The sequence below is a fragment of the Hypanus sabinus genome, chromosome 10, assembly GCF_030144855.1.
Source record: "Hypanus sabinus isolate sHypSab1 chromosome 10, sHypSab1.hap1, whole genome shotgun sequence".
NCBI classification, from domain to species: Eukaryota; Metazoa; Chordata; class Chondrichthyes; order Myliobatiformes; family Dasyatidae; genus Hypanus; species Hypanus sabinus.
The window spans coordinates 116618700-116690788 of record NC_082715.1 but is presented as its reverse complement, the minus strand read 5'-3'; the positions used below and the strand labels follow the sequence as shown (position 1 = coordinate 116690788).

Genomic DNA, 72089 nt, shown 5'->3' with positions numbered 1-72089 from the left:
CAGTCTTTTTGAAAAATGAGATCTAGCACATACTAACCTCCTGAATCACTCCTCAATGTTTCCATCAGTTGACACGTAACATAAAAAGAATGTGAGCTGATCTATGTCTGCAACATCTGTGCTTGAATCGATGCTAATAGAAAAGTATTTGGCCATTTTAACTTCACTGACAATCTCTGACAGAACTCGATCGCTCGTCAACTCGATAAACTCCTCACATGTTTTAGGTGAAAGATAGGAAGGGGTGCCAGATCCTGCATTTCCAAATTTCTGTATGTGTACCTTCAAAAATGGGTCAAGCGCACTTATTACTGCTAGAATGCCCGTGTAGTTGCCGTTATCAGGCCTGCCAAATATGTCACCGGAGCCTCGGATAGCCAGTCCCCTCTCGACCAAAAACTTCACAACCACCACCACTCTTCTCAATAGACACACTCTGACTTGAATGGTTTTTGCAGTTGTGTATCTATTCTTCCGCTGTCAACGTAGGTCAGTATCGTTTTCCTGTGGTGTTCACTATTTTCAGGCTCTCCTATCCACTCAGCGGCATGTTTCTAGTCGCTAAAGCCAGTTTCAAAGATGGACTGACAGTTACCATCACTGAAGATGCGGCATGCAAAACGAAACACACAGCCGGTGGAGGGGAATATAAGAGCCATTACCCTGATATGTACTCACCATTTACCAGCTTGCGTTTGAAGTGGAATTTGGAGAAAGAAAGTTTCTGCTGTTTGTGTACTCGTTCCAAAGCATTGATATCCACATCCTTATTCTGGCAAGATTCCGGCCCTTTCTTAGCACAGTAGTCTCGGACGGAATCATCTAACATTCCTTTCCCCAGTGAGTAGGATCAGTGCTGTACGGATCCTCAGTAGTGGTTACATTAACCTTAATGGCGGCCCAACTTGGTTGTTCAGAGGCCTCTGTGGTCGGGAATCCCAAAGTCATGCTCTCTGCCTCTTCAACGTTAGCTGCTGACTGTGGCAAGGTCCTGTGCTAACGCTGGTGCTAGTGCTAGCTGTTGAACAAGTCTCCATTTGTCCACTGGTCTCAGACTGTGACAAGAGCGATGGTAGTGCTGCATCAACGAGAACAGGTTTAAAAATTCTGTCAATTTCAATGTCTTTTTAATGCTTCTTTCTCACGGTCCTCTTTTTCTTGTTTCTTTTTTCTTTTCTGTGCTCCACTCTTGTATTTTTTTTGTCCGCCATGATGATAGCTACCTACTTTGGGCCCTCTGCAGCTCAGGCCCCTGGGCTGAAGCCCAGCCTAGCCCTGCCTAACGTCCGGCCCTGTCAAGGCAGCATCCTGGTAAACTCCTTCTGCATTCCTCTCCAGACACCTCCTTCTTGTAATATGACAACAAGAATTTGTCCAACTGCAGCCTAACCAAAGTTTTATAGAGCCAAAGGCCACTCAATCAATTCATAAAACCTACTATTCTCAAAGGAAAAGGAAACAGTGTTGCTTATATCATGGATTTATGGCTTTATGGTCTGGCCTTCGGCCAAACTTGAAGCCACAGCTGATATGTCCATTGAGGCACACAGGAGGGTAGACAGTACATCTGCAAGACTATGGTTCTCTACCAATGTGCCCCTGCTTCAGCCCATTACCCTTCCATATCAATGGCCTGTGCAGAGATCCCAGGAAGCAAAGGCCTCTCCTGTATTGGTCATTCACAAATCCAAAATTATACAATGCTACCAGGTGGGCTGAGGCAAAGATTCAAGGAGCTGCTTAAAGCTTCCTTGAAAAAGCTTAGCATCCCCATTGGTTCCTGGGAATCTTTGGCTCATGACCGCTCAAAGCAGGAATGTTCGGGATAAAACTCTGCATCCATGCTTCGCAAGAGCCCAGAGACCCACCTCACAAGCTGCCCCAATCAGTCGCCTTCTGTCCCATTGTGGAAGAGTTTGGGTTTCCCACATTAGCCTCAAAGGTTACCATGGTAGCAAGTCACACTCAAACCTGAGGGAGCACTGGAGAGAAAGAAGGTTCAGTTCACAGCATGTGGCAGCTGGCTTTCTGCGATCTGAACATGTAACTCCCAGCTACTGGGTAGAGTGTACTGGACTCAGCCCAATACATCACGGGCACATCTCTCCCCATCAGTGATAGCATGCCATGCACCAGCTTGTTTTGGGACCCGCAGTGAAACAGCAGAACACGCAACATAATCGCACACTTACAGTTAAGTACAAATAAAGAATAAAATTAAACTAAACTTTGGTGACTGACTTTGAATGTATGTAGCAATTTGGAGGGAAGGCAGTGGGTTAATTTTGAGAATATGCTCAAGTAGGCAGCATTGATCATCAAGTATCCCCACCTTCTGAGCCATGCCATCATCTTGCTAGCAGGAGATCTGGAAACCTACAACCTTTCACCTCCAGCTTCAAGGACAGTTACTTCCCTTCCAACATTCTGTTCTTGTACCAACCTGTATGACACTAATCACTACCTCAGCATAGCAACATTATGACCACTTTGCACTACAACAGATCTTTTTTTTTGTTTTAATTGTATTCATCCTTGTAAAAATTATGTATAATTTATGTTTAATGTATGTTTTCCTTGTGAATGCTGCTTATGTAAAGATATGTGCTTATGATGCTGCTGCTGCTAGCAAGTTTTTCTTTGCACCTGTGCATACATATACTGATGTATGTGACAATGACTTTCAGTTATCTACTAACAAGACCATTCCCACAGAGTTCAATGGGTCAGGCTGCGGTCTGACCAAGTCAAGTCAGTTCCTCAAGTTCAGGTCAGTGACAACTAAGTGCGTCCATTCTGTAGCGGGTTATAGGAAAGGGTCATGGGAAGGGTGAGGTGGGACAGGGAGGTAAATAAACTGCTTCAGAACATATGAGGACAGGAAGTGCAGCCAGTTGTATAAACACACGAACTTCCATCCTGATTTATAATGAAGGAGCAAATTAATAAATAAATAGTGGAGCTTACTGCAACTTTTGAGGAGCCTGGATTCTAACTCCTGAGCATTCTCACATGTCGTCATGTGACTCTGAACTGAATGTTTACACTCACTTCAGTATAATGAGAGGTTTCAAGGACTCCACAAGGCCAGAAACATTTAGCACACGGTGGGGAACAGGAAGCAGTCCGGGGAAGAGTACTGAGGTTAAAGAGGCAGATTTAAAGAAGGTCTTTTTTTCCTAAACAGCTGCTTGTCCAAGCTGAAGGAGATGAGACATTTCTTCTGTTTCATGCCCAAAGGAGAGACAAAGATGCAGAGAAGGTTCCCCTGGTGTACTTAATATTTCAGTAATATTTGAGAATATTGTAAATATATTATTTGATTAAGCATTCTTGGTTGTTTACATAATGCAATGTGGGTTATATGTAAAAGTACTTGAATAGCACACGTCATCATGCTATCACATCACATATGTGTGTCTCGCTAAAGTAGAGACAAAGCTAAGGTGAACATTCCCGGCTCCATGCTTTTGCTTTCAATTACTTTAATGGTTTGGAGTTACAAAACATAACAGTGGTGATGAGGAAGTTTTAAACAAACCCGAGTCAACTACCTAACTGTTGAAGGACAGTGTGATGTTCGACTTCTATAAAAAAGTGCAGGGAGAAATGATTGAGTAAAAAAGCAGCACAATGCATGCCTCTTTAGGAAGGGATAGGTATGGTCGAATTTAAAAAAGACAGAAAATGGATGAATTCATGGGTTCATAACAATGAGTCCATGGAACAGAGAACATGGAGTACTGGGTGATGAAAATCTTAAATTTAAAAAGTGGAAATGGCTGGCTTCATTGGAAAGACAGACACATTCAATTGCATGGGAGATAACTGCAATAAGTATACTGAGTGAATTGAGCAGCATTTTGAAGCAAATAAGATAGCCAAAGAGAAGCTAGGGGCCAGTTTTGCTGAATGCATTGAGTAGAAGAGCATACAGTTTGCTTAAAAGTTTGACTGCTCCAACCAAACCTGCCAAAATGAGCATTGCAGATATCACGAAAGTAATTCAGGAGCATTCAGGGGAGTCCATTTCAGCGTATGTGGCTGAACTGAAGAAGCTGTCTGAGCATAATCGGTTCAGTGATGGGCTTAATGATGATCATTTAATTCAGGGCTTCTCAACCAGGATTCCACAAGAGGTTGCTAGGGGTTCCGTAAGAGATCATGATTGAAAAAAGCATCGTTTTTTCAAACGACGCGACACACGATGCTGGTGCTTGCAGGGGTGGCCAGTATCTGGGCAGCCCAGTTAGAGGTCTCTCAGCCCAGTGTGGCAGTGTGCAGTCAGACCACTAACCACGGGGATGCTGATGGATTGTCCCATTTGGAAAAGGAAATTACTGAAAAATTTAGAAAAGAAGACACTCCTTGATGCATTCTCCTTAATGCAAATCATAAGTCCCCCCTATTACACAGTCACCTGCCTCACCTACTAAGCAGAGTGACACCCCCCCCCAAACCACCATGAAGAAAGAAATCCTCCATAGCAATTAAATCTTTAGGCCTGAATGGGACAATTTAAAACCCACTATGCTGTAAGTGTGTATATAGTAGATATATTGTAGCATTCTGTGTATATACTCTACATTTATATTTACCTCTTTCTCGCTCCATATTTATACATATATAGATGACTGGAAAGCAAACACTAAATATTTGAATTGTGTTGCAAACAAGGATGAATGTTGTGTATTTAATATTTCAGTAATATTTGACTAATATTGTAAATGTATTGCTTGATTAAACATTCTTTGTTGTTTACATAATGCATTGCAGGTTATATGTTAAAGTACGTGAGTGGCATACATCTTCATGGCACCATGTCAAACCAGCGCGTCTCACTAAAGTAAAAACGAAATGAAGGCACGCATTCCTGCTCTGTGTTTTTGCTTTCAATTAGTTTTATGCTTTGGAGTTACAAAACATTACAGTTCTCGTGCCTCTTGCAGGGAAATATGCTCTGGGATTGTAAGGAACAGATAATATCAGGTTAAAGACCCTTTGACAGCTTCTTTATCCACATCTATTGCCTGACTTTGTGAGTGTTCCCAGTCCTTTCTGTTTGCTTTTAAGATTTCTGATGCCTGTGGTATTTTGGTTTTCACTTGCTCTGGAACTCCTGTGCCTGGGCTACACAACTCAGGGTACAGGCCTTCTGGCCCTTCAAGTCTGCACTGAAAATAATGTCAAATTGAACTAAATCACTTCTGCCTGCATGTGATCCATACCCTTCCACCTCTGCATAGTCATGTGTCTACTTAACAGCTCTTAAATGACACAATCATATCTGCTTCCACCACCAACCCAGGCAGCCTATTCCACGCATCTACCACCTTCAAACAACCTCCCCACACATCTCCTTTACATATCCTCCACCCTCACCCAGATTCTGACTGTTAACCCCATCCATGCCTCTCATAATGTTATAAACCTCGTGAGTCATAGAGTAATACGGCACAGAAACAGGCCCTTTGGCTCCACGTGCCTACTGCAAATTCAGCATTTTTCCTGCTCGTATCAATGGCCCATTGTTCAGTCCTCCTCAAAAGCTGCAATTGGACTCACCTTGCCCACTTCCTCTGGCAGGTTATTCTGGATCCTCACTTCCCTCTGCATAAAGAAGTTACCTCCCAGGTCCCTTAAATCACTCCCCTCTTTTATCTGTGCTCTCTAGGTCTGGACTCTCTAACCCTAGGAAAGAGACTATGACTGTCCACATTACTTTATAAACTTCTATGAGGTCACTCCTCATTCTCCTGAGATCCAGCATGGCCAAACCTTTTCTATAATTCAGACCCTTTAGTCCAGGCAGCATCCCTTAAACCTCTCCTGCTCCAGCTTGACGATATCTTTTGTATAACTGGACAACCACAACTATACACAAAACTTCGAGTGTGGCCTCACCAATGTAATGCCTCTACTCCTAAATCGGATGCCCTGACCAGCAGGAACACCTGTACTCCCGGGTCCCTCCGTTCTCCAATACTCTCCAGTACACTGCTATTCTCTGTATGTCTTGCCCTGGTTTGACTGATCAAAGTGCATCACTTCATATTGATCTAAGTTGAAGTCCATTTGCCATTTCTCAGCACGTCTCTTTATAAAGATTGATTTACAATTCATTCTCAACACAGCTCCCTAATTTGGTATCATCTTCAGATTTGTTCATTGTGCCATGTACATCTATATCCACATCTTTTGCATACAAAATGAATAACAATGGTCCCAACACTGACCCTTGGGGAACCCCAGTAGTTACAGAGCTCCAGATACAGACTTGACTGTCAACCATTACCCTCTGCTTCCTATCGTTGAGCCAATTATAAATCCATCTCTACTGCTCCCCCTGAATTCCATGCAATCTAACTTTCCAGATCAAACAGGACCTAGTCAAAGGCCTTACAAAAGTCCATCTAGACAATGTCCTATCTGCTACCTTCATCCTTCCCATGGGTTACCTCTTCAAGAAACCCCACAAGATTTGCCAGACGTGACTTCACATGCACCAAACCATTCTGATTATTCATGGTCAGGACTTGACTGTCCAAATAGTGGTAAATCTTGTCCCTCAGAATTCGCACCAGTAACTTCTCTACAAGGGAAGTCAGGCTTGCCAGATTGTAGTTCCCTACCCTGTCCTTGCTCCCCATCTTGAACAATAGAAAATCACAAACCACCCTCTAGCAAGTGTCTTGGCAGAGGCCTTCGTGCTTTCTTCCTGGCCTATCAGAAGGTCCAGGGGTGCACTTGGTCAGACCTTAGAAATTTGCCTACCTTAATATGCTTTAAAGCCACAAGTACCTCTTTCCTTATAATATGCATTTGCTCCAAGATACCACTACTCAGAGGTATTACCTACATTCCTTTGCCATCCATGATATTCTCCTTAGTGAACCCTGAAGAGAAATAGACATTAAAACTTTCAGCCATCTCCTATAGCTCCACATATAGGCTCAACACAAAGACCACACATGGTCTTTAAGAGGAGCTAGTCTCTCCCTGGTAACTCTTTTATGTTAATATAATCCAAGAACCCATTAGGATTGTCTTTAACCCTGCATATAAAATCCATCTCATGTCCTCTTTTTGCCCTCCTGATTTTCCATTTACCTGGCCTTATAGTTTTTATATTCATTGAGGGAGTCATCCATATCCAACTGACTAAACATGACGTACAATTTCTTCCTTTTTCTTCATAGAGCCTCGATGTCTTTCATCAGCAAGGGCTCCCTGAACTAGGTCTATTAACTCTTCACCCCAACAGGAACACGCCGCCCCCTGGACTCTTGATATGACCCCTTTAAAAGCCTCCGAAATGCCAACTGAGCCTTTGGCTGTCGAGTCACCCAGCTGACTCCAGGTGGATTCTGCTCAATGCCGTCAAAGTTGGCCGTGCTCCAGTGCAGAATTTTAACCTGTGGGCCTTATCTTTATCTTTAAACCTCTAACAGGCCTCCTGTCAGCTTCCAAAATTGCAGAGAAATCCACCCAGATCTGTTAAACCTCTCCTTAGAGCTAATATCCTTTAATCCAGGCAGCAGTCTTCTACATGATATGAAAATCTTCTTTTTTCTAATGAGGAAACAGGGACTGCACACAATTCGACTTGTCTGTGAGCTGAGGGACTGAACTATTCCACACAGGCACACAGGCACCTTATTGTGGAGTGGGGTCCTCAGACGATGACAAACAGTGTAAAGACCAGCTGACCTCTTGACACAGAGCAGGAGACTGGTTAGCCACTGGGACCCACCCACCTGTGGTGGGTTCGGGTTGGGCTGGAAGCATCTGAGATGACTGCACCCATGACAAGTTTAGTTACTCCATGGAGAAGCATTTGGACACTGGGGGTAAGCTCAGAGAGACATGAGTCGAATGCAGGAAATTGGGAATGAATTGATGAGCACATGGTCAGCATTGACTTGTTGGGCCAAAGGATCTATATCTATGCTGCATTGCCCAACGACTCAATGATTGCATGATCTGGACTGATTCAAGTCCGTAGTTCCCTGAAAGAACCAACAACACTTGGTTAGAGAGTGAAGAAGGCTGATTGCCTAGTTCAGTCACCACACCAGTAGAAGGATACTGCTGCACAGGAGAGAGTGCAGAGGAGAATCGCCAAGATGGTGAATTCAGTTGTGGGCAGAAATTGGATAGGCCAGGCTTGTTTTTGCTAGAGTGAAGGAAGCTGAGGGGTGATCTGCCAGAAAGAAATACAATTATGAAAGGCATAGAGCAGTTAGCCAAAATCTTGTTTTTCTATGGTAGAGGTACAAAAATCTTGAGGGTTTAATGGAAGAGGAGTTTTAGAGTTTTAAAGGGATCCTGAGGGGGTAACACATACAATTTGCTGAAGGAACTCAGCAGGTTAGGCAGCATCCATGGACTTGTCTGACTATTTGAGCTCCTCCAACATCTCGTGTGTGTTGCTCAAGATCTCCAGCATCTGCAGAATCTCTCATGTCTCTATTCTGTAAGTTTTTTACACAGAAAGTGGTTGCGACCTGCAATATGTTGCCAGAGGAAAAGGTGGAATCAGACACAAAAACTATGTTCAAGAGACATTTAGACTCTTAAATAGGCAAGGCATAGAAAATTGTGGTCATAATGTGGATAAATGGGATCAGTGCAAATGTATATAAAGGTTAGCATGGAGGTGATGGGCTGAAGGGCCTTTTCTGTGTTGTACAATTCAGGTTCTGGTTTAAATATCTGCATTGACTTCAGGATGAGTTCTAGCTATCGGTCCAGATGAAGCTCCATCGTTCCATGAAGAGAACAAGTCTAAAGCCACAGTAGCCTTACAATCATTCTAATATGGTGGCTCCTGAAATCTGCCCAAGAGCAATGGCTCAGCCCTACCTTTGCAAGGGGTGTCAGGGAAAGATAATAAATGCTGGCCTTGTCAGAAGAGTCCAGTTGCTGAAACACATATATGGACATCCTCATGTATATTCACACACATACACATCGACATATGTAGTTTCACGTATACACACACACACACACACACACACACACACACACACACACACACACACACACACACACACACACACAGTATCCTCATTCCCATCCCATCCTGGTTCTTCACTCCCCTCCACGTGCGCATGTGCTCTCACACACACACACACACACACGAACATTTTTTCAGCTGCAACTGATTTTGGTGGGGTAAGAGTTCATTTCATCATTTTCAATCATTCCTGCCTCCTGGATAATTGTGTGTCTGAATTAGTAAATACAAAAGAACACTGTTCATCTCATCCTTCCCTCATCAACCCGTTCCTTCTCCCCCACCCTCTGTCCTTGGCTTTGAGAGATGAAAGAAGTCAACTGTTGGAGAAATTACTTTACCTCAGCCTGTAGCTGAACTTCTGCTGCCTTATTTCCAGCCAGATCCTAGTCTTGGATCTCTGCTGTTCACCTTTAGGTGAGGTAAAGAATCAGAGAGAGGTTATTTAAACCAGGGAGGTCAGTGCCCAGGCTGAGAGTGGGTGTTAGCAGAGATTGGGATGAATAGCTAATGTACTGTCACCATCAAATCAAGGTCACCCTTGGTATAAACACCAGATTAGAGGTGGTAGGTCTAAGAGGAGGTAAGAGCAGACCAGGATCCTTCGCTAAGAGATTGCACTGGGAGCATTGTGAGTGATACTGAGCCCCTCACTATAGGAAGAATGTGATTAGGCTGGAAAGGAAGCAGAAAAGATGTTGTCAGGACTGGAGGGCTTGAATTATAAAGGGGAAAGGTTTAACAGAAACCTGAGGGACAATGTTTCCACACAGAGAACAGTGGCTGTATGAAACAAGCTGCCGGAGGAAGTGGTAGAGGCGGGTTCAGTTACGATATCTATATGACACTTAGATTGGCCAAGCACAGGTAGGCATCTTGATCAGCGTGGGCCTGTTTCTCTGCAGTACACCACTTTGGCTCTGTGACTTAACCCAGGCGGAATCGAGTGCAGAACCAGTTTGTTACAAAGGCCACGAACATCCATCCCGTTTCTAAAGATCTACCACCTCTAGTCTGGTGTTTATACCAAGGCTGAGCCTGATCTGTGCCTACACACACAGGATGGGATGGTGACAGCATTCTACTCCTTCACCCCAACCTCCGATCACACCCCCTGCCAGTCGAAGCTCTCAGTCTGAAGGAGAAACTACGCTATTGCCTGGAATAGAGACAGCTCAAGGGTGATTACATGACTACATTTACGTTTTCAGGATTTCAAAGGGAGGGAATCTTTACTTTCGAATTTAGGTCATAACCTTAATATCAGGCCCAGAACATTTAGCAAAGATTAGCAGAGAAATGGCATGTTGAACTTTCTCCTACTTGAAACAAATTAATTTGATCAAGGTATTAAATAATAAAAATAGAAAATGCTGGAGGTTCTCAGCAGGTCAAGCAGCATATGTGGAATGACATGGTTAACATTTTGGTTTGATGAACTTTTACAAATGAGAAGATGGACAGGGAAGGGATGGAGAAAGCATAACAGTACTCACAATAGAAGTTAGGTCAACTGCTGTTCAGATGCAAAAAGGGCAAGAAAATTCACAGAGTTGTAAAGCACAAAAAAAGGTTCTTCGGTCCACCACACCCATTCCAACCTTCCCCTTTTCTGCAACTTAAAACGGGCTCATTTCCTCATTTTTCCAGTCTGACAAAGGGCCTGATCCTGAGACATTGACTGTGTTTCCCCTCCACAGACCTGCGCAGAGATTTAAGATAGATCACAGGAAGTAGACCAGTACAGCAAAGTACAGGCCCTTCATTTCACAAGCAATCTAACCCTTCCTTCCTACACCTTCCATTTTTCATTCATCCACATGTCTCGCATCATTCTCTGACTTTATTTATGATACCCAGCAACTGTAGGGCTTTTCTATACAGAATGTGTGAGTATGATAGAGTGTCTGAGTCATACTGCACAGAAATAAGCCCTTTGGCCCATTTTGTCCGTGCTAGCCATTTTGCTCATCTACACTATTCCCATTTTGCCTATTCACATACCTGCCTAAATGCCTCTCAGACACAATAGCATTACCTGATTCCACCACCTCCTCTGGCAGTGCTTTCAGATAGCCAACACTCTCTGTATAAAACTTCTTCCTCAGATCCCTTTCAGAATCTCTTCCTCTCACCTTAAACATGCATTGTTTTTGATAACTCAATCACGGGGAAAATGCTGTGATTGTCTGTACCCTACCTATACCTCTCACTGCCTCAAATCACCCCTCAGCCTCCTTTACTCTTGGAAATCAAACCCAGTCTGTCTAACCTGTGGAGGCACTGAGCTAAGGGAGAGGGGAGGATTTGAGGTTATAGGGAAACATTGAACTTTATTTCATGGAGCAGAGGAGACTGGAATGTGGCCTTACAGAGGTATATAAAACCGTGATGGTGAATGCCCTCAGTTTTTCCCCCACTGTGTTGAGGAATCCGTAACTATATGGTACATGCTTAAGATGAGAGGGGAAAGATTTAATAAGAACTTGAGCAGCAAAGGATAATATGAATGGTTGAGGAAGATACAGTAAAAACCTTTAAAAAAATAGCTGCATGAGAAACACACACAAAATGCTGGAGGAACTCAGCAAGTCAGCAACATCTATGGAGGAGAGAGAATAAACGGTCAGCATCTCAGTCCTGATGAAAGGACTTCACCCGCCATGTTGGCTGTTTATCTCACTCTCTGGATGCTCTCTTACTTGCTGAGTTCTTCCGGCATTTTCTGTGTGTTGCTGAAGATTTCCAACATTTGCAGAATCTCCTGTGTGTATGGATAGGTACATGGATTGGACGAGTTTTGAACTGTGCTTCCCAACCTTTTATAGTCCAATGCCCCCCCCCCCAACATTTACATACTTGCCAACACCCCTCTTAGGCACAATATACTTCCCAGCGCCCATTGTGTAAAAACATGTCTACCATATGCTAACGGGAGAAAAATGATAGCGCTTTAAATTTTTATTTGTTTTTAAACCTAGCCCACACAGTACCTGTACCCTGAATGGCAGTTTTGGTACCAATGTGATCCTTGAGTTTGACGGTTTTTAGCAAGGGTAGAAATATCTGGTTTAAGTTGTGAGAACAAAAGCCTTAAGTCCCCATGCGTAACAATGTCCAAGAAGTTTCTGTTTTCTGTAAGTATGTGGTTCACTGCACTGAAGCCTCTTTCAACAAGGTGGAAAGATGGAAATGCAATAGAAAACCTACAGCACAATACAGGCCCTTTGGCCCACAAAGCTGAGCCGAACATGTCCTTACCTTAGAAATTACAATGAATTTCTAAGCATGCAATGAAGAGCATTTGTTCAGTTCTTCTCCGAAGATCAGGAAACTTTGTATGACTGTGCAGCCACATACAACAAAAGCCAGCATTTGCTTCTTTATCATTCTGAATTCTGATAATTTCTTCTTGCAGGCTCTTCCACCTTGCAAAGAAATGGGTTAATTACCCACTCTGGAATTTCCAAGATTGTTCAAGTCCTTAAATCGATTCTGAAAATCCTTCTTTAGGTGTAAGCAGTTCTCTTACAAATCACTGTCTGTGAAGGAGAGTGCTATATTTTCCACGCAAGGAAACTGTAAGAACATTCTTCTCCCAATGTTTTACTTACATATTTCCAATTTTCCAATAAAAGTGGACATTGCACTTTTACCTGGATTTAATGAAAATTCTCACCCTGCAGTTTCATATTTAAAATGTTTGTTTTGTCATACAGATTGGCTGGGTATGCCACAGATTCATGCAGAAGTTCAATCTTGCTTCCCAAGCTCTCTTTGACTTTGAGCAAAAATTCAATCACAGTGTCAAAAAGATCAAAGCAGCCTTTTAAGCTGCAGCCTTTTGACAGCAAACACACTTCAGACTGATGAAGCAAGTGTTCAAACTCTTCATCATTGTCTTGGCATAACTGGTGAAATATTCCGCTATTTAATGGATTAGCATTAACTTTGTTGATTACAGTTATTAAAAGAGTCACTGGTTGAGGCTTTTGGCTGTGAGATGTTGATGAAGAATTATGCAATGGATTGTAAACAGATTTGGAATTTCTTTTTTCATAAATGCCACTAAACCAGTATGGTGCTTTATCTGCTGCAGAAGAAATCATGTTCCTAATCAAAATATTTTTATCCTCAATGTACGTTTTGAACTCGTCTTAGATTGATTTTCCATTGGTATTTGTTTTCCACTTCTTTCAAAAGAAAACGTATTCATAAACTTTTCCATTTTTGATCAACCATACATATGCCATTAGCAATGCTTCATTGTCTCACACAGTTGGCTCATCCATTTGTATCCCAAATTCTGTTTATGTAGCTCTGTGCATAGTTGATTCTCAATGCCTTCACTTGTTTTGTCAATATGATGAGCTACAGAGTTATTACTCTGGGTAATTGATTTTAAAATACTGGTATCCATTTTGAGAACAGTGGTGAGTACTTCTGGTACAATAAGCATTATTAATCTTTCACCAATTGTGTGAGATTTTCCACACTGCTACTATTTTGGAAATGTTATAAGAAGCAATGAGACCACTATCAAGGTGGCTTTTAGCTTTCTTGGCAAATAACTCCATTCTGTAATACTTTTCAAATGCTTCTTTCATCTTCTGGAACTGAGTAATACTATAAGAAGCCTTTTCAGAGCGTCTTTTTACGGAAGTGGTCCTGCAATCTCGATGGCTTCAGGGCTTCATTAGACAGTATAGTATGACAAATAAGACACATGGGGCATCGCTGATCTGACAGGAACAGAATAAAACCATATCCTAAGTATGTAACATTGTATTGAGGCACTTTCTGTAGTTTGTGTTTCTTAGCAGGATTAGAATTCAAGGCTTCACACCTTCAGACTCATCGAGATCATAGAGTATGTATTTATCTATCAGTAACAGGGCTAACTTAAAATAAAAAAATCAGCACTAAGTGGGAATACCTATCTGATGTCGATGACAGCAGCAAGTTGACGCGGATGGAATGATGGTAGCGGCATGCAAAGGAATGGTGAGGCAAAGATGCAGATGATAACACCGGTGAAAGATAGATTGACAAGGATTCCGATTTAAATCTGAATATTAGTCAGTATGGAGCTGATGTTTGGCAAGCTACCTTTATATCATTCTAGTTAATCGTGTAATGTCTCATAATCCCCAGAAATGATCTTGATTGCACAAATGAAGCCAAAGCTACATTGAACACCTCAAGAGGAATCCGCGGGGTCGGCAGGGTCACTGATTGGCTCTGTTTCACCATTTGGTTCTAGCCAGCTCTGTATCATTGCACGATCTGTTTTACATAGATCTGTACAGAAAGTTGAGAGGGTGTATTTGACTTTCCAACTGTTAAAGTTCATGAACTCGTTCCGTGCCACAAGTCAAGGGGAACTGTTGGGCATCCTGGTTGCTAATTTATGCATCGCCAATAATGTCTGTTTGGTTGATGAGGTCGGATGAGATTGCCGAGTTTCAGACCCATTGTGAGACGAGTGCTCACCGCCTGCAGAGCTGTGCTTCTTCCTGTGTTCCAATGCCTCATCCTTGTATTTGGAAGCGCCTGCTCTACTAATGGTTGGTCACGTCTTGTGCCTCAAATTAGGGTATCACTTACCGTCCTCCCGAAGAATCCTGATCACCCCCAATGCCCCCTTAGGACATGGAGCTACCTCCTTGAGAGGGGTGGTACTACCCCCATTGAGATCACTGGTTTAGAAGACTGTGGGTCAAACAGGGGTTGACCCACATACGGGGGGTAGCTTGGATGAGCATCTTGGTGAGCATGGACCAGTTGTGCAGAAGATCCTGTTTCATTCCAGGGATCAAAAGCTTAGCCTAAGAGGAGTGTTTGACATCTCTAGGCCTCTATTTGATGGAGTTGAGAAGGACAAGGGGAGACCTCATTGAAATCTACCAGACAGTCAAATGCCTGGATATAGTGGATAATATTTCCATAAATAGGGGAGTCTTGGATATCCCTTGTAACCGGATATGAGGAGGAACTTCTTCAGCCGGAGGGTTGGGAATCTGTGGACTCCATTGCCTCAGAAGAGTCTGAAGGCAATGCTAGTCATTGGATGTATTTAAGGTAGAGATTGATAGGCCCTTGATTGGTGAGTGGGTGAAGGGTCACAGGGAAAAGGTAGGAGAATGGAGCTGAAATAATAAAAAATCAACCATGACTGAATGGTGTAACAGGCATCATGGGTGAAATGGCTGAGGTCCTTCAGCCCATGTCTGCTCACCATCAGCCATCTACTTACACCGTTCCTATTTTATTCTCCTTGTATTCTCATCAGCTACCCTATATTCTACCTCCAACCCCATAGAACTCCATAAAATATAGGAGCAGAATTAGGCCATTTGGTCCATTGGGTCTGCTCCACCATTTCATCATGGCTGATCCAATTTTTCTCTCAGCCCCAATCCCCTGACCTCTCCCTGAATCCCTTCATGTCCTGACCAATCGAGAATCTATCAGACTCTGCCTTAACTATACATAAAGACTTGACCACCTCAGATGCCTGTGGCAATGAATTCCACATATTCACTGACGAAAGAAATTCTACCACCCGCCTTCCAGTCGGAACTACATTCAGTAGCCTATTACTGAACAAAGCGCATGTCTTTGGGAGGTGGGAGGGAACTGCAACACTCAGAAGAAACGAGAGTTGCTGCAGAGAGAGTGTGAAGACTCCGTGTAAACTTGTACAGAGGTGGGGATTGAGCCTGAATTGCTGAGACTGAACCTGCGGCTCTAGCAACTGAGCCACTGACTTACCCCGTGTTTGGTGAAGGGAAGTGCCCAGTAATACTGGAAGCACACTCATTGCTCCTTCTGTCAGTTGACCTCTTTTAACCCCTTTGACTACTCTAACAATGCAGTCCTTTTACAGTTATGTAAATATCTTAGTTATGTTAGTTATGTCTTTATGACATCATTCAATAATTTAAGGTAACTGGATCAAGGTGAGAATAAGAGTATATGAACACTGCTTGAAAGGATAGTGGAGAAAGAGAACAAGAATTTCACTGTATTCAAAAAGTAGCTACTGTGCCAAGTCAGACAATCTACAGAAATGATGGTCCATGTGACATCATACTGAGCTATCTACGTACTTCCTTGATTCTTTTGAGAACATTTTTTTATGTAAGCATATTACTATTCACTACAATTGTAGGCTAATCAGGACACTACACTTTAGGAAGGATGCAATTAAGCAGGAGAGGGTGCACAAAAGATTCACAAAGATATTTCCAGCACTGAATATCTGGAGTTATAAAGACCCATTGGATAGGTTTGGACCATTTTAGAGTCATAGTGTTATACAGTCATACAACATAGAAACAAGGCCTTTAGCCCAACCAAATAATACCAACAAAGATTCCCATCTAAGCTGGTTCCACTTGCCTGCGTTTGGCCGACAGTCCTCTAAAACTTTCTTATCCATATACCCGTCCAAACGTCTCATAAATGCTGTTAATAACCCTGCTTCTATTACTTCCTCTGTTTTTTGGGTATAAAGATTACCTTTCAGGTTCTTATTTAATGTCTTGCCTCTCACCCTCAGCCTACATCCTCTAGTTCTTTAGTCTGTAACCTGGGAAAATATATACTTTCACTCTATCACTCATAATTTTATGCACTTCTAGAACATCACCCTTTATTCTCCGTGCTCTGTTGAATAAAGACCTTGCCTGCTTTATCTCTCCCTATAACCCAGTCCCTCAAGTCTCAGTCCTCTACCCTCTTTCCAGTTGAATAATATCTTTTCCACAGCAGCGTGACCCAAACAGAACACATTACTCCAAAGCAACACACACAAAATGCTGAACGAGCTCAACGGGACAGGCAGCATCCTCCAGCATTTTGCGTGTGCTGCTCTGGATTTGCAGCTTCTGCAGAGTGCTTACAGTACTCTAAATGTTCCTTGTCTTGACCAACTGCAACATAATCTCTCACCTCCTGTTCTCAAGATCCACACCAGTGAAGGCCTTCATCCCAGACACCTTTTGACCACCCTGTTTAACTGCTATGCCACTTTCAGATAATCATGTACTCATACTGCTAAATACCTCTGTTCTACAACACTCCCATTGCCCAACCACTCACTGTGAAAGTCCTACACTTCCCAAAATGCAGACCATTCCACTTAATCAAATTAATCTTCACCTGGCATTCCTTGGCCCACTTAACAGAGGGATCCTCTGTAATTCAAGATCCCTCCGTAATTCTGAAATCCATCTTCACTACCAATGATACCACTTATTTTGGTGTAATCTGCAGAATATAACCCGCCTACAACCACTCTTTGCCTTGTGTGGGCAAGCCAGTTCTGGGTCCACAAAGCAATGTCCCCTTGGATCCCATGCCTCTTTACTTTCTCAATAAGCTTTGCATGGGGTACATTATCAAATGCCTTGCTGAAATCCATATATACTACATCCACTGCTCTACCTTCGTCAATGTTTTTAGCCACATTCTCAAGAAATTCACTCAGGCTCATAAGGCACGACCTGCCCTTGACAAAGTCATGCTGACTATTCCTAATCATGTTATGCCTCTCCAAATGTTCATAAATCCTGCCTCTTAGGATCTTTTCCATCAACTTACCAACCACTGAATTAAAACTCGCTGGTCTATAATTTCCTGGGCTATCTCTACTCCCTTTCTTGAGTTAGAGAATAACATCTGCAACCCTCCAATCCTCTGGAACCTCTCCTGTCCCCATTGATGGTGCAAAGATCTTCGCCAAAGGGTCAACAATCTCTTCCCTCGCCTCCCACAGTAGCTTGGGGTACATTTCATCCAGTCCTGGCGACTTATCCAACTTGATGCTTTCCAAAAGCTCCAGCACATCCTCTTTCTTAATGTTTATATGCTCAAGCTTTTCAGTCTGCTGTAAGTCATCCCTACAATTGCCAAGATCCTTTTCTGTAGTAAATACTGAAGCAAACTATTCATTAAGTACCTCTGCTATCTCCTCCGCTTCCATACACATTTTTCCACTGTCACACTTGATTGGTCCTATTCTCTCACATCTTATCCTCACTCTTCACCTACTTGTAGAATACCTTGTGGTTTTCCTTAATCCTGTCCGCCAAGGCCTTCTCATGGCCCTTCCGGCTCTCCTAATTTCATTCTTAAACTCCTTCCTGCTAGCCTTATAATCTTCTAGATCTCTATCATTACTTAGTTTTTTGAACCCTTCGTAAGCTTTTCTTCTTGACTAGATTTACAACAGCCTTTGTACACCACAGTTCCTGTACCCTACCATCCTTTCCCTGTCTCATTGGAATGTACGTACACAGAATGCCGCGCTAATATCCCCTGAACATTTGCCACTTTTTGGCCATGCATTTCCCTGAGAACATCCATTCCCAATTTTTGTTTCCAAGTTCTTTCCTGGTAGCCTCATATTTCCCCTTACTCCAATTAAACACTTTCCTAACTTGTCCATTCCTATCCCTCACCAATGCTATGGTAAAGGAGATAGAATTGTGATCACTATCTCCAAAATGCTCTCCCACTGAGAGACCTGACACCTGACCAGGTTCAGTTCCCAATACCAAATCAAGTACAGCCTCCCCTCTTGTAGGCTTATCTACATATTGTGTCAAGAAACCTTCCTGAACACACCTAACAAATTCCACCCCATCTAAACCCCTTGCTCTAGGGAGATGCCAATCGATATTTGGGAAATTAAAATTTTCCACCACGACAACCCTGTAATTATTACGCCTTTCCAGAATCTGTCTCCCTATCTGCTCCTCAATATTCCTGTTACTATTGGGTGGTCTATATAAAGCATCCAGAAGAGTTATTGATCCTTTCCTCTACAGTGTTTGCCCCCACTATCACCACTGACAGTGGTGACACCACTGACATTTCACTTAGAAATTTCACTCGTTACACAATTGCCCCACTCATTATCTTTGAACTTACCCCCTTTCACCTTAAGTGCATTCTCCCTGTTATTAACCTTGGGAAATAGATACTTGCTGTCTCTCTGTACCTCTCATAATCTTATAAACTTCTATCAATAGGTTTCAATGTGAGAGAAATGTATACAATATACATCCTGAAATACTTTTTCTTCGCAGCCATCCATGAAAACGGAGGAATGCCCCAAAGAATGAATGACAGTTAAATGTTAGAGCCCCAAAGTCCCCCCAGCTCCCCTTCCCGTGCATGAGCAGCAACAAGCAATGACCCCCCTCCCCCACCAGCAAAAAAATCAGCAGCACCCCCCACCGAGCACCAAAGCGTGCAGCAATAAAGACACAGACCTGCAGTACCCCCCCAAAGACTACTCATCACCCAGTGAATCGACATACCACGGGCTCTCTCTCTCTCCCCCTGATAAGGGACAAAGAGGAGTCCCCATTTCACAGCAAGAGAGGAGACATAACCAAACAACTTGCTGATTTATGGTGTTGCAGGTCTGTTGTGTTGCTTTTTTCTGAGCTCTGTGCCCAAGGAACTCGGGTCTCTGGGCACACAGCCAGCTCGCTGCTTGTGATCTTCCGTCTCCGATGTCACACCAGGCAGTGGCACTGACCTCGAGTCCACCCGCCTCCAGACCCACAAAAATCCGGCACTTTAAAGAGGAAAAGGAACCCTGAAAAGGAAATAAAAAGAGATATCAAATATAGAAATAGAGCTGTTTCCGAAGATGCAAGCAAAAGAGTGCTGTTAAGCGCCGTCGTCCTAAACTACCCCCTGCAGATCTCCCTTCAGCCTCTGCCACTTACAATACGAGTTTATCCCCTAATCCCCTAATCCAGACAGCATCCGGCTAAACTGCAGCATTCCCTCCAATGCCTCTGTCCTTCCTATTATGGAATAAACAGAACTGAATGCAATCTTCCAGATATAACCTAACCAGAGCTTTATAAAGCTGTTGTATATATCACCAACAGCAGAGGTCCCCTTATGGATCCCCACGGAACACATTTAATCATGGACCTCAACCAGAACAAGTCCCATTGACTACAACCCTCTATCTATTATGGCCAGGCCAAGCCATAGATCCCAGGTATGACAATCTTTTTGATGACTCCAATGTGGAACCTTGTCAAATGCTTTAGTCTAATCCGTGAGTACAACACCCACAGCTCTACCCTCACGAATCACCTCTGTCACCTCCTCAAAAGCTCCGTCAAGTTAGGAAAACATGTCATGATCCGTGCAAAGCCATGCTGACTGTCCTGAAGTAGGACAAATGCTCATAAATCCAGCTCCAAATAACCCTTTCCAATTGCTTCCTTCCCACTGACCTGAGACTAGTTGATCTATAGTTACCAGAAAATATCCCCATTTCCCTTCTTAAACAACACAACAATGTTAGCTACTCGCCAGGCCTCCAGGATCAGTTTTATTTAATAACTTGAATTTAAATTTGATGCAGTGGGTCAGAGGCTTGCATCTCTGAATCCTGAATCTTATTACCTCCATCCTGAGACTGCAAACTGACCTGGTATTCTATTGGAATGAGAAGTGAGTTGAAAAGACGGCGGTTTGGTTCAGGAGGAGCTGGTTTTGAATTTGACTTGCCTTGTTAACAATGCCTCGCTAAACCCCACTGCATACTGACACAGAGGCCAAACGAAACACCAGTGCTTTCTGCCTGACAGCCGAGCTGATTTGAACCGGAAAAGGAATGATCAAGGTCAGCTTTGGATTCTCCTCCGACACGGATCATCTTTTATCATCGGTCTCTTGGCCCTGGATCCCGGTAAGCCTCTTAACATCTCATCCACTCCCTTCAGTAGATCAAAGCCTCCTGATTTACTTTCTGATCGTCATCAGTCAATTAGACAGATTAGTATCAAATGCAGCTTTGAAGTGCAGCTGGGTGTCACAATAAAGGCCCAGTTTGAGAGTGGGCCCAATGAGGTCCTCTCTGAGCTGTGGTATTCTATACCTTTTGTCTCGTCAACTGGGAGGCTCTGAGTGTTAATTACATGCTGCTTTACAAATGATGTGGGCTGGAACACCTGTAAAATACAATATTCTCAAAGACTGATTAAGCCCTATTAGTGAGGCTCCTGAAACCAGGGTCTAACTTCACAGGCTAAGCACCAGGGCTATCCGAGTCTCTTTATGACACTGTGGAAGACTGGGTAGAGACCTGAAAGAGGAGTATGTTTTGAATAACTAACACCAGATGCTGGAAATCCAAGGCAACACATATAAAGTGCTGAAGGAACTCAGCAGGCGAGGCAGCATCTATGGAAAAGAATGAACAATTGATGGCTCGGGCCGAGACCCCTCATCAGGACTCACAGGTCCTGATCAAGGGTCTTGGCCTGAAACATCGACTGTTTATTCCTTTCTATAGAAGCTGCCCGGCCTGCTGAGTTCCTTCAGCATTTTTTGTGTGTTGCCCCATATGCATAGAATAGGTAGGAAGAAACTTTTCCCCAAAGAGATATCCTAAACTAAAGGACGATAGATTATAGAATAGTATAGCACAGGAACAAGTCCTGTGGCCCACCATGTTTGTGCTGAAGATAATGCCAATTTAAACTGCACATCTGCCTGCACAAGACCCACATTCCTCTGTGCCCTGCTGTTCATGTGTCTGTCTCTACATCTCTTAATCATTGTGATTGTACCCTGCTTTCACCTTTCCCTCTGGCAATCCATTCCAGGGACCTACCACTCTCTGTGTAACAAATGCCGTGCACATCTCCTTTAAATATCTCACTTTAAAGTTACATCTTCTAGTAGGTAACATTTCCACTCAGAGAACAAGGCTATCTGTGCCACTCATAATTTTATAAATTCCTTTCGGTTCTCCCCTCAGACTCTGATGGTTCAGAAAGAAACGATCCAATTTTGTCCACCCTCTCGTTACTGCTAATACTCTCTCTTTTACACTCTCTCTGCACCCTCCACATCCCTCCTGCAAAGGGGTGAACAGATATGCATACAAGAATCCAGAAATATCCTAACCAAAGTTTTATACAGCTGCAACAAAACTTCTTGAATTAACTACTCAGCATGTTGATAAATGAAGGCACCTGTTTTATCACCTTATCTGCTTGTTGTTTCTGGAAACTATGGGCCTGCACTCCAAGATAAAGGGTAAGATGTTTAGCAGGGGTCTGAGGAAGAATATTTTTACCCAATAGGAGTTTGGAATTTCAAATGCACTGCCTGAGAGGACGTGAGGGTATAAACTCTCACAACATTGAAGTAGTATTGGGATGAGAACTTAAAATGTCAATATGGTCCAGGTGCTGGTAAATTGAAACTGTACTTGATGGTTGAAATCGATATGGCCAGAGGGTCTGCTTCTGTGCACAAATGTCTCATTTAGTCAAGTCTGTGGAGTTATCTGACCCATGTCATCTTTGCCATCGCTCAGAAAAAGTCCATTAGTTCAATTCCTCCCATTTTCCCCCAAACTTATTCCCTCCCACAGTCTCATCATCTCTCTGTAATAGGGATCACTAAAGGCTGCAAAATTTCAAGTCAATGAAGCACTTTTTGTAATCACACCTGCTCCACGTTCTTTCCGCCTTGATTCTCCCTCACACCAAATGTCCATCTTTCACCTGGAAAAACTTCAATGCCTCAACTGCAGAGGTTTCTAAAGACTGATTGCCTTCTGAGAGAAGTTTCCTCTCCTCTCCATTTTAAATAGATAAATTAGTTTATTATTGTCACCTCCACTGAGATACCAAGAAAAACTTTGTTTTGCATCTGATCCATTAGTTCATCAGAGGCATTGCAAGGGAAAGCGATAACAGAACACAGAATAATCTGTTACAGAGAACGTGCAGAGCAGGCAAACAATGAGATGCAGTCAGAAGTCTATCTTATTGTACTAGGGGACAGTTCAATAGTCTTATGACATCAGGATAGAAGATGTTCTTGAGGCAGTGATACATACTTCCAGGCTTTTGCACCTTCTGCCCGAGCAGGAAGAATGTCTGAGAGGTCTTTGATAATGTTTGCTGTATTTCTGAGGTAGTGAGAAATATATCTGAGAGTTCATGGAGGGGAGGCTGGTTTCTGTGATGTGCTAAGCTGTATTTGCAATTCTCCGCAGTTCCCCGTGGTTCCAGACAAAGCAGTTACCATACCAAGCCACAAACTATTTGGACAGGATGCTTTCTGTGGTGCATCTGTAAAGTGTGTGAGGGTCAAAGGGAATGTGCTAAAGTTCATTTACCTCGTGAGCAAGTAGATGTACTTGTTTGCCTTTTTGGCATGACATGTAGTGATCTAGGAATAACAGTGCATAGTTCCCTGAAGGTGGAATCTCATGTGGATTGTGTGGTGAAGAAAGCTTTTGTTATGCTGGCCTTTATAAATCAAAGCATTGAGTATAGGAGTTGGTATGTAATGTTAAAATTGTTTGGAGCGTAGAAGGTTGGGGGGGACTTGATAGAGGTATTTAAAATAGGATAGGCTTTTTCCATTGAGAGTAGGGGGAGATTCAAACAAGAGGACATGAGTTGTGAGTTAAGGGGCAAAAGTTTAGGGGTAACGCAAGAGGGAACTTCTTTACTCAGAGAGTGGTAGCTATGAGGAATGAGCTTCCAGTAGAAGTGGTAGAGGCAAGTTTGATTTTGTCATTTAAAAAAAAATGGATAGGTATATGGACAGGAAAGGAATGCAGGGTTATGGGCTGAGTGCAGGTAGGTGGGACTAGATGAGAGTAAGCGTTTGGCGTGGACTAGAAGGGCCAAGATGGCCTGTTTCCGTGCTGTAATAGTTATATGGGTATATCTGTATGGATGGATCAGAACAGCCTATTGGTGGTGTTTAATCCTAGAAACCTGAAGCTTTCAACCTTGTCGTCCTCAACTCTGTTGACGTGAACAGGAGACCCTGATTCTGAAACTGCGCAATTGTCACTCTGACCATGGTAAGCATCTTCTCCATATCCATTCTATCCAATCACACAGAGTCTTATAATACTCCCCCTTTTTTCTAAATTTCAGTGATCTTGGAAAATACAGTTCTTTTCATACTGTCTCAGGAAGAAGACATCCATCAACAGGGCCCCCATGGTCTGGCTCATGCCCTCTTCTTGCTGCCACCCACAAGAGCCTCAAGACCCACACATCAAGGTTTAACAGCAACTCCTTCCCCACTGTTATCAAATTCTTGAGCCAACCTGAAAATGCCTAATTATGTCTTAGACTATGTATCAGTTCCTCGTTCTCAATATTAGAGCCCTTGTGCTTATTTTGTTGTATAATTTATGTTTAACTCAGGTTTATAATTTGTATGGTGCTGCAGCTACAAAAAGCTAGTTTTCATGGCATATCTACTCTGTGTATGTATGCCTGTGACCATAAACTTGTATTATAAATTTGGAATATCAAATCCTTTATCTCTGCAATTAGCACAGTGAATCTTCTCTGAACTGCCTCTCGTGGAAGTGTTGTTGTTCCTTTCCATGCCTTGTGGCATATCAGGCAGCAATCTTGCATTTTCTTTAGCACTTGTCTGTTTTTTGTGAGGCCGCGTTGCTAGCTAAATGCTCAACCCAACACAGATGGAAAGCATACATTGAGCCCACCAGATTCAAAACCAGGACTATTTGCCTCAAAGTCTGGAGCAGAGGCTACTATACCAATGGCCGGCCACCAGTGCAAGTGTATCTCTCCTTAATTAAGGACACATAGCTGTGCAGTCTACTTCACCAGCATCATGTAGAGTTGTGGTGACGTGTGCCAACTTTTGAACATCATCCTTTATCATGTAAGTTGTTTTTGCCACATTGGCCTTCATAAATCAGGAGATGGGATGTTATGTTGAAGTTGCATAAGACATTGGTGAAATCTAATTTGAAGTATGTGTGTAATTCCAATCACCTACTGATGCACCATCAATAACTCTCGGAGACGTGAGGCGAGATACAGGCTTTTATTGGCTGGAAGAAAGAACAAGCAGCAAGTGACCATCACACAACATCCTGGAGTCTGAGGGAGGAGCAGTGCCTCCAATTGCCTTTATACTAGGGTCTGTGGGAGGAGCCACAGGAGCAGTCAGTGGGGGGGGGGGGGGGGGGGCATGTCCAGACAGGTGTATGTAGTTCACCACACCTACATACAGGAAAGATGTTTGAAAGAGTACAGACAAAATTTACAAGGATGTTGGCAGGTCAGGAGGACCTGAGTTATAGGAAAGACTGAATACCATAAAATCATAAGGCCTTAAGATAGAGGAGCAGAAGTAGGCCATTCAGCCCATCAAGTCTGCTCCGCCATTCAATCACAGGCTGATCCAATTCTTCCAGTCATCCCAAATCCCCTGTCTTCTCCCCATACCCTTTGATACCCTGGCTAATCAAGAACCTACCTATCTCTGCCTTAAATACAGCCAATGACTTGGCCTCCACAGGCACTCGTGGCAACAAATTCCACAGATTTATCGCCCTCTGACTAAACTCATTTCTCCACATCTCTGTTCTAAATTGAGCTCTTTCAATCCTGAAATCGTGCCCTCTTGTCCTAGAATCCTCTACCACGGGAAATAACTTTGCCATATCTAACCTGTTCAGGCTTTTTAACATTCAGAATGTTTCTATGAGATCCCCCCTCATTCTCCTGAACTCCAGGGAATACAGCCCAAGAGCTGCCAGACATTCCTCATACAGTAACCCTTTCATTTCTGGAATCATTCTTGTGAATCTTCTCTGAACCCCTCTCCAATGTCAGTATATCCTTTCAAAAATAATGAGCCCAAAACTGCACACAATACTCCAACTGAGGTCTCATAAGTACCTCATAGAGCCTCAACATCACACCCCTGCTCTTATATTCTATACCTCTAGAAATGAATGCCAGCATTGCATTCTCCTTCTTTATCACCGACTCAACCTGGAGGTTAACCTTTAAGGTATCCTGCACAAGAACTCCCAACTCCCTTTGCATCTCTGCATTTTGAATTCTTTCCCCATCTAAGTAATAGTCTGCCCATTTAATTCTTCCATCAAAGTGCATGACCATACACTTTCTAACATTGTATTTCATTTGCCACTTCTTTGCCCATTCCCCTAAACTATCTAAGTCTCTCTGCAGGCTGTCTGTTTCCTCAATACTACCCACTCCTCCACCTATCTTTGTATCACTGGCAAAGTTAGCCACAAATCTGTTAACCCTATAGTCCAAATCATTGACATACATCGTAAAAAGCAGTGGTCCCAACACCGACCACTGTGGAACTCCACTGGTAACCGGCAGCCATCCAGAATAGGATCCCTTTGTTCCCACTCTCTGTTTTCTGCCAATCAGCCAATGCTCCACCCATGCTAGTAACTTCCCTGTAACCCTATGGGCTCTTAACTCGCTAAGCAGCCTCATGTACGTCAAAGGCCTTCTGAAAATCCAAGTACACCATGTCTACTGCATCTCCTTTGTCTACCCTGCTTGTAATTTCCTCAAAAAATTGCAGTAGGTTAATCAGGCAGGAATTTTCTTTCAGAAAACCATGCTGGCTTTGGTCTATCTAATCATGATGCCTCCAGGACTCTGTAATCTCATCCCTAACAATCGATTCCAACAATTTCCCATTCACTGATGTCAGGCTAACAGGTCTATAGTTTCCTTTCTGCTGGCTCCTACCATTCTTAAATAGTGGAGTAACATTTGCGATTTTCCAGTCATCCGGTATAATGCCAGAATTCTATTGATTTCTCAAAGATCATTGTTAATGCCTCTGCAATCTCTCCAGCTATTTCATTCAGAACCCGAGGATGCATTCCATCAGGTCTAGGAGATTTATCCACCCTCAGACCATTAAGTTTCCTGAGCACCTTCTCAGTCGTAATTTTCACTGCACATACGTCACTTCCCTGACACTCTTGAATGTCCGGTATACTGCAGACATCTTCCACAGTGAAGACTGATGCAAAATACACATTCAGTTCCTCTGCCATCTCTGCATCTCTCATTACAATATCTCCAGCATCGTTTTCTATTGGTCCTATATCTACACTCAACTCTCTTTTACCCTTTATATACTTAAAAAACCTTGGTATCTTCTTTGATATTAGTTACCAGCTTCCTTTCATAATTCATCTTTTCCTTCCTGATAGCCTTCTTTGTTTCTTCCGCGAGTTTTTAAAAGCTTCCCAATCTCTATCTTTGGCTTTGGCTTTGGCTTCCTTGTATTCCTTGTATGCCCTGTCTTTTGCTTTTACTTCGGCTCTGACTTCACTTGTCAGCCATGGTAGTGTCCTTCCATTTGAAAATTTCTTCTTATTTGGAATATATCTGTCTTACGCTTCCCTCATTTTTCGCAGAAACTCCAGCCATTGCTGCTCTGCTGACTTTCCTGCTATTGTCACTTTCCTTCTCATGCCATTGTAATTTCCTTTATTCCACTGAAACACTGCCACGTTGGAATTTGGTTTCTCCATTCTCAAATTTCAATATGAAATTGATCATATTGTGATCACTGTTCCACAAGGGTTCCTTAACCTTAAGCTCTTATCAGCTCCGGATCATTGCACAACAGCCGATCCCCCGGTGAGCTCAACCACAAGCTGTTCTAAAAAGCCATTCCTTAGATATTCTACAAATTTTCTCTCTTGAGGTCCAGTACTGGTCTGGTTTCCCCAATCCACTTTCATGTTAAAATCCCCAACGATTATCATGACATTGCCCTTCTGACACGCCTTTTCCATCTCCTGCTGTAATTAGTAACCCACATCCCTGGCTGCTGTTTGGAGGCCTGTATACAACTGCCATTAGGGTCCTTTTACCCTTGTCATTTCTTAACTCAATCCATAGAGACTCTGCACCTTCCAATCCTATGTCATACCTTTCTGATGATTTAATATTATATCTTATACACAGAGCCACACCACTCCCTCTGCCTACTATCTTTTTGATACACCATATGTCCTTGGACGTTCAGCTCCCAATGGCAGCCATCCTTCGGTCAAGTTTCAGAGATGACCACAACATCATACTTGTCAATCTGTAGCTGAATTTCAAGATTATCCATTTTATTTCTTATGCTGCGTGCATTCAAGTATAACACTTTCAGTCCAGTATTTGTTGCTTTCTGTTTTAACTGCACCACGCCTCTATTGCCCTGTAACTCATCCCAAAGGCTGTGATTATGCCTCATCTCTTGTCTGTCCTTTCTATCATTTCTGTTGACACTAACTTTGATTTATTTCTGTTTTCCCCTTCCTCAGCCCTATCACTCTGGTTCCCATCCCCCTGCCAAAACTCTCCCTAACATACATAAGGACTTTATTCCTTGGAACATGAAAGTTTGAGAGGAGATTTGATAGAGTTATACAAAATTATGAGTGGTATAGATAGAGTAAATCCAAGCAGGCTTTTCCCCCAGGGGTTGAGGGGGGGGGGGGACTACAACCAGAGGTCATGGGTTAAGGGTGAAAGGTGAGAAATTTAAGGAGAACATGAGGAGAGACTTCTTCACTCAGAGGGTCACGAGAGTGTTGAATGAGCTGCCCGCACAAGTGGTGCATGCAAGCTCGAGTTAAACATTTAAGAAAGTCTGGATAGGGACATGGGTTTAGGGGTATGGAGGGTGTGGTCCTGTTGCAGGTTGATGGGAGAAGGCAGTTTAAATGGTCAGGCACAGACTAGATGGGCCTGCTTCTGTGCTGTGCTTTTCTATGACTCTACAGGTTGCACTTTTATTGTCATATGTACCCAGGTAGAATGATAAACTTTAATTTGCATTCCATCCATATAGATAATTTCATTGCATCGGTACATTAAGGTAGCACAAGGGAAAATTGTTACAGTTACAGAGAAAGGGTAGGCAGACAGTAAGGCTCAAAATCATAACAAGGTAGATTGTGTGGTCAAGTCTATCTTATTGTGTCAGGATACCATGCAATAATCTTACAACAATGTGCCTGGTGGATGGTGTGTTGGCCTTCATTAGTTGGGGGATTGAGTTAAGAGCTGTGTGGTAATGTTGCAGCTCACCACTCAGTGGCCAGCTCGTTAGGTACCTCCTATACCTGCCGATGAGTGTATGACTGTGACCCTCTGCTCCTGGTACACCTCCACTTCAAGGATCAGTATGTCGTGCTGTCAGAGATGCTCTTCTGCACGCCACTATTGTAACCTCTGGTTATTTGAGTTACTGTTGCCATCCTGTCAGCTTGAACCAGTAAGGCCGCTCTGTGTGGGATCTTCATTATCTTCATGCTCCCTTCTTCATTGACATGGCATTTTCACCCACAGATCTGCTGCTCACTGGATGTTTTTTTTTGTCTTTTGCACCATTCTCTGTGAGGTCCATGAAAGCCCCAGGAGATCAGCAGTTTCTGAGATATTCAAACCACCCCTTCTGCCACTAACAATCATTCCATGGCCAATGCTCCTTAGGTCATATTTCAATAGTTTTAATAGTTCCATTTAATATCAGAGAAATGTATACAATATACACCTTGCAATTTTTGTTCTTCACAGATATCCACAAAAGCAGAAGAGTGCCCCAAAGGCTGAGTGACAGCTAAAACTCTAAAGCCCCCCCACTTTGCCTCCCAACACACAACCAGCAGCAAAGCAATGACCCTCCTGCCCCTCCCACTTCCACAAAAAAGCATGAGCATCACCCACCCACCAAGCAAGCAATAGCAAAGCCACCAAAAAGACAACAACAACAAATCATTCACTTGACAATTCGATGTACCATTGGCTCTCTCGCTCTCCCCAATAAAGAGAAAAAGAGGTGCCCCCCCCTTTCACCGCGAGAGAGGAGACATAAAACAATTTGTTGTTTTGCGATGATAAAGTTTGCTGCGTCACTTTCTTTTCCTGGGTTCTTCGACCCAAGGATTGGCAACATAGTCTCCTGCACCAGTGAGAGAGAGAGAGCATAATTCGCCAAGTACAGGGCATCCGACAGCTGATCTGCTGCTCCCAATGTTCCATTTTCTCCTGCAGCCAGGCAGGTGGTACTGGCATAGAATCAGCCCATCCACAGGGCCGCGAGACCTTGGAACTCTGAAGGCGCGTCCTTGGGATTTCAAAAAGCAGCCAATTGTGAGCCCCCAGGAGTGGACCCCACACCGCGAAGAATCGAAGTCTGATTGTAACTCCAGGCCAGGGTCTCTGACAGAACCCCGTCCATCCTGAAAATGATTGAGACGTCAAAGGCAGAAATTAAGCTGTTCCTGCAGATGGGCTCAAAGGAGTCACTGCTGAGTGCCATGGTAACTCCACCCCACGCACTTTTTATCCAAATCTCATCCCAATTCTATTGTTTGGTCTGAGTAACAACCGACCATGTCAGCATGCTTTAACACATTGAGTTGTTGCCACATGTTTGTTTCATTAGGTATTTGCATAAATGTGCAGAAGTATCTAATAAAGTGGCCACTGAGAGTCTAAAACTCTAGTTAAGCCACACTTGGAGTATTGTTTTCAGTTCAAATTACCTCATTATAGAAAGGACGAAGAAGATTTAGAGAGGGTGTAGAGGAGATTTACCAGGACGGTACCTGGAACACAGGGCATGTCTTATGAGGAAAGGTTCAGCAAGCTAGGGCTTTTCTCCTTTGAGGTTAAAAGTCTGATGCAACATACGGGCCGAAGGGTCTGTATTGTTCTATGTTGTTAAAACAAATGTTTTCCACAGAGAGTGGAAGGGGTCTGAAGTGCATTGCCAGCAGTGTGATAGAGGAAGGTCTGAAGGGAATATTTACGAATATGTAGACAGGCTCATGAGCTGACAGTGAATGGAGGGGGAAAGGCCATATGTAGGCCGACGGGATTAATTTTAATCAGCATCATGATCAATGCAGACCTTGTACGGTGAAGGTCCTATTCTTGTACTATTTTATGTTTTATATTCTATTTTCTGTGTTCTGAATTTCTGCAGACTAGTACAGGCTCAGTGGGCTGACTGGCTCCTATGGTGTCAGAATTATTAAAGCCTGTCGCTGTCTGAATTTCTTGGATCACTTGCTACAACATGTTGGAGATTAATTTCCATTTCCAGACAATCTGGGGAAATTGTTGGAAGGCTGTCATCCCTAAAGCCAATGGATTATCAGATTTTCTCTTCGCGTAATTGCAACCCTCCTCTCCTCTTCGTACAACAACTCAGCCCCTTGCACCCTGTCTGAACTCGGAGGTGGACTTTACAGGAAGAGTAAAGTTTAAGAGCAGTGTTTTGATCTCTGTTCCCAGGCAGCTCAGCTGTCAGGTCGAATGAGGATCTCTCATGATCAGTTGCAGTGGAAGCGCGAGGGGCACGAAGGGTGAAATTGATCAAGGTAGCTGGGGAATTACAGTGTTTATCATGCTAGTCCAAATGCTGAATTGTAGAGGGCATGCATTCAAGATGAGAGGGGCTACGTTTCAGGGAAATGTGCAGGGCAAGCTTCTTCTACACAGAGAGTGGTGGGTGCCTGGAATGCAGTGCCAGAGGTCCTGATGGGCCAAGTACAATAGGGGTGTTCAACAGGCTGTTAGATAGGCAAATGAATGTGCAGAGAATGGACATATATCGGCATCGTACAGGCAGAAGGGATTGGTTTAGTTAGACAATTAATTACTAATTTATTTCATTCAACACAGCATCGTGGGGCCTGTTCCTGTGCTGAATTGTTGTATGTTCTGTGTACTGTGTCCTTTCACACAGGACCAGGAGACACTGTAAATGTATTAGTTTTTGGCTTTTTGGCTTATTGTGAGCCCAACAATTTGTGCAAAAGCTTAAAGTGTGTGTGTGTGTCTCTCTCTCTCTCTCTCTCTCTCTCTCTCTCAGTGAACCTTCTCACCACCACCCTCTGTTCCTCCTTACACTGGCCATCTCACCTCTCCACTCTCAGTCCTTTTGCAGTGTTTCAGCCCAATGCGTTACCAGTTCTCTTCATCTCAGATGCTGCTCGACCCACTGAGTTCCTCCAGCAGATTGTGCGCTGCTCCAGGTCCCGGTGTCTGCCTTCTCTTGTGTCTCCACTCCCATTGGCCTCGAGCTGTGCAGTTGGTCTCAGGTTAAGTACAACCAGAGTCAGAATCTTTCAGTACAGAAACAGGCCCTTCAGTGCATGGGTAGCACAGACAAAGAGTCTGAACCCGGAACATTGATTTTCCCTTTTCCTCCAGAGATGCTGCTTGACCTGCCGAGTTCTCCTGGAATATTGTGCGTTTCTTCAGCCCAACATGCGCGTACCTATGACCTTTGTCCACCTTCACTCGTCACATTTCCCCATGTTAGGATCATATCCTTCCTCTGCCTTTCTTACTCAAGTGCCTGTCCTGTCCAAATACCTTCGCAGTGCTAAAGTGTATCTGATTCTCCACCTCCTCAAGGAGCAAGAACCAGGTGTCAACTGCGTTAAAAATCCTACCCCTAATACCTCTTCTTAAATCTCATGGAGTTATACAGCAAAGGTCCTTTGGCCCAACTCATCCATGCCAATCAAGATGTCTTCCTGTGTTGGTTCTATTCTGCTTGCATTTGGCCCCCTATTCCTTTAAATTTTCCTATTCATGAACCTGTCCAAATGTCTTTTGGAGACATAAAATACTGCAGATGGTGAAATATGGAGCTAAAAACAAACTGTTGAACAAACTCATTAGATCAGGCTGAATCTATGGGGGCAGGCGGTTGGTAAGGGTTAAGAACCTTCATCTGAACCAACTTTTAAAATGCCTCTCTGTAAAATTGTGCATGCCTCTACAACTTCTAGTGGCTGCTCATTCCATTGATCTTTTGTGTTGAAAACCCAACTCTCGGGTCCCCTTTACTGTAAATCTTTCCCCTTTCACCTTAAACCGATGCCCAATAATTTTAAGCTCCCCTCCCTCTCTATACAATTGGAATCCACTAGGTCACTGAAACAGGATGGTAAATCCCTTCATCACAGCAACAAGACAGATGTAAAACAGGTAAACACACAGCAGCAGATATGACACTACCCAATTACAGCCATAGAACAGCAAGTTACAACAGCAATCCTGAATATGTAAATTCACCTAAACAAATTATGAAATCATTATAATGAGCATGAGTATACTAGATCGGCAAAGTTAGCCAACAAATAATTAAACTTTTCCAAAGAGCACTGAGAGTCAAAATTGAAGAACATTCCTCCAAAAGCAGCATTCTTCAAAAAACAGAACATTAGCAAAATAAGATATTATCATCAGATTACAGCAAAAAATGGGTGAAACAATAACACGACTGCTGAAGGGCGCGAAGCAAACTTTTGACTTGTGAGGGGCTGCAGGCGACCGAAAGGGGAATGAATCGTGCACTCCTGGGGCCTGCATTGCTCCCTTGAGGTTACGGTGCCTCAAGTACAGTTTAAGATGTTTTGCACCTCAATATGGGTAGGCAGCAGGTCAGGGATCATGGTGCAGTGGGTAAAGTGAAAGGAGATGGAAAACAGAAGAAGGTGAATGGAACTGGAACGCTGCTGAATGTGGTAGTGAAAAAAAAAATCAATCAGGATCTTCCACAGCATTGCATTTAGTTTTGGTCACCCTGGCAAAAGAAAGATGGCAGATGCCATAAAGGTTTACTAGGATGTTTCCATGATTGAAAGAACTGGGATATAGGGAGACTGGGGCTTGCGACAGAAGAGACTGGTAAGAGGTGACCTTACAGTGGTGTATAAGATCGTGAGGGGCACAGGAGGGCTGAATGCACACAGTCTTTTTCCTGGGGTCAGAATCAAGAACCAGATGGAATAGATTTAAAGTAAGGGTGGGGGTGGGAAGAGGTTTAAAAAGGACCTGAGGGATAACTTCCTCATGCAGAGGGTGGTGAACATACGGAACAAAATGCATGAGAAAATGGTTGAGGCAGATACAGCAAAAGCATTGAAACAATACTTGGATAGGAAAGGTTTAGAGGGTAATGACTAGCTTAGATGGACATCTTGGTCTTTATGGATGAGTCAGGACAAAGGGCCTGTTTCCGTGCTATATGACTCAATGATTCCGTCAGGAAATTGGATAAAGGGGAATTTGCAGGAAAAAATTGAGGATTGAAGCAGATGGGACTGCCCCAGGAGGGGGCAGTGTGGACTCAGATGGCTGCATGCCCTCCTCCACTCTGCAACAGTACAATGATTCTATTACCTGATTCATTGGTAGGAGGAAACACCAGAGAATAGGCCCGTAGGCCTTAACCAGAAAAGCTGCTATTCTGCAGTGGGACCGTGACAAAGCAGAGAGTATTGCTGACTCACAGCTCTGGCAGCCTGGGTTCAGTACCAACCTTGGACACTGTGTGTACACATATTCCCATTACCCCAGTGTATATATGAGTGGCATAACATGTGGGGAGTTAATGGGAATGAGGGGAGAGTCAAATAGGATTGGTGGAAGTGGGTGGTGCCAGTGAACTATGTGACCAGGGGCGACATCCTTCAGATTATTCATGAAACTACTTCTTCTCTTCTTTAACATCTTATTTTTCATTTAAGTGTGGTTCTGCTCCTGTTATAGCCTGTGATCTACACTTTGGAGGTGTGTTTTTGGGCCAATTGTGCGACCTAGTGTTCTGCTGTCTCTGAGGGTGTTTGGAGAGGTGTTGGGAGAAGTGTGCGGCTTTGATGCCAGGAAGCCCAGAGAAGAGGGCATGAGCCCACGATCGACTCCGTTTCTCACTGACCTCAATGATTAGAGTGTCGAGGAAGATTGGAATCACTGAGGCAAGAGCGAAAGGCAAGCTGTGTTCAGCGCCGTTTACCAGCATCTTGCTCACTGCTGCCTGAGGAAGGAGTCTGCGTGCCACGGTCTTTCGCTCCCTGCTCCCGGAGGAAGGTCCCTGTATTCAAATGGTCTCTCTTCCTCTCCCTTGATGCTGTTGGAGGACGAAGGGTTTAACTGATGCGGTTTGTAGATCATGTGTTTCTGGTTTCTGGTCTCTCCTTTCTCCCGTTGCTACGTTGTGCCATTTTGACTGGGGTGGCCTGCAGATAACAACACAGACAACACCAGATTGGAAAGAACTGAACTGAATATGGCTGGGCTCTTGGTGTTTTATATTCTGTGTTTTCTGCTTGTTTTTTTGCCACTTGTGTGATTTGTTCTTTTTTTGTGAGTTGGGAGGAGTGGTTGGATGCATTTAGTTGAATGAGTTCCATGTTTTTTCTTTGTCTCTTGGCTGTCTGTGGGAAGATGACCCTTAGGATCATACACTGCATACATACTTTGATAATAAATGGATTTGAATAGGTCACTGATGGTTGGCCCACACTCAATGGCTGAAACTTCCGAGTCTATGATGATTCAAGATTGTACAGGTACATCACCCTCAGCTGGAGAGACTAAAGCCTTCAGATTTCAGGTTTCAGACATGGTCCACCAGAGACTGAAACATCTGTAGTAATCCCTGTAATCAAGGAAAGTGAGGGATAAGGTAACACCCAAGTGCTGGAGGAACTCAGCAAGTTTGGCAGCATCTACAAACGGAAATGTTTCAGGCCAGGACTGGAAAGGAAGGCATGTTGACTTGCTGGTTTTCTCAAGCATTCAGTGTGTGTTTCTCCACATTTCCAGCATCAGCAGGATCTCTCGTGTTCCTGAAGGATAAGGTGACCGAATGAGAACATGAATAGCTGATGGCATCTTACAGCTTTATGAATCTATGATTCTGACTCCTGCATGGATCGTGGTATTCAGTCTGTCCATCACACAGATGTTCCCTTGGCCCGGTCTTGTTTCTATGTCTCGCCAAATCCTGTCCTCCTGTTCTAATTCTTAGGACAGGTGTTGATGTCAACCAACCTATCTGTGTTAAAGCCACAGCCATGGCTGGCCATTTGTGTGGAATAATTGATATAGAAGGAGACAGCATAGACACAGTCCCTATGATCCAGCATGTCCACGCTAACCATTATACACCCATCTGCACTGTTCCTCCCCCTTGGCACTTGGACTGTAGCATTCAATGTCTTGAACATTCAAGGGTGCTTCTAAATACTCGTGAGAGTCAAAGTGTTAAATGTAGTTCATTCAATACAACAATGAACAAAAGAAGGGTGGGGCCCTGGCTCTGATTACCCACATTGTTGAAAGCACTTGGCAGCAGATGGAAAGCAATGCTCAGCTGTTGTTAGAACAACCAAAGAAAGCCTCTCTATTTCTCAATCCGTGTATGTCCAAGAGGAAAAAGTAATGAGATTCTGACTGAGAGCAACTTGTCAAATTAACACTTGCAAGTTGGGCCAGAGAACTGTCATGAAGGTCTGCTTTACCACAGTTAAATATAATTAAGGAAGACAAGGTCACATTACAACACACCCTCCTCCAGCTGAAGGGACAAGGAAGTCAATTGCTCTGAAATCCCCATTTGACTACGTGCGATGTGTCCCAATAAAACTCCCAAGGCCAGCGGAGAGAATATCCCAGTTGCCAAAACACCCAAAGAAACTCAATGAGAGAAAACATTAATCCATTAACAAACAATAAACTTCCTTTACAAACATTAATTGCTTGACAGTCTTTGATTATGAATAGTTTTTCATAAATTCTATTTATTTTCCTATAAATGTCTACAAGGATGTGTAACTCAAGGTAGTATACGGTGATATATATGTAAGTACTTTGATAATAAATTTACTTTGATTTTGACCAACACAGCTACAGATTGCCTGCAGTTTCTCATCCATGTTATGCTAACAACGTCTCCAAAAGCAGCAGTCTCCTCACACCAAGATGTAAGGACGTCAGGTGAAGGAGAACACTGCCATTTACAAATTCCCTTCCAAGCCACACACCATACTAACTTGGTATGTATCACCGGCAGTTGATCATCACTATCTGCATCTCAGAACTCCCTTCCCAAGCAGCATTGTGGGAGCACCTGACAAAAAGAACCGTAGTGGCTCAAGAGAGTGTTTCACCCTCATCTTTGCTAGGGAAGTTAGGGTGGGGTGGGTAATAAATGGGACATTGTAGAGATAAAGGCACATTCTGTTACTTTTCCTTCTGCCTGGACTCACTGAGATTTCTTCAACTTCTCCTTTTGAACTTTGTCCACCAATAACACTCGGTGTCAGTGGAAGGAGATAATCTGGATATTAAGTGAAACAATCAGCAGCCCCTCGACTCCCTTCTGTAGCAGATACACATCTGATGAGTCATAGATCTGTGCGGCACAGAACTTGAAGGGTAACGTAATTGAGAGAAATGTTATAATACACAACCACTGATATTGAGTTGGGGTTTCTCTTCAAGAGACTGGTCTGACATTATTACGTGAAGGGTTTTAATGTGCTTTTGTGTGTAGATTTTGGAGTTCAATAAAATACGTTATGGGTTTCATTAAGCATAAAACACCTCACTTCATTTTATTTGCGAAAACCTACATTGGTAACCCCGATGCTTTGGGACAATTCCAGAGCTATTGAACATGTTGGCCAATGCAGTCGCTTTGAAACTGCTGGAGTTTTGGAAGCGAAATACAGTTGGCTTGGTTTTAACAAGCTGAGGTTCAATTCACTCCCTGAGAAATCACCACTGACAATGCCAAATTCTACTATACAGTAGCGTCACACAGCAGTTTCACAGCTACCTGAGTGGTGAACCTTCTTGAACACCCACCTGAGCACAATAAACATTGATTGCTGAAAACTCACCTATCACAGACTTTCAGACTATCGGAGTCTGAGCACGACAAACAGTTGCTCTCCTTGCCCGGCATTGGCAATGCTAAACTTTGGAGGTAATTGACCTCATGCCATCTCTCCTGGCAAATCACCATCCTTGCTTAATCTTTTCCTTTCCAATATTTTTTATTAATTTACATATAAGAATACAGAGTACAAAAAAAATCAATATATTATGCTAAATCGCATATAAAGACTCCCTACCCTATATTCATACAGATTAATTAATTCATAACATTGAAATATAGTAATTTTATTATATAAATAATTCTAACCCACTACCAAGACCAAACTTGATTAGTAAAGAAAAAAAAGGAAAAAAATATTAGTCATCATCTGTGCTTTAACAGCAAATCAAAGGTTTTGAAAATAATTCAAAAAAGGTCCCCACAATGTTTGAAAGTCTTGGCTAGATTCAGAGATTGAACATCGAATCTTCTCTAAATTTAAACATGACATCACATCATGTAACCATTAGGCGTGAGTGGGGGGGGGGGGCGCATCTTTCCACTTAAGCAAGAGCGTTCTTCTGGCCGTAAGAGAAATAAAAGCCAAAATGTGCAAGTCAGATGACTCCAAAATAATATCCTTTCATCCAACAATACCAAATAAAGCAGTCAAAGGATTAGGCTAAAATTTACTTTGAAAAGTATCGAGAAATTTTGAAGTACTTCTTTCCAATATTTTCCAAGACACAGACATGTCCAAGACATATGAATGAGTGAAGCATCTCCATTATTACATTTATCACAATATGGAGATATATCTAAATAAAAATGAGACAACTTATCCTTGGTCATACGGGCCCTATGGAACACTTTAAATTGTAGGAGAGAGTGGCGGGCACATAGCAATGAGGTGCATTTCTTAAAAGTCCTGATAAAAATCTACTAGATGTAATTTTTAATTTGAAACCTTTTTATAATGGATCTATATCTAATATTTATAATATGCTGTTGGGAATGAGAAGTTTTCCTTTCAATGAAATTAAAAGTCTTTGGGAACAAGATTTACAGACTTCAATTTCTGAGGAAACTTGGAATCAAATTTTTTAATTGGTTAACACTTCATTGTTTAATTTTTTAAAAGAGCTTTTCATTCAGCAAGTGCCTGATCAAGTTCGAATAGCACTTGCTAATGCACCCATGTTTGACTATAGGGAGCTTGCTAAAATGGCTGATAGACTACACTCAGCTAGACAGTGACGCATCATTCCTCCTCCTTTTCTCCTTTTCTCCTCCTCTGTTCCTCCCTACCTCAGTAAGCCCAATCAGCAAAGCTGCTAACATAAGGATGTTTGTGTCTGAGAAACAGACAATACCAGGTCTATGCTTTTACCACGCTCGCTTTGGTAGGAACTCTAGGAGGTGCCAACTGCCTTGCTGCCACTACATCGGGACATCAGAGGGTGGTGAACACAATGTGTTCCAGCTGCCAGGGTCACCCACTGTACATTACGGGCACCCTTTCAGGGTGACACTTCCTTTGTCCTGCTGGCATCGTTCATTGATGAGAAGCAGGTAAAGAGTGATGAAGCCTCACTAAAGGCCGCCAACAGCAGCAAGATCCAGACCTACGGGACATGACCGGTGATGCTCTGCTTCAGTGGTCGAAGCTATATGTGGGACTTTGTCCTGGCTAAAGCGGCTTGGCCTCCACACAGTGCCATTTTCTTGTGTGCCCAAAGACTCTCAGTCAATCTTAAGAACTGCCGGCTTGTGGATGTCAAGGACTTTGGGTCGTTACCCTGCTCCCCCAGTGAATTCCCCACAATGACTCTGTCAACCACATACATCACTACATGTGAGTTTACTTGACAACTGGGTGAATTCCCAGACCTCACCAAGCTCACATTCTTCACCAGCGTCACCAGACATGGGGTCTGTCACACAAATGGCCTGTCAGTCCATGCTCGCGCACGTAGACTGGACCCAGAAAAGCTGGCAACCTTAAGGGTTTGTCAGCATGGAAAGACTTGCCATTGTATGCCGGTCAAATAGCCCCTGGGCTTCACCCCTCCATATGGTCCCTAAGTCCAATGGTAGCTGCCTCACATATGGCGGTTACCAAAGCTTTAGCATGGTCACCACCCCCGATTGTTACTCGGTCCCACACGGTCAAAACTTTTCAGCACGTTTAGCCAGAAAGTTAATCTTTTTCCAGAGTTGATCTGGTTAGGGGTTACCATCAGGTGTGCTTGGGGGAGGTTCCCAAAACAGCTGTGATTACCCCGTTTGGTCTTTTTGAGTTTCTACACAGGATGTTTGGACTGAAAAATGTAGCACAGACTTTCCAGCGGCTGACGGACTCTGTATTAAAAGAGTTCGATTTTCTTTTTGTTTACCTGGATGACATACTTGTCACCGGTGCATCCAAATCTGAACATGTGTCTCATTCCGCACACTTTTCCAGTGTGTAAGCAACATGGGTTGATTATTAACCCTGCTAAATGCCAATTTGGGTTGTCAACCATTGACCTTCTCAGCCATCACATCGATACAGAAAGTGCAAAACTCCTCCCATCAAAGGTAGCCGCTATTATGGATTTCCCACCGCCCCACACTACTAAAAACCTACAGGAGTTTCTGGCGTGGTGACTGTCATATGGATCATGCCACAGACTGGAAACAGGCAGTTTTCGACTCTATCCATGGCCTCTTGCATCTGGGCTGGAAGGCCTCACAGAAAATGGTTGCACTAAAACTTATATACAATATAGAATATATTGATGCTGCCTGGCCTGCTGCGTTCCACCAGCATTAAGCCGAGACTGTCTGGCAAAGTACTCTGGATGAGTTGAGTAACCTAATTCAGCTCGTATATCATATGTTACAGGGATAAGAGTTCAACGCAGGCAAATGGTAGCCCGGACATGCAACCAGGTCAGCCCAAGGGCCTGTTGTTGTGCTGAATAACTCATGACTGTATGACTTAGAAACATTTGGCAACGTGAGTGCAGATCTCTCCTCTTTTCTCTCACTTTGCAAGCAGCTTCCTCTCGAATGTTTGAGACAGAAGGCTACAGACTGGAAATATTAACACTGTTCCTCCCTCTACAGATGGTACATAACCTTCAATTGCTGTTTTTATTTCAGATATCTGCTTTGCATTTATCTCGGTAATTTATTCTCCTTTGAGGGAGCTAAGCTTCCTTGGCAATCACGTGGCTTGACGTTCTTCGGAAACGCATAACTCCAGATTTACAGCACATTCTCTTCCCTTCCTTGACAGGACCGTGTTTGTACAAGTGCATCATCATTCAGACTTCAAAGCGACCCTGTGTACAGTTCAGCCAGGAAACAGGGGAGCTCTAAGATTCTCTCACAGAGTGGCTCTTCTTCAAAATATCAAAGTCATAGAGCAACACACCACTGAAACAAACCCTTTGGCCCAAATCATCCATGCCCATCAAGTTGTCTACTTCATCTAGGCTCACTTACCTTCATCTGACCTGTATTCCTCTAGATCTTTCTTTGTCATATACTTGTGTAAATGTCTTTAAAATGTCATTAAACCCACCTCTACCACTTCTGGTAGCTATTTCCACAAACCCACATCTGTGTGCAAAAAACATGCTCCAAGGAGCCCCTTTTAATCTTTCTCTTCCCATCTTAAACCTATGCCTTTACTTGTAGACTCCCCTACCCTGGAAAAGAGACAGTGACTAGCCTCCTTATCTACGCCCCTCATGATTTTACGGACTAAAGCATGGTCACACCTCAGCCTCCTGCACTTCAAGGAAAAGAATCCCAGGCTGTGCTACTTTTCACATTACCTGCTAGTGATCTGGATGATGAGCTGATAGCTCTGTGACCAAGTTTGCGGAGGATACAAAGGTAGGTGGGGGGCAGGTAGCGTGAGAAAGCAGGAAGTCTGCAGAAGGACTTCGACAAATTGGGGGAATGGGCAAAGAAGTTGCAGATGGAATACAGTGCAGACAAGTGTACGGTCTTGCACTTTGATAGAAGGAGTGAAGGAATAGACTTTTTTCTAAACAGTGGGTGCATTCAGAAATCAGAGGTGCAAGGGGACTGAGTGGAGGATTCCCAAATGGTTAACTTGCAGGCTGAGTTGGTAGTAAGAGAGGCAAATGCATTGTTTCCATTCAATTCAAGATGACTGGAATATAAAAACAAGTATGCCGTGCTGAAGTTTTGTAAGGCATTGGTCAGACCACATTTGGTAGTATTGTGAACCAATTTGGACTCCATGTCTAAGAAAGGATGTGCTGGTATTGAAAACAGTCCAGAGGATATTTATGAGAATGATCCAGGGAAAGACAGGGCTAATGTATAGAGAGTGTTTGATGGCTCTGGGCCTGTACTCACTGCAGTTCAGAAGAATGAGGGGGGAAATCTCATTGAAAATATTGAAAGGTCCAGCTAGAGCCAACTTGGCAGGATGTTTCTTACAGGGAGGAGTCTATGATCAGAGGGCAAAGCCTCGGGAAAGAAGTACATCCCTTTAGAACAGAGATGAGAAAAAAATTCCTTAGCCAAGGCTGGTGAATCTGTGGAGTTCACTATCAACAGTCCACTGTGGAGGCCAAGTAATCTGGTATATTTAGGGCAGAGCTCGATAGATCTGTGATTAGTAAAGGTATCAAAGGCTGTGGGGTGAAGACAAGAAAATGGGTTTGAGAGGGAAAACAAATCAGACGTGACTGAAAGGCAGACCAGACTTATGGGTTAAATGGTCTAATTTTACTCCCATGTCTACAATCTTACAGTCTTCTCACTGAACTAGGCCTTTTGCCGCATCACATCCCCACTGACCTTTGCACCCATCTGTGCATTTTTCTTGCGTTACCATCGGCAATTCAAGTGCTTGTCCAAATGCCTCATAAATGTTGTGAGAGCCTCTGCCTCCACCACCTCCTCAGGTAATGTTCTCCAGATTCCAACCACCCTCTGGGTGAAAAAAATGGTAATTTGTTTTGTTATTGTCACCTTAGCGGGGTACGGTGAAAAACTTTGTTTTGCATCCCATCCGAACAGATCATTTCATCACATCAATACATTGGGGTAGTACGAGGGAAAAGAAAAATCAAATGCAAAATATTGCAAAGGAAGTGAAGTACAGGAAGACAAGGTGAAAGGTCATAGTGAGGTAGACTGAGAGAGGAAGATGCCATCTTATCATAATAGTGGACCATTCAATAGTCTTATATCAATGGGACAAAAGCTGTTCTTGAACCTAGTGGTACAGGATTTCAGGCTTTTGTATCTTCTACCCAATAGGGGGTAGTAAAAAAGAGAACATTCAGATACAAGAGAGACTCATTCACCTCCGCAACCATTTTCCACTACTTTGCCAATACAATCTCACCACTGGGCACATCTTCCCTTCCCTTCCCCACTCTGCTTTCCACAGGAATCACTCTCTCCTCAACTCCCTTGTCCGCTTGTTCCTCTCCATCGATCCTCCTCCAGGTATTTAACCCTGCAAATGGGCTGTGTCACACCTGCCCCTACACCTCCTCCCTCACCAGCATTCTTCCTACTCCCCTCTGTGCCCTCCTCCACCCCTTTTGTTTTCCTTTATTCTTCTCATCCATTCACCCCTTCTCTTTCTCCTAACATACCCTCACAAAGTACCATCGCCTACACTTTCATCCCTCTGGTTCCCCACCTTCCCTTTATTCCATGGTCTATTGTCCTCTCTTGTGGTATTACAACTTAGTCAACCCTTTGCCTCTTCCACCTATCACTTCATCATTCCTACTTCCCCTCCCACTACCTACCTAATTCTCCCCCTCACCTGGATTCCACTATCACCCACTAGTTTGTGCTCCTCCCCCTTGCCCCACCCTTTTACTCTGGCTCCTGTTCTCTTTCTGTCCGGTCCCAATGAAAGGTCTATGCCCAAAATGTTGACTTTTCATTTCTATTCATGAATGTTGGGATCCTCCAGCATTTTGTGTGTGTTGTTGAGAGAATGTTCAGGATGGATGGGGTGTAAGATTATTACTCAGGGCAGTGAGGAATGTGGGCAAGTCTGTGGAGAAGGGGACGAATCCCTCTCAGATCCCTCTCCTCAGAAGGTGTGAGTGAGCTGCTTTCTTGAACTACCACAGCCCTTCTGATGAATTTGATCCAAGGGTGCATGGGGGTGGGAAGTTCCAGGATCTTGTTCCAGCAACAATGAAGAAATAATGGCATTTTCCAAAGGTAGTTGTCTGTCTTGTTGGGGAAACTACAGATAGAGCACTTGGAGTCCTAGAACCATAGAACTATAGAACACTACAGCACAGTACAGGCCCTTCAGCCCTCCATATTGTGCCGACCCATATAATCCTTAAAAAATGTACTAAACCCACACTACCCCATAACCCTCCATTTTTCTTTCATCCATGTGCCTGTCCAAGAGGCTCTTAAATACCCCTAATGTTTTAGCCTCCACCACCATCCCTGGTAAGTCATTCCAGGCACTCACAACCCTCTGTGTAAAAAACTTACCCCTGATGTCTCCCCTAAACTTCCCTCCCTTAATTTTGTACATATGCCCTCTGGTGTTTGCTATTGGTGCCCTAGGAAACAGGTACTGACTATCCACCTTATCTATGCCTCTCATAATCTTGTAGACCTCTATCAAGTCCCCTCTCATTCTTCTATGCTCCAAAGAGAAAAGTCCCAGCTCTGCTAACCTTGCGTCATATGACTTGTTCTCCAAACCAGGCAACATCCTGGTAAATCTCCTCTGCACCCTCTCCATAGCTTCCACATCCTTCCTATAATGAGGTGACCAGTATTGAACACAATACTCTAAGTGCGGTCTCACCAGAGATTTGTAGAGTTTCAACATTACCTCTCTACTCTTGAACTCAATCCCCCAGTTAATGAAGCCTAGCATCCCATAGGCCTTCTTAACAACCCTATCAACCTGTTCAGTGACCTTGAGGGATGTATGGATTTGAATCCCAAGGGCCCTTTGTTCATCCACACTCTTAAGTAACTGACCATTAATCCTGTACTCAGTCTTTGTCCTTCCAGAATGCATCACCTCACACTTGTCCGGATTGATCTCCATCTGCTATTTTTCTGCCCAACTTTGCAGCGTGTCTATATCCTCTTGTTAACCTTCGACCACCTACAGCTCCATCCACAACTCCTCCAATCCTTGTTTTTGTTCTTCCAAGTCCTTGTACTTCTTTGAATTGGAGGTTGTGATTCCCCAACATCTCAGCCAAGCCAGCTTCCAGCAACTATAATCAGGCAGGAGATATAGAATCCTGAGGTTCCACATCACCAGGTTCTCAAACAGCTGCTTCCCTTCAACTATTTAGTTCTTGAACCAACCTGCAACAACCTTAGTCACTGACATTAGTATAACAACACCATGACCACATTGGGCTGTGCTTTGTTCTTTCCTGTAAAAATTACATATAATTTGTTTAATTTATATTTTTCCTGTGAATGGTGCTTCAAATATGCTATGATACTGATGCAAGTATGTTTGTCATTGCATCTGTGCATACATTTATTTGTGCATATCAACATTCTAAAGTTCAAAGTAAATGTACATACATATCACCCTCATATTCATTTTTCTCAGGTGCTCATAGTAAGTACAAGAAATACAATAGAATCAAAGAAAGACCATTCCCAACAGGACGAACAAACCACCAATGTGCAAAAGGCAACAAACTACAAATACAGAAAGAAAGAAAAAAAGAAATAAAAGATAGAAACAAACAAACAAGCAATCGATATCAAGAACATGAGATGAAGAATCCTTGAAAATGAGTCCATAGGCTGTGGAATCAGTTCAGTGATGGGTGAGTGAAGTTATTCCCTCTGGTTCAAGAGCCTGATGCTTGAGGTGTAATAGCATTTCCTGAACCTGGTGGTGTGGGTCCTGAGGCTCCTGTACCTTCTTCCTGTTGGCAGTAGCATGACCTGAATGGTGGGGTCCTTGATGATGTCTGCCGCTTTCCTGTGACAATTCTGCACGTAGATGTACTCGATAGAGTTGAGAGTTTTACCTGCGATGGGTTGGGCTGTGTCCAATACTTTTCGTAGGTTTTCCCATTCGTGGGCATTAAAGCAGGATGTAATGTGATCTCCATCACACATTTTAGATGTCATGCCAAATCTTTGCAACCTTCTAAGAAAATAGAGGCACTGCTGTGCTTTCCTTGTAATTGCACTTACGTGCTGGACCCGGGACAGGGCCTCTGAAACGGATAACGGCGAGGAATTTAAAGATGCTGACTCTCTCCGCCTCTGATCCCCAGTGAAGTTCTTTCGGTCTCATCCTCCTGAACTCAATAATTAGCTCTTTGGTCTTGCTGACATTGAGTAAGATGTTGTTGTTGTGGAACCACTCAGCCAGATTTTCAATTTCCCCCTATATGCTGATTTGTCACCACCTTAGTTTCAGTCAATGACAGTTGTGTCATCAGAATACTCGAATGACAAAAAACTCAACTTTAACTTTGAGTTGTGACTTTGATATTGCTGCAGGAGGAGCCAGGGTGAGTGACTGCACCATGTTTTGGACCCAGTCACTAACACTGATATCTTCTTACTTCCTCCATGACAAACCCCTCACCTCCTTCCCTTGTACTGCTAGAAACTTACAATTCTTATTTTTCCTTTTCAGACCTGATTTAAGGACTCAAACCAAAATGTGTAATCCCTCCTTTTGCCTCCAAGGAAGTTGCTGCACCCACTGAGATCGTCCAGCATTTTGATTTTTGTTTTTGGGGGTGGGGTGGGGGAGGAAAATAATGGGCACATGAGAATAGGAGCTAAAACAACAGGGGATGGAATGAGACTGATGGGACTGACCTGAGAGCCAGCATAAACAAGGTGGGCAAACAACCTCCTTCAATGACATGGGGAATATGAAATTGCAACAAACTAAAAATTTATTTTGGGGCCCATGGCTTCCTGAAAGATGGTAAAGCCAGGGCATGGCATGCTTGCTAGCATTGACTATCAGAGGTGGGAAGTCACGTTGTAGTTATATAAAACAAGAAAGTTTCGGAGAGGCTGCAGAAAAGGCTCACCAGAATGCTGCCTGCTTTAGGGCGATGAGCTATAAGAAAATGGTGGATAAACTTTGGCTGATCTCTCTGGAGGATAATAAAAGTTTATAAAATTATATGAGGCATAGATTTGAAAGGCAGTCAGAATCCTTCCTCAGGGTAGAAATATCAAGTACGAGGGCTAATTTTTAAGGTTAGAGGGTGTAACTTTAAAGTTGACTTCTGGGGCAAGTTTTTTGTTATCATGGTAGGTGTCAGAGGCAGCAGTTGAATTAGATATGATGGTGGAGTTTAAGAGGCTTTTAGACAGTCACATGAACATGCAGGATGGGGTGATAAAGATCATGTGCAAGTAGCTTTAGTTTCACTTATTACCATGGTCATCACAGACATCGTGGGCCGAATGACCTGTTTCAGTACTCTACTCTTCTATGTCAATTTTCTGTGAATCTCCACACAATTTAATGATAAAGCATATCACACAATGCTGCAATGCTGGCTTTGTTTTTACTAAGTGTTTAAATGGCATTTTTGATAAATTTACAATTGATAATCTTTTATTAATAAATCAGGAAATTGGGTTAGTGTAAGTAGTCAAGTCAATGAAACTGCCCGATCCACTAGATCTGAATAACTATGTTAAATACCTGTCTACTAGGAAACTTCAGAAGGTCATATTATGGAATAGTAGACAGATTTCAAGTAAATTATGTTCAAAGGCTTTTCAGATGTGAATCCCTAAAAAGGATGCTTCCTTTAACGAGCCTCTTTGAAGTCCAGCAATTAAATAGAATAAACTGAGTTTTGCCATGGTGATTAATACAAGATGAGGTGTAGCCAGCTTTGTGTGCTCAAAAGGTTCCAGTGCAATTGCATAAAATCACAGAAATGCAATTAGTGCAGGACTTTTATTGAAGAACGAAAGAAATTTGCTTTTGGATGAACTCATGCAATTTACACTGAATCATCAGAAAGGTAATGTGGAAATTTCAGGCCAGGTGATCTAATAAAAGGAGGTGACTATTGTCTGGGACCGTTGGAAATGACTGAATAGTAACATTGTACAATCAATGGCTATGTTTATTACTGTTTCTGTAAACCACCCCACCCAATATTAATGTGCTGGATTATCAGATACAATCTGGAGCTGAATTCCCAGAGGTGAAGAAGGAGTGCCTGCCCTTAATGCCAAGGCAATATTTGACTGAGTGTGGAATCAAAGAGCTCTGGTATCAGACAGAAAGCACTCCACTGGTTGGTGCATCTCAAGTACAAGGATGAACTTTGGGGGAAAATAACCTGTTGATGCTGGAAAAACAAAAAGTGCAGATGAAAGACAGATAACAATAAAATCAGTGAAGAGGGTTATCAAGGTTTCCAGAGATTCTTGATCAGATGGTTAAGAGGACCAAGAAATTATAATTTAATTTTGAGAAGTACAATCACCTGTCATTCTCCTACATTGTAGCCTCATCAGTGTCTTGTACAACAGCATCAAAACATTACAACTTCTATACTTAGTCCTGATTGATGAAGGACAGTGTACCAGACATCTTCTTCCCCACGTTGTCTACTTGTGATGGCACTGCCAAGGAACTATGTACTTGTACACTTATGTTTCTCTGTTCTACAACACACCCAAGCCATGTCATTCACCGTGGAGTCCTACCCTGGTTTGCCTTCTCAAAATTCAATACCTCATACTTACCTGATAATCATCTCCAATGACAATGATACCACCTACTTCCTGCAATAATGCCAAGCAATGGCATTTACAAGATGAAAAAGTCTGATGAAATTCCCTCTCTATTATTATCACTAAGCCTTCACCGAATCCTTATGCAACACCTTTAACCTGAAACCTAGCTGAACAAACCACATGCCTATGTGTGGGGTCTGTTGGTTATTTTTTTACTGAGATACAGCGCAGAACAGGCTCTTCCATTCCTCTGATCCAAGCTCACTCAGTGATCTCCCTATTTAACCGGAGCCAAATCACGGGACAATTTACCAACCAGCATGTTGTTGGACTGTGGGAGGAAACCCAAACAGCTGACAGGCAGCTGCAGGAACTGAACCCAAGTTGCCTGTACAGTAAAGCGTTGTGCTGACCACTGCACTCCCGGGCTGCCCTAAGATTTGCTTTAAGATTCTCACTATCTGATTTCCCCAGAGGTCTTCCGCTCAACATCGTCATCAGAAATCCTTCACTGCTTCCCCGAGCAAGTGCAGCCATGGAAATCTCGCCACCATCAGTGACAAGACAGACCACTCGACGGTCTCCATACCCTCATCCCTGAGGATCAAGGCCTCAGAGAGAGAGAAGGTTTTACCAAGGTGGGCTTAAAGTAAAAGAGTTCAAGGCTGAGGAGTCTGTGCTGCTTGCTTCGGGTGTAGAGAAGCTATGAAGCTGAGGCAGAGGGTGTGTTAAATGAGGTTTCCGATCTTGGCTGGCTCTGGAACAATCAAGGATAGCAGAAAAGTCAGAAAAGCTAAAGAGCTGGTCATTGAATTCAAAGGGGTGGTGCACAAGCTTCTGTTGAGAGCTTTAGATTCATAGCAGTGAGCATTACCAATATCCACGTGGTCAAAGTGCAATGGTGCCTCTGCTCCAACAGGAGGGCAAAAACAAAAATCAGTAATTAAATTTCTTTAGCCTCCTGAGAGATTAGAAACACTGTTTACCCCACTAGTTGTTATAAATGCACCACAAAAGCATCCTATTCAGATGCATCACAGTCTGGCATGGCTCTGCCTGAGACTGCAAGAGAGCTGTGGAATGTAGGAGACTGGGGGGGTTATCTAATTGAGGTATAAGATGATGAGGGGCATAGACCAGGTGAGGGCACATAGGCTTTTTTCCTTCCAGGAGATGCAGCTAAAAATCCAAGGGCAGAGAGTTGAGATCAAAGTCAAAAAATTTAAAAGGGACATCGGGGGTAGCTTCTTTGCTCAAAGGGGGTTTATATTTGGAATAGTGGTTGAAGTAGCAATGTTTAGAAGCCATCTAGGTAAGTATGTGGATAGAAGAGGTCAGAGGGCTGTACGTCAAATACAGACAAATGCAGGGAATAACTCACTGGGCCATACAGTCAGAATGGATTAGTAGGGCCGAATGGCCTGTTTCCAAGCAGTCTGAGTATGAGTGTATGCCACAGCAACAGCATCTACAAGGTGGTCTGCAACAGTTCACCAAGGTTTCATAGACACCATCTGCCACGTTTGTGACCCTTACCGGCTAAAAGGTCAAGGGTGGCAAAAGCATGCTGGTCAGCACCCTGGAAGCCACACACCATCCCGACTCAGAAGCACTTCACAGTTCCTCCACCGTCACTGGATTAAAATCCTGCAGCAATATTGTGGGTACATTAAGGATGGCAGTGGTTCAAGAAGGTGCTTCTCCAGGGATGGGCAATTACTGCTGGCCCAGCCTGAAAAGGCCCTGAACAAATAAAAAATCAGCCCACCACTCTTCATATATCAGTGTTGCCATCCCAACAACAGTCTAGAGAATATATAAACTGAAAATCATATTGACGAGTTTGCCAAAAGTAAACATCAAGCTGATTTACACTCACTTATGCTTTATGACCTCCTGAAAATGTGGCAGAATAAATCTATCAACTGTAAAGTGTCTCAAGAATGCTTAATTAATGTAGATATCTATTACAGAGATCATACATCAAAAGGAATTTAATTAACTATAAAATACGTTCCGATATCCTGAGTTTATAAAGGTGTTAAATAGCAAGCTCCTTCCTTCCATATTGGCCAATAGTTGCAATGATTGAATTTGTGTGCAAACGTGCTTGAATGAGTGTGTGTGTGTGTGTGTGGCATTGGCTCAGCATCTGAACGAATATTACTCATTCTCCCATTGTCGAGTTTGACACAAAACTCATTGTCTAAACGAACGTCAGCTTCCTGACTCACACGTTGATGCTTATAATTTTAGTGCATCTGTATGTCTACTACTCTGAGCACGTGTGTTGAAATGAATGTCAAGGAGGGGTGAGGTATTTGAACAGGTTTATCATTTTTGTCTTCCTGTCATCATAATTACATTTGGATTTGATCTGTAATCCTCTGATCCTACTCTGAAGGCACAGCAGATTTTTTTTACGATATGTGTGTTTGATATTATGTGGGCTGCACTGAATGTCGAGCATTGTGGAAATAATCCTAACAATGGGTGAAGTGCCTTGCTCTGTGCCTTTCCTGTAGATACTGGACATTTCCCCCCATAATTGTCACTCAGGGCAAGCACCCGTCTCAGTTTTCAAAGGGAGCAGGTGAAGAGGACACAGTGCTCGATGGTTTATCACAGGAGGAATAGCTTGTGTTAATATGACATCTTCCAGTTTTTCTGGTTTGGTGTTGGCTTATTATTGTAATATGTACCAAGATACAGTGAAAAGCTTGTCTTGCATACTGTTCAGACAGATCTGTAGATTGAGATGGAGCAAGATAAAACAATAACAATGTGGAAGACTCTTCTCCAAGCATCAGAAGGGAAGTGTTGAGGAGAACCGAGCACAAAAATACAGAGGCTATGCTTCAGATGTATAGGGCACTGAGAAGGTTCAGGTCTGGAACTAATGTTGGCTTCTTAGTTACTACAACACAGACTCAACCCATTAGGTTCATGCTGCCTCCTATTAGGTTCATTCCTTCTCCCATTAACCTCCACCCACTGGCAACTCAGCTTACAGTGGGGGCTATTTACAGCAGGCAACGAGCCAACCAGCATGCCTCTTGGAAATCAAAGCATCCAGGCAAACATTTTGCTTTCACAGGGAAACGTGCAAAAAACACAACACCAATGGTCAGGATCAAACTAGGCAATAAGGTAATACGTCATACAAACTGAATAGGGCCATTCAGCCCATCAGGTCAGCTCTGCCATTCAAACATGGCTGTATTTTCACCCCATTCTCACACCTTCTCCACAAAACCCTTGCCAACTGGAAATCTATCAATCTTTGCATCAGGTACACCCAACGACGTGACCTCCACAGGTTCACCACGAACTGGTCAGTTCTAAAGGGATGTCCCTTTATTCTGGGTCCTTGGGTCCTACTGGAAACACCCTCACCAGGCCAATATCCAGGCCTTTCAGTATCCTGTAGGCTTCAATAATATTCCTCCTCTGCGCCCCCTGCCCCCCATCCCGTCCTTCTGAACTTAACCCATATACAAACCCAGAGTCATAAAACGCTCCTCATACGAGAAGGATTTCATTTCTGGGATTGTTCAAGAAACTCGGGTCCCCAGAGCTGTGAGGTTTCAGCACTACAACACTTTAACACTTTATTTTAAGAGTGAGTGACTTCCTCTCCAGTGCCCCATACCCCTTTTATGATATGACAACAGAAACTGTACGTGGTAAGTGGTTTCCATTCAGAGACATTAATCCAAATCCCATGAGAGCAGTTAGGAAATTTAAAATTCATACAGTCATGAAGCATGGAAACAATCCCTCAGCCCAAGCGGACTATACTGACGATGATGCCCATTCAAGCAGGTCCCATTTGGCCACATTAAGCAAAAAGAGCTATCTTGTTCAGCTGCTCCCACTTGCCCACAGAACTAATCCTTCTGAACCTTTCCCACTACCTTTTTGAAAGTCATTATACTTGCCACAAAATCTTTGTCAGCCTGTTCCATGTGTGTACTACCCTCTGTGCAAAGAAGTTGCCCTCAGTTTATTTTTAAATCCCTCCTGTCTCACTTTAACTCCTTTGCCATCTAGTTCTCGATTCCCCAGGCCTGGGTAAAAAAAAATACTGAGTTAGGTGAGTTCTGAGTCTCCTATGCTGCTCGAGAAACCGTTCTACCTTGTTGAATCTCTCCCTGTAGCTCATTCCCTTGAGTCCTGGCAACACTCGTGTAACTCTTTTCTGCAGTCACTGGGAGCAGTCCAGAGGACTGGACTAATACGCGGAATGGGCTGTTTGTCTTCTGAAGAAAGGTTGAATAATCAAGGCTTGCATTGGTTGGGATTTGGAAGAGAAAGAGAGGACTTGAATGAAGCATATAGGGTTCCAAAGGGTTGGCAAAGTGGATGTGGAGGGTGGTTTCTCTTACAGTATTTGAGGTCATTTTTAAAAATAAAGGTTTACTCCTTCAAGGCAGAAATGGGTGAAAATGTTTCCTTCAGTGTATATTGAGCCCTTGGAATTCTTCCTCAAAGCTGGTGTGAACAGAGCCTTTGATTATTTTTAAGGCAGAAATCGAAATATTCTTCATAAACCAAGAAGTCTCTTTGTCCTTTCATGAATCTTAAAGTTTCAAGATAAAATCTATTCTGGGCCCTGGCTTTTGTAACTTCTGCCTGATGGGGAGAGAGGAGAAATGAGAACAGAGGTAGGAGGGGGCATTGACTTAGGTGGGCTGCTTTCCAAGGCAGAGAAAGGCGTAGGTAGAGTCAGTGGAGACATTAGTGTTTGTGATAGACTGGGCTGTGTTCACAATTCCTTGCAATTTCTTACTCTCTTGGGCATGAGAGATTTGTCCAGAAAGGAGGCTATCAAATGATACAGCCTTGTCTTCACAGAAAATGGTTCTGGTGCAGACCCAGGTTGATATCACAGCAAGCATGCCACCTTCGACTAAGTCTCAGATGGAACTGTATGTCTGTTGGCTGCCAGAATTGAGGAGGATAGCCCAAAGGCTTCCCACACCAGTCAACTCAGGGAACTGCCAACAGAAATTCTTCAGACTCACAAGAAAGATAAAGAGATTTGGTATGTCACTGAAGACTCTGGCAAAACTCTACAGATATACATTGGGAAGTTTCATAACTTGACTGGTTTCATAATAGCCTGATATGTAACCCTAATACACAGGAAAACAAGAGGCTACAGAGGGTGGTGGACTCAGTCAGTTCTATCACAGGTAGAGCTCTTCCTACTTTTGAAGACATCTCCAAGAAGGCGTATTTCGGGAAGGCAACATCCATCATCAGGGACCCTCAGTGGCCGGGCCATGTCTTCTTCTTGTTGCAGTCATGTAGAAGGTACAGGAGCTTGAAGTCCCACACCTCGAGGTTCAACAGCAGCCTCCCCACTGCATCAGACTCTTGAACAAACCTGAGGAAATCTAATTCTACCTCGGGCAATATTTTCTCAACTTGCACTGATGTTATTCATTCTGTCAAACAACAGAAAATCTGCAGATGCTGGAAATCCAAGCAACGCACACAAAATGCTGGAGGAGATCACTTTTTTTCCAGTCCTGATGAAGGGTCTCGGCCCGAAATGTCAACTGTTGACTCTTTTCCATAGATGTTGCCTGGACTTGCTGAGTTCCTCCAGCATTTTGTGCGCTTATTTATTTATTTATTTATTTAGCATTACAGTGTAGAGTCAGTCCTTCCGGCCTTTCAAGCCACGCCACCCAGCAATCCCCAACAACCTTGATTAACCCTAATCTAACTACAGGACAATTTACAACGACCAATTAACATACCCAATATGTCTTTGGACTGTGGGAGGAAACCAGAGCACCCAGGGAGAAACCTGCACATTCCACGGGGAGGACGTAGAGACAGCGCCGGAATTGAACTCTGAACTCCGATGCCTGAATTCTGTAATAGTGTCGAGCTAACCATTACTCAACTGTGTAAAGTTGCAAATTTTATTGCATGAGTTATGTATACTTTCTGTTAATTTAAGCTTGCTTTTGTTTGTCGTGTTTGTAATGAGTTGTGCTGTGGAAGTAAAAGTCTAGTCGTCATACATATATCCTGGGTATGTATTCCCACCACAATGAACTTGAATCTCCCGCCATCTCACTTGAATGCTTGACACCAGACTCCTGAAGCAATGCTCTTCTGAACTCTGCCATGGAGGAGAGTACCAGTTGGATTCAGGGATGCTTGAAGATGCTCAAAGCTTCCTCAAAGAAGTGGAAGATCCCCACGGACTCCTTTGATCTCTGACCCATGACCGTTCAAAGTATGGAGGGAGCGTCAGGGGTGGTGTTGACAACCTGAAGTTCACACATTGGGAGCACACAGAAGCCCTGTCTGTGTAAGCAGCCCAAGGAGTGGAGCATCCCATCCACCTGGTCCTCAGTCTTCTGTCCCTTCAGTGGAAGGACCTGTGCTTCTCCACACTTGCAGAACAAAGTGGAAGCAAGACATCCCTGATCAGGAGGAACTGCGGAAGAGAGACAAGTCTTTGGAATTAGAAACTGGGCTGTATCCTTGTGTGTTTTGCATAATATATCTCTCAGATGTCCTTGAAATTAATAGTTAATTTTCATTTGAATGCAATTGGCAATTACCTACCTACTTACAATATCCCAGACCAACAATACAGTATCAATCAACCTTCCTGAGTTGAGAATGATTTAAATTAGTCATAAACTGTTTATAAAAGATTTTTAAAAGATACATCTTTACTTAATTTTCTCTCTAGATTTTCCTCTCTGTCAATCTTATCTTCCTATTTCTTTATTTCACCTTTTGTGCTTCATTTAAGTCAAATTCACTCATGTTTCTTTTTGATTATTCTAATTCCATTCGTATTCTCAAATTGGTCTCAACCTTGTCCTTGATGATTCGATATTTTTCAATGCACGGTCTTTATCCAGGGAAAGGAAACTAGAGATGCAAGTTAATGGTGAGGAAGAAGAGTTTTATAAGGAAGGAACCTGAGGGGCAACTTCTTTGCACTGAAGTTGGTATGAAATGGAATGAGCTGCCAGAGGAATTTGTAGAGGCAGGTACATGAACATTTAAAAGAGATTTGGTCAGGTACATGGATAGAAAAGGATTTGGACCAAATGAGACTATCTCAGATGAGCATCTTTATCAGCAAGGATGATTTGGGCTGAATGGCCTGTTTCCTTGCTGTGTAACTCTTTGCCTCAATGAGTCTAAATATTTTCAATTATGGATTTAATGATCAAAAAACTCAAAAGCTGAACTAATGGTGCACAATGTGAAAACACAGTACTCTGCAAAAATCTTGGGCACATGTAAAAATAATTCTGTAAAGCGAAGATGCTTTGAAACATAATGAAATGAAAAGTTTCTCGATATCAAAAAATTGCTATGAAGAGCAGCAAACAGTAAGAAACCTAAATCAAATCAATTTTTGGCTTGTCCACCCTTGGCTTGTGTTTAAAACTGCATCAGTTCTCTTGGATACATTGTCATACAGTTTCATAAGAAAATTGACTGGTAGATTGTTCCAAACATCTTGGAGAACTTGCCATAGTTGTTTTGCAGACTTAGGTTGTTTCATTTGCTTCTGTCTCTCCAGGTAATCCCAGAAAGCCTTAATGATGTTGAGATCTGGCTCTGTGGAAGCCACACCATATGAAGCCATATTTAAAAAGATCTAGTGTGCTGAAGGCACAGTACTGTACCTCCAGATTATTTGCAGTAAAATTGTAAAATTTGTCTGTCAACTCGGTTTTAACCATTATTCTTGGCTTGGGTTACGCAGAATGTGAAAGCAAACCTGCCCATGTTCTGGTTGTACTGTTGCATATCCAGTGGAGCCTCTGCCTCACAGTTCCTGACCTTTGGTGCTGTCTGTGCAGAGTCTGCACGTGCTTTCTGCAGGCTTTACCTGGATCCCTCCCACAGCTGTACATTACCCCTCAGATGACAGGAGATTTTAGGGATAGATGCAAGGGAATAGTCCACAGAGAAATAAGTGAGAGAGTAATATTACTCTGGGTTGGTGTAGACTTGATAACAAACTCTTATTTCATTATAATATATAGTCAGGCTAGCGATGCCAGGAGTGTTCTATCAGGCGTCAGAATCAGAGTCAGGTTTATTATCGCTGGCACGTGACATGAAATTTGTTCATTTAGCAGCAGCAGTTCAATGCAATACACAATCTAGCAGAGGAAAAAAATAAATAACAAATAAAATAAAATATAATAATAATAATAAAAAAAAGTAAATCAATTACATATATTGAGTAGATCTTTAAAAAGTGCAAAAACAGAAATACTGTATATTAAAAAAGTGAGTTAGTGTCCAGAGCTTCAATGTCAATTTAGGAATCGGATGGCAGAGGGGAAGAAGCTGTTCCTGAATTGCTGAGTGTGTGCCTTCAGGCTTCTGGATCTCCTACCTGATGGTAACAGTGAGAAAAGGGCATGCCCTGGGTGCTGGAGGTCCTTCATAATGGATGCTGCCTTTCTGAGACACCGCTCCCTAAAATGTCCTGGGTACTTTGTAGGCTAGTGCCCAAGATGGAGCTGAGTAGATCTACAACCTTCTGCAGCTTCTTTGGTCCTGTGCAGAAGGCCCTCCATACCAGACAGTGATGCAGCCTGTCAGAATGCTCTCCATGGTACAACTATAGACATTTTTGAGTGTATTTGTTGACATGCCAAATCTCTTCAAACTCCTAATAAAGTATAGCCATTGTGTTGACACCCAGGAACTTGAAACTGCTCACTCTCTCCACTTCTAAACCCTCTATGAGGATTGGTATGTGTTCCTTTGTCTTACTCTTCCTGAAGCCCACAATCAGCTCTTCTGTCTTACTGACATTGAGTGCCAGGTTGAGTCCCAGTCAATGAGGCAACCTTTAAATGCAAGGATACTACCGTGGCTGACAAGTGAAGTCAGGCCCAAAGTAAAAGCAAAAGAGAGGGCACACAATGAAGCCAAAGCTAATGGGAAGATAGAGGATTGGGAAGCTTTTAAAAACTTGCAGAAGGAAACTAAGAAGGTCATTAGGAAGGAAAAGATGAATTATGAAAGGAAGTCAGCAACCAATATCAAAGAAGATACTAAAAGTTTCTTTAAGTATATAAAGGGTAAAAGAGAGTTGAGGGTGGATATAGGACCAATAGAAAATGATGCTGGAGACATTGTAATGAGAGATGCAGAGATGGCAGAGGAACTGAATGTGTATTTTGCATCAGTCTTCACGGTGGAAGACATCTGCAGTATACCGGACATTCAAGAGTGTCAGGGAAGTGAAGTTTGTGCAGTGAAAATTACGACTGAGAAGGTGCTCAGGAAGCGTAATGGTCTGAGGGTGGATAAATCTCCTGGACCTGATGGAATGCATCCTCAGATTCTGAAAGAAGTAGCTGGCGGGATGTGGAGTCATTAACAATGATCTTTCAAAAATCAATAGATTCTGGTACTGTACTGGAAAATTACAAATATTACTCCGTTATTTAAGAAGGGTAGGAGACAGCAGAAAATAAACTATAGACCTGATAGCCTGATATCAGTGGTTGGGAAGTTGTTGGAATTGATTGTTAGGGATGAGATTACTGAATACCTGGAGGCACATGACAAGATAGACCAAAGCCAGCATGGTTTCTTGAAAGGAAAATCCTGCCTGACAAACCTACTGCAATTTTTTGAGGAAATTACAAGCAGGGTAGACAAAGGAGATGCAGTAGATGTGGTTTACTTGGATTTTCAGAAGGTCTTTGACAAGGTGCCGCACATGAGGCTGCTTAGCAAGATAAGAGCCCATGGAATTACGGGGGAGTTACTAGCATGGGTAGACCATTGCTGATCGGTAGAAAACAGAGAGTGGGAATAAAGGGATCCTATTCTGGCTGGCTGCCAGTTACCAGTGGAGTTCCACTGGGGTCGGTATTGAAACCGTTGTTTTTTATGATGTATTTCAATGATTTGGGCTATGGATTCATGGATTTGTGGCTAACTTTGCAATGATACATTAATAGGTGGAGGAGCAGGTAGTGTTGAGGAAGCAGAGAGCCTGCAGAGAAACTTAAATATTTTAGGGAAATGGGAAAAGAAGTGAGAAATGGGCAAAAAAGTGGCAAATGAAATACAACGTTGGAAAGCGTATGGTCATGCACTTTGCTGAAAGAAATAAATGGACAGACTATTATTTAGATGGGGAGAGAAATCAAAATGCAGAGATGCAAAGGGACTTGGGAGTCCTTGTGCAGGATACCCTTAAGGTTAACCCCCAGGTTGAGTCGGTGGTGAAGAAGGTGAATGTAATACCAGCATTTATTTCTAGAGGTATAGAATATAAGAGTGGGGATGTGATGTTGAGGCTCTATAAGCAACTCGTGAGACCACACTTGGAGTATTGTGTGCTGGTTTGGACTCCTTATTTTAGGATATACTGACTTTGGAAAGGGTTCAGAGAAGATTCACAAGAATGATTCCAGGAATGAAAGGGTTACTGTATGAGGAATGTCTGGCAGCTCTTGGGCTGTATTCCCTGGAGTTCAGGAGAATGAGGGGGGATCTCAAGAGAAACATTCTGAATGTTAAAAAGCCTGAACAGATTAGATATGGCAAAATTATTTCCCATGGTAGGGGATTCTAGGACAAAAGGACAAGAGGGCAGGAATGAAGGTTGTCTTTTTTAGAACTGAGAAGTGGCAAAATTACTTTTGTCAGAGGGTGGTAAATCTGTGGAATTTGTTGCCACAAACAGCTGTGGAGACCAAGTCATTGGGTGCATTTAAGGCAGAGATAGATAGGTTCTTGATTAGCCAGGGCATCAAAGGGTATGGGGGTAGGCAGGGGAGTGGGGATGACTGGAAGAATTGGAGCAGCCCATGATTGATTGGCAGAGCAGACTAGAGGGACCAATTAGCCTACTCCTGCTCCTATATCTTATGATCTTGAACTGTAGAGGCTCTGGCACGTAGTTAATCATCACCAGAGTCTATCAGACCTCAGGCCAACAGTCTTGGTTGATCCCTCTGTGCCCAGATATGAATAATTTGTTTATGTTGCAGTCATTTCAAGTCGCCATGGCAATCTGATATTCATTGCAACAAACTTCACTGTCAACAGCAGAGGCTTGGTGGGAACATCAAATGCTGTCTGTTGTGACTCTGATAAAGTTAAGGGACTACATTGTTGGAACCTGCTCAAAATACTAGGAGGTGCCGTTTCTCAATTGGCATGAAATGGATGCGCAGGCAACCTTTCAAAAATTAGTAGATTAAATTGGTAAAAATTGTAAAATCAGTTTATTATTGCCATGTGTACTGAGGTGGAGTGAAAATCTTTTGTTTTGCATGTCGCCCATGCAAGTCATTACAGCACATTAGGGTAGTGTAAGGGAAAAGCAAGAACTGAATGCAGAAAAAAGTGTTACAATTGCAGAGAAAGTGCAGTGCAGGCAGCCGATAAGATGCAAGGCCGCAATGAGGTACTTCGTGAAGTCAAGAGTCCACCTTATTGTACCAGGGAAACATTCAATAGGCTGTAACAGTGGGACAGAAACAGTCTTTAAACCTGGTAGTACATAATTTCAGGCTTTCGTATCTTCTGCCTAATGAGTGAAGAGAAGAAAGCAGCATCGATTATCAAGGACCCCAACAATCCAAACCATGTCCTTTCCTCACTCTACCATCGGGCAGGAGCCTTTGGTCACACAGCACCAGGTTCAGGAACAGTAACTACCCTACAACCAACAGGCAACTGAACCAGGGTGTGTTCAGCTGTGTCCACAACTCTCTGCAATTTCTTGTCATCTTGGGCAGAGCAGTTACTATACAAAGCCATGGTGCATCTGGATAGGATGTTTTCTGAGCGATTGTCCATCGTATCCAACAATGACAGGAGACCTGTGCAGGAGCGTTCTTAAAGAGGAAATCCCATTGCACTGGGGTAGTTCCATTCTCTTGACCTTGGAACAGAATGGAAGTGTCTGAGTGCAATGTGATTTCCACTTTAAAAACTCTCTCACACAAGTATGAATAATCGTCACAAACTGAGGGTTTCCTTGGGTGCGGTGGATGACCATAACTCCATCTGTGCCTTGTCATGCCCTCTGTTACCCTCACCTGGTTTAGCCCACCTGTTGAAGCGGTGTGCCGTGTGAAGCGGCTGCTGTCACATTTAAACAGCTACTAGGAGCAACAGATGAGAGCTGAAGTTCCTCTAGGGCCCAAAGGTGAATAAGCTGCCACAGAATGGACATGACAATCTCCATTCCTTCCCCAGAGGTAACACCCCTTCCTGGACACCCCGTGTACTGTGCTTTCTACAGTACATCTATAAATAATGGTGAAGGTCACGTGCTGCAGTTGTTTAGCCTCCTGAGGAAGTTGATATGCCTACTTGGCCATGGTGCCTAACCTTGACCAGGTTAGGCTATTTATAATGCTCACTCCCATGAACCTGAAGCTTTCAACCATCTCGATGTCAGCACCATTGATGTAGAAAGAAGCATGTCCACCACCCATCTTCCTGTAGTCAACGGCCAACTCTTTTGTTTTGCTGACATTGTTGCCATTAGGCCTCTACCTCTCCCTGTATTCTGACTCATCAGTATTTGAGGTTTGATCCACTACACTGGACATCTGCAAACATCAATCAGCATCTATCCCTAACCCCACAAGAGAGTCTGCAGATGCTGGAAATCCAGCGTAACACGCACAAGATGCTGGAGGAGCTCAGAATTTCCAGCAGCATCCGTGGAAGTGAATAAAGAGATGACACTTTGGGCCAAGACCCTTCATTAGTATATCTGTCACTGCCATGTCCCCTTTGGATCTCGATTGTTTCAATAAAATCACCCCACGTTCCCAAAAGCCCAGAGCTGATAGTCGATATCAAGGACTCTTTATTAGGAAAGTAATAAACTGCAGATTCTGAAAATCTGAAATAAAAACTAAGTTCAGGAGATACTCAGCAGGTCAGACAGCATCTGTGGAGAGAACAGCTAACCTTTACTAAGTTAACCCTTACTGATACCTCATTCAAGCATTGATGAAGAATCTGGAAGCTGAAGCTTGGTTCTTACTGAGAGTTTCCTGGTTTTAACCTGGATTTTCATCATCTGCGGGGTTTTCCCCGATGCCTTTATTTTGTGGCTACTTGTGGGGCCCTTGCAGAGTTGAAGAAAACAACAAAGTTCCCACATTGTAATAACTTTAAGTCGTGCATTGTGTATCTTTTTATGATTCCTTCCCAGGGAGCAGGAGAACTATACAGAGGGGTGGTATAGAGGAAAGAACCTATGCAGAAACCCTGTCCACATTTAAACATCACCGACGATCTCACCGGGACTGTACACACCAGTTGTGTGGCAAAAAAGCACAACAGTGTCTCTTCCACATCTGGCAATTGAAGAAGTTCGGTGTGAGCCCCCAAATCCTCAAGATTTTCTATGGGGGCATGATTGAGAGCACCCTGACTGACACTTGGACCCACCGTCCCCCCAAATCCCTCCTCCCGCACAATAAAACAACCAAAACGGAACAGGCACATTGACCCACCTCCATCCCTCAAAATCCACCTCCTGCACAAAAAAAAAGACAAAATAGAACAGGCACATCAACCCCTCCCCCCCCAAATCTCTCCTCCTGCACAAAAAAAAACAAGACAGATCATGCGATAATCACAGAATATAAAAACCATAAGACCGAAAATAAGTCTCTATTCCAAGTCCACATCCAAAATGCAGAAAAATGTGAGGAACACTCTCCAGGCCCAGCGACAGACTTTCCCTCTCTGTAGCAGATGAAACAAAAGGCAGGCAGCTGGTACTCATCCTCCACACTCGCCTCAATGCTTCAATCTCCCTCGTTGCTTTAATCGGTGAAATGGAGTCGAACGGCTTGTGCCCCATCCCAGAGCCTTCTCATGACGAAGTTTGCGCATGTTGCCTCTGTCTCTTGGAATCCTCTCGGAGACTGCAGAGCTCTGAAGCACCCAAACGATCTCCAAACTTCTGCATTTGCCTCGATGTTTTAATATTCCTCGTCACTTTAATCCACAAACAATGGACGCTTTAATCAGCAAAATGGAGTTAAACATCGGCTCACAGTCTGCCCACCATGAGGTTCATGCACATTGCCTCTGTCTCCCGGAATCCTCTCAGAGACTGCAGAGCCCAGGAACACCCAAACGGTCTCCAAACACCAAATCGCGGGCTCCAGCAGTTCCAGAATCATATCCAAGATGTGTATGGCTCTTTTATGTCTTTTACAAACATAATAAACATAAAAGAAGTGAAATATATAATCTCATGATCTATCCAGAGAGGTCGACCAAAAGAGCGTTGTACGTAGGCACCATCTGTGTTTACAACTCTTTGTAATTTCTTCTAATCTCAGGCAGAGCAATTGCTGTACCAAGCCATGATACATCTGGGTAGGATGCATTCTATGGTGATTCAATAAAAATTGGTCAGGGTCAAAGGGGACAATCTTATTTTCTTTACCTTCCTGAGGAAGTAGAAGTGTTGGTGAGCTTTCCTGTCCATTGTGTCAACGTGGCTGGGCCAAGACAAAATATTGGTAATGTTTACTCCTAGGATCTTGAAGCTCTTAATCCTCTTGGTGTTAACACTGTTCAAAATTCAATGTAAGTTTAATATCAAAGTATACGTATCTCATTTTCCTACAGGAATATTCAATAAATCCATAATGGAATAATAACCATAACAGAATCAATGAAAGATCACAGAAAATTGGGTTTTAAACCAATGTGCAAAAGACAATAAACTGTGCAAATACAAAATAATAAATAAATAAGCAATAAATATCAAGAACATGAGAGGAAGAGTATTTGAAAGTGAGTTCATAGGTTGTGAGAACATTTCAATGAAGGAGCAAGTGAAGTTGAGTGAAGTTATCCCGTTTGTTTCAAGATAGTTGAGGGGTAATAACTCAGTGCTGTGAGTCCTGAGGCTCCTATGCCTTCCTCCTGATGGCAACAGTGAGAAGAGAGCATGTCCTGGGTAGTGGGGGCCTCTGATGATGGATGTTGCTTTCCTGCGACAAAGTTTCCTGTAGGTGGGCTCAATGCGGGGAAGGGCTTTACCTTTGATGGACTGGGCTGTACCCACTACATTTTGTAGGATTTTCCATTCAAGGTCATTAATGTTTCCTTTCCTGGCTGTGATGCAGCCAGTCAATATACAGTGCCTATAAAAAGTATTCACCCTCCCCTTAGAAGTTTTCATGTTTTATTGTTTTACAACATTGAATCACAATGGATTTAACTTGGCTTTTTTGACACTAATCAACAGAAAGAATCTTTTGTGTCAAAGTGAAAACGGAGCTCTACAAAGTGATCTAAATTAATTACAAATATAAAACACAAAATAATTGTTTGCATAAGTACATAAGTATTCACCCCCCCCCCCCCCACCTTCATATGACACACCAAATAGTCACTGGAGTCACTGGTGCAGCCAGTCTGGTTTTAGAAGTCCTGTAATTAGTTAAATGGAGATCACCTGTGTGCAGTCCAGGTGTTTGAATTGATTGCAGTAACAATACACCTGTACCTGGAAGGTGCAACTGCTGGTGAGTCAGTATCCTGGCAAAAACTGCACCATGAAGGCAAAAGAACACTCCAGGTAACTCCATGAAAAGGCTATTATAAAGCACAAGTCAGGAGATGGAAGTAAGAACATTTTTAAGTCACTGAATATCCCTTGGAGTACAGTTAAGTCAATTGTCAAGAAATGGAAAGAATATGGCACAGCTATAAACCTGCCTGGAGCAGGCCATCCTCAAAAACTGAGTGAGTGTGCAAGAAGGGGATTAGTGAGGGAGGCCACCAAGAGACCCATGACAACTCTGGAGGAGTTATGAGCTTCAGTGGCTGAGATGGGAGAGACATACAGCTGTTGCCCGGCTGTTTCATCAGTCACAGCTTTATGGGAGAGTGGCATAGAGAAAAGAAAACTCACATGAAATCTCAGCTAGAGTTTGCCTGAATTTAGCTGGAAGAAAGTTCTATGGTCTGATGAAACCAAAATTGAGGTTTACAATTTCTGAAACTTCTTGTGTTCTGAAGCAGACCAAGCTTTCCATGGTGCATCTATAAAATTAATGAGGTCATTAAGGACAAACAAAAATTGGTAAGAAGGTTTTAACCCATCAACCATTAGTCTCCACTGACTGCTACTCATCCATTCTCATCAATCCTATTTTCTTTTCAGATTCCCACAATTTCTCCCCCCTTCACCAGATTCAATCATCCACCCACAAGCTAAAAAACTACAGTGGCCATTTAACCTTTTGACCTGCACACACCTTTAGAGAGTGAGAGGAAATCAGAGAACACAGAGGAGACCCACATAGTCACATAGAGAACATGCAAACTCCACACAGACAGCACCTGAGGTTCAGTTTGAAGCCAGGTCCATGGAGCCGTGAGACAGGGGCTCCACCAGCCACACCACCCAAAGCGACTCGAAAAGCTTTGTCAGTGCAGGAAGGTGGGGCATGAACAGGGCTCCTGTGTTCTAAATTATTGAGCTGCCAGAGGAGGTAGCAGATGCAAGATACTATTACACAATTTAAAAGGTGTTAGGACAGGGTCTTGTTGGAATATAGAACAGAACAGGACCTTTAACCCACCATGCCTGTGCCAATGATGATACCAATCTAACTAATCCCATTTGTCTGCACATGGCCATGTCCCTCTATTCTCTGCTTGTTCATGTGTCTGTCCAAGTGCCTCTTAAATGTTTCTATAGTATCTGCTTCTCTCACCTTCCCTGGCAGTATGTTCCAGGCACTTACTGTACTACTGTCCATGTAAAAAACATCACCTAGCAAATCTCTATTAACCCTCCTCTTCTCATCTTCATTCTAAGCCCTTCAGTGTCGGACATTTCCACCCTGGGATAGAGATTCCAATATCTCTCATAATTCTGTATAGTTCTTGAAAGCATACAATGTAGAGGTAAACAGACCTATGGGAGTAATGTGAATGGGCATCAGAGTCAGTATGGACTAGATGGGCTGCAAGGCCCTTGCATTTCTGTAAATTTATATATGACAGGACAATGAGAGAGATGATCGGGAAGAGATGAATGCAAAGACAGATCGTGACAAGGAAGGGGAGAAAACTATATTTGAAAATGAACAATTGCTGAATACACCCACTGAGACTCTTATGTGTGTGTGTGTGTGTATGAGGCATTTTTGAGAAAGACCATGGGCAGGACTTATTAAGACTTGAGGGTAACCCACAAATCTAAAAGGAGACAATTTCAAAGGAGACAATTTCACTCTTTCAAGTCACATTTGTGTTCCTCATACACAGAATGAGGGAATCACTTTGCTCACCAGTATTTCTTGTCTTTTCCTATTGCTCGGGAGAAGGCTGCTTGGAGCAGCCTTCATGAACCACTGCAGCCCCTTGGAGGAAGGTTTTCTGATGGTGTTATTGGGGGGAGAGGGATCCAGCAATGGGTAGAAACAAAATAGGCAGGTTCATTTCCAAGCAAAGTTGGCTTGTGGCTATCTGAGAGTAACACACAGAAATTGCTGGAGGAACTCGGCAGGCCAGGCAAAATCTATGGAAAAGAGTACAGTCGATGTTTCGGGTCAAGACCCGTCCTCAGGGCTGGAGAGAAAAAGATGAGGAGTGTTGTTAACGTACCTATCTCAACCATTTCCTCTGGCAGCTGGTTCCATATATATACCACCCTCTATGTGAAAACGTTACCCTTCAAGTTCCCAATAATTCTTTCCAATTCCAACTTAAACCTATACCATCTGTTTTGTGATTAAAAGTAATTAAATTAATCTGGACACACAAAGCTCCTGATGTTGAAAATGTATTAAATTAATCTCAAATATTTGAAGATTGCCAGTTATGGTATCCATAATTTGCTGTGAAAGCTGGTTCACAAAATGTCCTGCAAGAAGGAAAATCGAGCATCCTTTCCCAGTCTGGTTGATATGTGACTCCAGACTGATCTATGTGGTTGCTTTTACTGGCTCTTCAATTCAGAGGATTAAGGATAGACAATAAATGCTGGCAAGTCCTGTGAATCCTCGACATTAGGTTCCGTGTTGTATGACATGGGTGATCACAGTCCCATGATCATAATTGTTCTTGGCAAATTTTTCTACAGAAATAGTTTTCCTTAACCCTTTAAATACTTAAAAACTTAAAGCTTATAACAATTTTTAAAAAAGTATCCTGCCTCTCCAAATGAAATGTCACCTGTCCAACGTCACTTGGGAAATCGTGTTACAACTTCATAAAACTATTTAGGCAACATCTGAAGTTCTACATTCAATTCTATTAGAAGAGTTTAAGAGACTCTTCGATAGGCATGTGAATATGCACCAAATGGAGCATATGGACCATGTGTAGGCAGAAAGGATTAGGTGTCAGTAGTTTAATTACTTTGGCACAACATGTGGGCTGAAGGGCCAGTTCTTATGTTCCATCTACTATCAGTAGAATGAATTATCCATCCTTAACATTTAATACATTCCAACTACAGTGAGGATTGCACATTTCATTGGCCATGAAGATCTTCGAAGTCTGTGAACTCACTAGGAAAATAAGTTGTTGGCTCCTTTGTGTTCCTTGATCAAAAAAGGCAGCAGGCAGATGTTACACTGGCCCAACAAAAATTTCATTACATCTGGCCGACCTCCACAGCCTTTTAAATACGTCAGAGTGAGTAGTGTGACGTGCCTTGTGCTTTCAGGGAGCAGATGAAAAGCAATTCAGTCACTAGTTCAGCTGAAGGACATGTTCCTTCTGAGCTGAGCCACGAGCCTGAAGAAACAGTGACCATCACCCAACTGTCACGTACCAAAACCCAAGGGCCTTCAGCTATCTGTACTTGACTTTTGGCCCTTTCTACATGGCTGATGAGGAAACCCTTTCTGGTCAAAGCTTTCCAACTTTGTATAAGTGATCCAGCAATTACACTTTACAGGAAATGTCGGTGGTCTTCAATGTACAGAAGTAATGGAGAGAACTTATTCTGAACAACTGTGATGGGTTTAATTCAGACAAATGTATGGATTGCATTTTAGCAAGTCCAATATGAGAGGAAAGTATAGAGTAAATGGCAGGCCTAGGACCCAGATGTAGCCAGGACTAAAGGGTCGGAGTTACAGGGGAAGGCTGTATTCCTTGGAAGATAGGAGACTGATAAATGACCTTAGAAAGGTATATAAAATCATGAGGGTTTTAGGTGGGGTGAATGCACATCATCTATTTCCTGGAGAAAATGGACCGAAGGCTTAAAGACAAACGTTTAAGATGTGGCCATCACAACTCAAATGTCATCTGTAAACCTGCTGATGATACAGTTATAGTTGGCAGAATTTCAGCTAGTGACAGGAGTGTGTACAGGAGCAAGATGTATCAGCTAGTTGAGTGGTGTCGCAGCAACAACCTTGTACTCAACATTAGTAAAACTGAAGAACTGTGGACTTCAGAAAGGGTAAGACAAGGGAAAGCACACCAGTCCTCAAAGAGGGATCAGAAGTAGAAAGAGGGAGCAATTTCAAATTCCTGGGTGTCAATATATCTTGGGATCTAACCTGAACCCAACATATCAATGCAGCTACAGGGGGGATGACAGTGGCTATATTTCATTAGAAGTTTGTGGGTGTTTAGTATGTCACCAAAGACACTTGCAAATTTCTACAGATGTACCAAAGAGTGCATTCTAACTGGATGCATCACCATCTGATTTGAGCGGGGGGGGGGGGCACTACACAATATTGAAATAAGTTGAAGAGGTTGTAAACTCTGTCAGGTCCATCATGAGCACTAGCCTCCCCAGCATCCAGGACATCTTCAAGGAGCAATGCCTCAAAAGTTGCATCCATCGTTAAGGACCCCCACCACTCAACAAGACATGCCCTCTCCTCATTGCTACCATCAGGGGGAAGGTCCAGGAGCCTGAAGGCACATGCTCAGCAATTCAAGAGCAGCTTTTTCCCCTCTGTCATCAGATTTCTGAATAGGCACTGAACCCTGAACACTATCTCACTATTTTTTGCACTACTTATTTAATTATATATATATATACACACACACACACATGTATATTTAATGTATGTTACATTAAATATTACACTAAATAGTAAGAAATATTGCAACATATGCTGGTGATATTAAGCATTTGAATTCTGACAACAGAGCTCTTTGGATCATCCCTGAGGTTCCTCAACAATAGTTACACTACATGGACCTCCTACTTCTTTAACTAAATGTCCGAGGTTTGCTCAGGCAAAACCCAGTTGAGTGGCAAAGGCAGATTTTGGCTGTCAGTGGCCTTAGTCAAACCCTCTTACTCTGAAGTGTTCATTTCATTGGACAATGTAATTTCTCCACAAACGCTCCTTAGAAGTATGTGTCTGAATATTTTATAGGGAGTTATTGCTTAGGACCACAAATTTTGTGATTGCCTTTACACCGACTCAAGAAGAACCACTTATTGATAGTGATCCAATAAAATCTCTTGAAACCCTTTCTTTGTTGCATCTAACACTCTCAGACAGCCACAAATAAGAGAAAGTCTGCAGACGCTGGAAATCCAAGCAACACACACAAATTGCGGGAGGAACCCAGCAGGCCAGGCAGCATCAATGGAAAAGAGTAGTTGACATTTCAAGCTGAGACCCTTCAGCAAAACTGGAGAAAAAAAGATGAGGAGTCAGAGTTAGAGGGTGGGGGAGGGGAGGAAGAAGCACAAGGTGATAGGTGAGACAGAGTGGGGTGAGGGGTGAAATAAAGAGCTAGGAAGTTGATTTTGCTGAAAGGGATATGGGGCTGGAGAAGGGGGAATCTAATAGGAGAGGACAGAAGACCATGGGAGAAAGAAAAGAGGGAGGAGCACCAGAGGGAAGTGATGAGCAGGCAAGGAGATAAGAAGAGAGAGGGAAAAGGGGATGGGAATAGAGAGGGGGGACATTACCCAATGTTCAAGAAATCGATGTTCATGCCATCAGGTTGGAGGCTACCCAGACAGAATATAAGGTGTTGCTCCTCCAACCTGAGTGTGGCCTCACCGCAACTGTAGAGGTCATGGATGGACGTGTTGGAATGGGAATGGGAAGAGGAATTAAAATGGGTGGCCACTGGAAGATCTCACTTTTTCTAGTGGATGAAGTGTAGGTGCTCATTGAAGCAGGTTTCCCAATTTATATGAGGTCTCACCGATATGCAAGAGGCCATGCCCGGAGCGCTAAGTACAATAGATGACCCTATCAGGCTCACAGGTGAAGTGTTGCCACACCTGGAAAAACTGTTTGGGGCCCTGACTGGTACTGAGGGAGGAGGTGTAGGGGCAGGCATAGCACCTGTACTCCTGGCAAGGATAAGTGCCAAGAGGGAGATCAGTGGGGAAGGATGAATGGACAAGGGAGCCGTGTAGGGAGTGATCCCTGCGGAAAGCAGAAAGTATAGGAAAGGAGGGGGTTGACACTTCACCTGTGAGCCTGTTGGGGTCATCTATTCTAACCTTGCAAGCAGAACAAGTGCTACACCTCCTCCCTTGCTGCCATTCAGACTTGTGGATAGGAAAACTTTGGAGGGATACAGGTCAAAGCCTGGCGAATGACTAGTTGACGTGGCTGTCTTGATTGGCATGGACAAGTTGGGCCGGAGGGTCCAGTTCCATGCTGTGTAACACGATGGATCTATCGCTATAAATTGAATTTTGCTTCCCTGGCTGCACTGAGGGGATTTGAATTTATGTCTCTGGATGGAAGCCGCAAGTAGTTCCTGCTGCCATGTTATAAAAAGGGTATGGGGCACTGGAGAAGGGCTAGAGAGATTTATAAAAATGAAAGCAAACATGTAGATATCAGGAGAGAATAGGCAAACTGGGTCTCCTGGGAAAAGATGGCTGGACAGGTAATCTAATTGAGTCATTGTAATCGTGAAGGGTTTTCAAGGAGTGGGTGCAGAGGGGGTGTTTCCACTTGTAGCAAAGAGATAGCCAGAGACTAATGTGCAGTAGAGTCACCAAGAAATCCAAATGGAATTCAGGCTTGAATTTTCTTAGCCCAAGAGAAGTGGAAAGGAATGGACTGCTTGCAATGGAGTTAAGAATAGCATGGACAGGCAGCCAAGGGAATCATATTGCTCTGATGGAGAAAGGAGGACTCCAAGAAGACCCCAACCTTGTCATAGGATTTGGAGGCTTGCATGCCTCAGTGACTGGAGAGCTATGTTGGCTGGAGTCAGGGCTTTATTCTTTGACTCTTGGTAGGGTCACCCATGCCAAACAGGTCAACGGGTGAAGGCCAGACTAAGAGTGGTCCGCCGGTCCTCCAGGTTCGAGGGTTCCGCTCAGGGCTAACAATCTGACTGGTAAACATAATTGTTATGGAAATGCTAAACATCTGAGTGTGGTGATATCCTTGAGTCTCCACTTGGGACTTGCATGACTGACAGTAGTGAAAACCCCAAGGAAGCTACTGACATGATGAAGGAAGCCCTGAACACCATCAGAGATGGAGGGTCTTCATTGCTGCCCTAAACACCAGTGGAGTAATGGGCAATAAGTAAGTGAGGAGGGAGGAGGTTTGAGAAGGGCAGAAATGCTAGCGTGATCTGGTTGAACTGAGTAGCCATTTTCAGTGCTGTATGCTCGATGTAATCCAATGTAATGTAAACACATTAAGGAGAGTTGCCCACCTCATTAACATTTGCATCAGCCTGTGAGATCAGATTGAGGCCTTGTCTTTAACAGGGCACTTCTAACAGTGCAGAGCTCCCCAGGCAGGGAGGTTATTCTAGTTACATACCCTCAACAGGATGCTGGCAGGGCACAGTATCATTTGCAGCACTGCTGTGTGAGAGGCGGCCTGAAGGGACTGCGGCTGGCAGAGTGATGGAACGCCATGACAGTGAGCTGCTCCTTTACTAAAGGAGAAGTGTGCTCTCTCATATCATTACTTCTGGTGTTCCCTCCTCTCTTCCTGGGAGTCTACTGGGGCAGAGCACACGTAGTCAAACAGGGATTTCAGAGCAACTGACTTCCTTGTTCCTTCAGCTGGAGGAGGATGTGGTGCGCTGTCTTCTTCAAATATTGTTTAATCACATTTATAGGGATGTGTATATTTTGCCTTGAGGCAGAGAAATGAATATATAGCATTGAGGGGTGGCACCATATCATAGTGGTTAGCACAATGCTTTATAGTATCTGTAACCCAGGTTCAATTCCCACCACTGCCTCTAGCAGTTTATATGTTCTTCAGCTCCGAATGCTATTTGCTTTCTTTGTTTTGCCCTGTTGTGTACTCTTCTGTGCATTGACGTGTGTGTGTGTGTGTGTGTGTGTGTGTGTGTGTGTGTGTGTGTGTGTGTGTGTGTGTGTGTGTGTGTGTGTGTATATACACATGCACATTTGGTTGTGTGTGTGTGTGTGTGTGTGTGTGTCTGTCTGTCTGTCTGTGTGTGCATCTGTGTGTGTGTGTGTGTGTGTGTGTGTGTGTGTGTGTCATCTGTCTATGTGCATCTCTGTGTGTGTATCTGTGTGTGCATGTGTGTGTGTGTGTGTGTCTGTCTGTCTGTGTGTAGTGTGTGTGTGTCTGTGTCTATGTAACGTATGTGTGTGTCTGTCTGTGTGTGTGTAATGTATGTGTCTGTGTCTGTCTGTGTAATGTGTGTGTGTGTGTGTGTGTGTCTGTGTCTGTGTAATGTGTGTGTGTGTGTGTGTGTCTGTGTCTGTGTCTGTGTAATGTGTGTGTGTGTGTGTGTGTCTGTGTCTGTGTAATGTGTGTGTGCGTGTGTGTGTGTCTGTGTAATGTGTGTG

At 43.2% G+C, this 72089-nt stretch overlaps 1 long non-coding RNA gene across 1 annotated transcript; it reads left to right on the top strand.

Moving 5' to 3' along the window:
- Nucleotides 1-20499: 20499 nt before the first annotated feature.
- On the top strand, nt 20500-50220 carry LOC132401020 (uncharacterized). Its single transcript, XR_009514452.1, has 3 exons — nt 20500-20750; nt 45165-45387; nt 46215-50220. It is a non-coding gene; the product is annotated as an uncharacterized LOC132401020 (long non-coding RNA).
- Nucleotides 50221-72089: the final 21869 nt, after the last annotated feature.